Source organism: Crassostrea angulata, chromosome 8 (assembly GCF_025612915.1).
Source record: "Crassostrea angulata isolate pt1a10 chromosome 8, ASM2561291v2, whole genome shotgun sequence".
Classification (NCBI taxonomy): Eukaryota; Metazoa; Mollusca; class Bivalvia; order Ostreida; family Ostreidae; genus Magallana; species Magallana angulata.
The window spans coordinates 22,968,190-23,040,278 of record NC_069118.1 but is presented as its reverse complement, the minus strand read 5'-3'; the positions used below and the strand labels follow the sequence as shown (position 1 = coordinate 23,040,278).

General features: G+C 31.7%; 5 protein-coding genes and 2 long non-coding RNA genes across 7 annotated transcripts in view; 3 read left to right on the top strand and 4 right to left on the bottom strand.

Annotated features, from left to right (window-relative positions):
• LOC128161802 (uncharacterized) overlaps window positions 1-3,899 on the bottom strand; it is a 4,544-nt gene extending 645 nt beyond the window's left edge. Inside the window, exons 1-6 of the mRNA XM_052825205.1 lie at window positions 3,806-3,899; window positions 1,615-1,830; window positions 1,464-1,511; window positions 1,221-1,379; window positions 869-989; window positions 50-170 (exon numbers count right to left, since the gene is read on the bottom strand). Of these exons, the coding sequence (XP_052681165.1) occupies window positions 50-170; window positions 869-989; window positions 1,221-1,379; window positions 1,464-1,511; window positions 1,615-1,830; window positions 3,806-3,815 (675 nt within the window). The 5' untranslated portion in view covers window positions 3,816-3,899. The remainder of the gene's footprint in view (window positions 1-49; window positions 171-868; window positions 990-1,220; window positions 1,380-1,463; window positions 1,512-1,614; window positions 1,831-3,805) is intronic.
• Window positions 3,900-16,266: 12,367 nt separating this feature from the next.
• Window positions 16,267-19,071, top strand: LOC128161567 (uncharacterized). The gene is made up of 4 exons (XR_008240388.1): window positions 16,267-16,373; window positions 16,496-16,560; window positions 16,693-16,842; window positions 17,745-19,071. It is a non-coding gene; the product is annotated as an uncharacterized LOC128161567 (long non-coding RNA).
• Window positions 19,072-25,406: 6,335 nt separating this feature from the next.
• On the bottom strand, window positions 25,407-28,198 carry LOC128161173 (uncharacterized). Its single transcript, XM_052824399.1, has 6 exons — window positions 28,053-28,198; window positions 27,343-27,448; window positions 27,052-27,118; window positions 26,865-26,962; window positions 26,542-26,757; window positions 25,407-26,311 (listed from the first exon to the last, which is right to left on the bottom strand). The coding sequence occupies exons 2-6, from the start codon at window positions 27,371-27,373 to the stop codon at window positions 26,136-26,138; spliced, it is 588 nt and encodes a 195-aa protein (XP_052680359.1). The 5' UTR covers window positions 27,374-27,448; window positions 28,053-28,198; the 3' UTR covers window positions 25,407-26,135.
• Window positions 28,199-33,129: 4,931 nt separating this feature from the next.
• Window positions 33,130-36,828, bottom strand: LOC128161561 (uncharacterized). The gene is made up of 5 exons (XM_052824870.1): window positions 36,820-36,828; window positions 35,817-35,975; window positions 35,468-35,588; window positions 34,659-34,779; window positions 33,130-34,428 (listed from the first exon to the last, which is right to left on the bottom strand). Exons 2-5 carry the CDS (start codon window positions 35,884-35,886, stop codon window positions 34,009-34,011), a joined length of 732 nt encoding a protein of 243 aa, XP_052680830.1. The 5' UTR covers window positions 35,887-35,975; window positions 36,820-36,828; the 3' UTR covers window positions 33,130-34,008.
• A 107-nt stretch (window positions 36,829-36,935) lies between these two features.
• On the bottom strand, window positions 36,936-39,688 carry LOC128160800 (uncharacterized). The gene is made up of 4 exons (XM_052824126.1): window positions 39,620-39,688; window positions 39,365-39,431; window positions 39,170-39,267; window positions 36,936-37,177 (listed from the first exon to the last, which is right to left on the bottom strand). The coding sequence occupies exons 1-4, from the start codon at window positions 39,636-39,638 to the stop codon at window positions 36,936-36,938; spliced, it is 426 nt and encodes a 141-aa protein (XP_052680086.1). The 5' UTR covers window positions 39,639-39,688.
• An 8,635-nt stretch (window positions 39,689-48,323) lies between these two features.
• On the top strand, window positions 48,324-48,907 carry LOC128158962 (uncharacterized). Its single transcript, XR_008240077.1, has 3 exons — window positions 48,324-48,471; window positions 48,594-48,658; window positions 48,792-48,907. It is a non-coding gene; the product is annotated as an uncharacterized LOC128158962 (long non-coding RNA).
• A 4,584-nt stretch (window positions 48,908-53,491) lies between these two features.
• LOC128161271 (uncharacterized) lies at window positions 53,492-55,813 on the top strand. The gene is made up of 4 exons (XM_052824523.1): window positions 53,492-53,657; window positions 53,778-53,842; window positions 53,969-54,118; window positions 55,042-55,813. The coding sequence occupies exons 1-4, from the start codon at window positions 53,578-53,580 to the stop codon at window positions 55,287-55,289; spliced, it is 543 nt and encodes a 180-aa protein (XP_052680483.1). The 5' UTR covers window positions 53,492-53,577; the 3' UTR covers window positions 55,290-55,813.
• Window positions 55,814-72,089: the final 16,276 nt, after the last annotated feature.

Below are 72,089 nucleotides of genomic sequence, written 5' to 3'. Positions count from 1 at the left end.
GTAACAACAAATATATTCACTGTAAATTGAAATGAAAGCACAAACAAACCTGGATGTCTAAAATATCATTATATACGATTTCATCATCCTTTGAATGTATAAAAAACATTCGTGTGGTTCCAGTCATGTGATGAATCTTTGATTTTGAAATTAAACCATTATTTATTATTCTGCAAGATGAAATGAAAACAAAGAATTGATAAGTAGTCGACAAAAAATCAATAATTAACAATACTCCATTAGCAACGAGTGAGAGAGAGAGAGAGAGAGAGAGAGAGAGAGAGAGAGAGAGAGAGAGAGAGAGAGAGAGAGAGAGAGAGAGAGAGAGAGACAAATTGTCCTTATCATTATCGTTAGAACAATTTGTCTTTGAAAAGTCTGTTTCACGGCCTGACGAGCCATAAGCAACCCACTAACAACCACTTGGTCTTTGATTCTTGGTTGTATGATTAAACTTATTAGGGTTTAATTAGAGGGAAATGTGTTCAGATTAGCAGTTACACCGCTCTGAGATATAGTCACTCGTCACTTTGCTCAATACTTGAGACTGAAGATAAAACTTGCAGATCAAAAAGCTGTGACAAATAAAAAATGCTATAAAGAACACCAAGTGGAGTATTGATTCCAGGGATAAGTTGACTTGTGCAAGGAACAGAGTTGCGCAATATTTTTCTAAATGGCGTACTGCCCTGTGACGTCATGTCTTTTTGTTTCTTGCAAGGTGCGCGGTTAATTAACCTTTCCGATTCAAAAATACCCGTTTAGACATCATTGATGTACCACGGACAATTAAATGGAAATTTTGCAGTCATTAGAGTGGAACTATGCGACATATGTTGATTAAAAAGACAGCTTTGAAAACAAATACCTGCTTTGATAATGCTTGTAGATACAAACGCATCCAAATGTTGTTGACAAAATTCCCACGATAAGCCCAACACAGCCTCCCACTATTCCTTGGACAAACACTTTCTGCGTTGATAGTTCGTCTGAGTCCAGGTAAAGGAAGAATCAAGAATTACATTTACAAAAAATAATAGCGAACGATATTATCTAATTAACCATGCTTTAATTAACACACTTCATCTATTACTTTGTAAAATGTTTGGTTTGATTGAAAAAAGAGTAAAAAGACACGGGAAATCTGTTATCACCAGCGAAGGTTATTTAACAGATGAAATAATATAGAAATTTGAAAGAAAAAAAATTCTTGTCTGTACCTGTAGAGGGCAGAGTACTAATTTCTCGCATTTTGTTTGCTAAACATCTTTTCACTTCCCATTCTTTCATGTTGCACTGAGCTCTCAAAATTTCGAATGTATGTCCTTGGTCACCTAGTTTTGGTGTAGGAAACGTTAAAATAGTAATAGCTCCAGCCCCTGTATGAATTTAAAAAGTGAGAAGGTTAAAACAAATGAAAACAAAAATCGTGCTTTAATATTTTTAATATTTTAATATCTTACCACCTGTGGTTGTGTTAAAATGTTCAGGGAAACTGTTGACATAACAATCTGAAAAAAAAAAAACAAAAAAACATTTCTCTGTTCTTGATTTTTTTTATTTCAAAACACGACTGATTTTTATTAATTCAACCCGAACAAAAGAAAATCTTACATTGAAAGAAAATCGTTGAATTTCCATCTAGATGTTGGCAACCATATTTCAGGTCCTCAATGACTTTTTCACCTTTTCTGCTTTTGATAGACACAGTTATTTTAGTTCTACAGAGTTGTCGCTGATGCTTGTCAAGGATGATGTATTTTTGTACCTCTCTTAACAAAAGATTTTCTGGTTTGCATGAGGTATTCTTATTTACAAATGATGATATACCTAAAAATCAATTAATTTCACAAATCATTACATGTTATAAAACTTGATAAAATATGCGCAGGGGTGGAAAGGAAGCTTATGGTATCTGAGTTAAGTGTAATTCTGCGAGTTACAAATCGCTGTTATGTTGTATCTATTTAAAACAAAAAAATGCCAAAGACAATGTTTTTTGTAAATAAGATTGTTTTGCGTACATATGGAGTACACATTGATGACGTCATGACTGAAAGTGGAATATCGTGTTTTGAATGGCGTTTTGTAAACATATTAAAATTACAAGGAATCTTAAAACTTTATATTAAAGTATTTTGATATGATTGTTAAGAATTGAACCATAGAAAAATGGAATATATGTTAATATTATCGAATATTGTCATAAAACCTACATAAATTTTATGAATATCATGCTTTTATTTCTCGATGGGCTTTCCTCTGTCGTCGTCTATTATAAAATAATCTGACTCGAACAACAGTACACCGTATATTTTGAGTTTCCATTTAAGTATCAATACTTAATTTGAAAGGTCTTGCTGGTATATATCCTTTGCATTGTGTTGGTTTGATGCAATAAACCCTTTCCGGTCAAACTGTGTAAAAATTATAAGGACTTTTTTACTAACCGGACGTATAACTATATAATCAATAAGAATAAAGAATTTTAGCAGCATATTTTGTAAAATATACGATTATAGCAGCATGCAATTATTTAATGCTTGAGCAATCAATTGACCAGAATATTTTTCCAGAGGTGCAGGGAACAGCTCAGTATGATCTATTGCACGAGGCCAACGGCCGAGGGCAATAGATCATACTGAGCTGTTCCCTGCACCAAGGGAAAAAATTCTGGTCTATCGACTGTTCAAGCATGAAATAATTGTTTTATTACCTAATTCCTTTTTTAGTTTTCGAGGTTTACAATTTGCATATTGCAGATGGTTTTCGTGCTATTATGCAATACGCTCAGATTTTCTTTTCATCGTTTGCATGCACAAAACCTGTTGCATGCATTACAACATCTCAATTTAATATTAGTTTACACAAAGAAGGGGGAGTCTTTAACCCATTAGATTTTAAATAGTCGTTTACCTTATATAAACTTTAGATTATATAATACTCCATTTTTGATAACATTGAATTTGGTTTCACTAAGTATTAAAAACAGCGTCTATATAAAGGAATATACATTCCTTGAGAACTATCGAAAGGATGTAACATTAACATTCCTGCGTTCTGAAATACGTTGCCGGTCCAATAGATCGTAGTCTATTGACCGGCGGTCCAATAGATCACAGTGTATTGACCGGCGGTCCAATAGATCGCAGTCTATTGACCGGCAGTTCAAAATAGACGCAAATATTTAATGTGTAATAAAACATCAAAATTCCTTTGATTAGGTAATAATAGTTTTTATAAAAATGAGAGGGTTTGTCTTCACTTGATATGTTTAGTGGAAACTGCAGGGTGGTGTTGTTCTACATGTATCTGATTTTATATTAAAATATATACGTTAACTATTTATAGTCATCGTGTGATAATGCACCGAGGTGGCAGTAATGTACTACCCGATTTATTGCTTTGCCATCTATTTAAACGGACAATACCAAGAATTTGGTCTGGTTCAAGGCAGTACTGTAATTCAATGTTTTGTATATTACGGTTATAAAAAGACGCGCATTTGCCAATATGCTTTATTAACCTATCCACGTGGCAATTTTTCGTGGAAGATAATTAACTACATTCAATCAATTTGACATCATCTATTCTAAATTTTGTTCACGCATTGTAATAAAGTATTAAAATAAAATTGAGATTAACTGACAACAGACATATTTTAAGCATATTTTGCCTTTATTATAAATTGCCTGGATTAACGTATTGGCTAAATTCTAATTTTATCCTTTTCTTCCATACTCAAAATAAACGTACATAGACATTATACATGTCTGAATCTATAGAAAATTTATCTACCATCTACCTAAATACATTGTGTTTACTGATGCTTTATTGATGTCAAAACAGGAATCCTCTATATTCAACGGGCTGGCTTTTTCAGTGTATAAAGATGTGAAATCACTGCAACACAAAAATACATATATTGATTATATTCTTAGAATATTACACTTCGATTTGTATTAATGATGAATTAATCTTGTTAATGTAATTTCTAACCTTGTATTTTCTTCTGTTATGACATAATCTGGTATATCACTCACAATTCGAAAAAGGATTATAAATTCTATAAAATGAATAGGAAATGAAAAATATCAAAAAGTAGTAAACAAATGCATAGCAAAACAAAAAATTGATGTCCGCATAAAATTGACTGTATTTTTTTTTAAACTTAAGCCTTAACACACCAAGCGACACCAAGTTAACATGTGTATAATTCTTTAACTTTAAGGGTTTTAAAACAATTCTAACTTACGGAAAGAAGACATTGTCATCCAATAGATAGCATTTCCATGTCAAAGACAACTTGTTTTGGCTGAAGTTGATACTGTAATAGGAAAATCTCCAATATATTATATATATATATATATATATATATATATATATATATATATATATATATATATATATATATATATATATATATATATATATATATATATATATATATATATATATATATATATATATATATATATATATATATGTATATGTATTTGTATATATATATAACAAAATAGTATCGTTTAATTTAATAAATCAACCCAATATAAGGTCTAATGTCAGACGTTATCAATTATACTCACCCGACGTGTTGAAACCTTTAATACATAATTATTCCATATGTAGACCAAGAAACAGCAACTATGATTAATTGTCCATTAGTGTCAACATTTCAATTATTTCATAGTATATTTATATTGTCTATGTTTTCTACAAAAATATGTCAAACAGTTTATTTTAGTACATACCAGTGCACATCGAACGGTTCCCTATATTAAGCAGTTTATTCTTATTACTTAAAAAACCCAGGTGTCACGTGACATTGCTAAGTAGCTGTGGTGTAATTGGTTTTCTCTAATCTGCTTTGTTCGGGTCAAAAAGTATCGTTCGTCAAAAAAATAAAAATTACAGTTTGATTGCCAATTTCAACATTATAAAATCCATGTCTTTTTTTTAAATATTCAATTCTTTTCTAATCCATAAGTACATTTTAAACAATTACGTATATAAAACAAAATTTTTAAAATGATGCAATACTCACAACTACAATCAACGTAGCCTTTTTTTCAAATAATTATCAATTTAAAGAATCATGTAAAATGTATCATGTAAAATGTGTCATGTAAAATCTACATGTGCATCTTTTGTATAGTTCCTTAGCAGTATATGTGGAAGCTATGCATAATGAGTTAAATTATGGTTTGCAACTTTTGAAATAAAGTTTTATGCCCCCTCTATGTATTTGTGAAATTCAACTTAAAACAAAAAAGAAATATAGCCGCTTTAAAGTTTAAAGATTTGTCGTAATAAATAGACGTTAAATTTGATACAGATCTTGAATCGTACTACTACATAATGCGTGTGCCTTCAGTGCTAGAATTCATATTTCGTGTACACCGCTCAGCTTTTCAGACAAAACGTGCAAAGTGTTTAGAGCAAAATATGTGGGAACCGTTTACAACGTTTCATCAGATCTCGTTCCGAATCTCAATTCAACTTTATTAATTGATTTAAAATGGCGTCCAAGTTTACACTTCCTGTAATGATTACGATAACATTGATAAAACACTTAAAAATGTATTATCATGAAAATAAATCTCGAAAACAATATAACTATCTTTTAATCACATTTTTATTTTTTATAACAAACAAAATAATATGTCAGTGTTATGCAGTCTGCTATTAGAAAATCTTTATACACTCTGTTTCCGTGTACCTACCGGGACCATGACGATATTTTATTACACCATGTAATTACATGTTAAACTGTTTGATTTTGTTAACAAAATATGGTTACCATGGAAACAATCTATGAATCAAATCTAACTGATAATGTTATGAACTAAACATGATTTTTTTTTCAATCGATAACTTAAGCCACTTTCACAATTGGCGCAAGAACACTTTAAAACACTTTGCGATTTTCACACGAGCTCTCTCATGCGTTGCACAAGCTCTCGTATACGTTGCACAAGCTCTCGCATTCGTTATATGCGTTTTAGTGCTTGCATCAAGTCTCCTCAAAATAGTGGATATGCACACCATTCAGACGCAACCAAATCCGATCCAAATTATCACAGTGCAACGCACGAACATTAGTACGAATGTTTTACACGTTTTGTGTAATCGCAGGAGTGATGCACGATTTTTAAAGGTCGTAAGATGAATCGCAGTTGTTTATGCGCACATTGTGCTACCATGAGACTGTTTCATGTTCTCTTGCAACCTTTATAATTACTATCATTGCACGACTTATCAATAATATGCCATGCTTTGCCACTAGCATAACTATATACCCTGTATAAACATCTCTTTTTCAGACCACATTTCAACAATATACATTTATTCCATGAAGGTGAAAGGAATATGAAGATTTATTTCTCCAAGAAAAATCATATTTCCCGAGGGCATCGCCCAAGGGAAATTTTTTTCTTGGGGAATAAATCTTCGTAGTCATAATCCTTGAACATTAATGTAATAAACGTTATTATTATACATGTATACACAATACGTTGATTTCTAAAAACTGTTTGACTTTTCAAAAGCAATAACGTCGTGATTGTTTTATTTCCTCTGTTACTGTCTCTCTTTTCTTTCATAATTTCGAATCATAGACAGTTTAGTTGATTTTGTGATATATAGAGAATCATAATGATTAAATATTTTTGATTTTAAATACTTGGCTTTTTCATTCCTATGAAATCGCTCTGTCGCCTGACTTTCTCGAACAATCCAATATTGTGGAATAATCATATTGAGGTATGATAATATATGCTACTACATCTTTGTTTCTTCTTGTGCAGCATGTTCTCTCGCTTTCAACTTTGTGTACTAAAGCGTCGGAAATGGGCAGTATATATACCCCCTCTGACTCTCACGAGCATTCGTACCATGGAACGTATGATCGCAAGTCCAATCCAATCACCTGGTCTCTGGCGCGATCCTATCGCATTAACTTTCAACAGTCGCTTTCATTGTACAACAGTCGCATATAGACGAAAGATATATCGCAAGATTTAATGCGTTTACATCGCTCAACGCTCGCTCAGATCGTGCAAATTTCGTACGAATACTTTTTTTAACGCTTGCTTTTCCGATTAATATTTTAGGGACTAGACAGCACTCAAACAACAAGCTACTTAGCAATCCGCATCAGTATAAAATAGTCAGCATTATAACAGTATAACAATAAATTTAGAGCAATAAGCCTAAATAGTAGCATGAATTTCAAACAAGGTACACGAGCCGGAGGCATTGTACAATCATAACACAATTCTATTATATAAATATATTTTTTGAGATCAGACACGATACATTTCGAAAATTATGTATTTTATCACAATGTATTGGTGTATATATCCCTACGGTATAGTTTCCACTTAAATCCTAATTGTAACAGGACATTTTGATCGCCAAAGGAAACAAAATATACATAAAAAACCAACGGTTTTGGTAAATCCCGGAAGTATATTAAATATAAAATTATCTAACATTTAATTATTTCAGCATCCGTGTTTTATGTTACAATACACAGATTCATTTTATTCTATTTTGGTGCATTCAAAAGTTCAACATGTAGGCTCTTTGTATGCATCAACATTTTCTTTTAGATTCACATCTAGATTATATTAAAGATATCAATTAACTATTTGCATTAGTTGCTAAGGATATCACAAGGGATTTAGTTTGCCAGATTAAAAACCAGGACAGGTTGGATTTTAGACTCGTATGAAACATATATACGGCCAAAAAATAAGTCTATGGGGTCACATAACGACACGGTCAAAGCCAAAGCATTTGTGTTTTGGTACCTATAAGTTTTACTTTCTTTTTAAATAAAACCCCCCCCCCCTTCTATAAAAAAAAGGATTTGGAGTTTTCTTATCAAATATTAAGATCTAAGCTAACTTTTAATAATATTTCCGGGTGTTTCCAACTGGATAGACGGATTATCTTTCCCTTACTGGTATAGGATAGAAATCGGACACAGCGCTTGGGGTATCTATTTTAACCTGCCAGCGAGAATGGTGTGCAAGGACTGCAGTGGCACCACGTCGAAGAAACTATTGCAGCTTTGGTAAGTATAGTGTATCCTCCTGATTGACTAATTTTTCTTGTAAGGTCAAATGGTCCAACTTCTAACGATATAACCTCCAAATACGTTACACGGCACAATTCATCTCGTACAGATACCGTGAATTTTGGTCAAACACAATACTGGTCTGGTCATGTTTGCTGTTCAGACGATTTTGGGATTATGCACTTTTGGGGATGAACCAAAACTCAATAAGATAGGGTTAGAATAAACAAAATTATGAAAAAGTTCTTGGGTGGTCAAGTGGAGGAATACTCCAAAGATCTTAACCATGATAATTTAGACAATTGAATTGAATTGAATTATTTTCGTCCTGACGGTAACCACATGTCTCGCTTTGGGAACCAACTAATTTTCAAAAACCTGCAACCTTTTTCTACAAAACAGCCAAACTTGCTACCCTCCAAAAGAGTTACTAGGCCTGTAATGCAAAAAATACTGCTTTAACCTGAGCTTATTGTTACACATTTTTCATGTTCTCATTTCATTTTGAGCAGAAAAGCTTTAAAGAGTTATCATAGATCCCCCTTCTCGGTTTAAATTCATCGTTGAGTATAGGAGAAAGGAAAACTTTGGGGGATATTTCCCAATGTCAATGGCTTGATTGGGGAGTTCACCAGTGTTTATAATTTGTAAAGTTCAACCCATTCACTTATATATTAGCCTACTAAATAGCTCTCAGTTGCAAGTTAATAGAGCAAACTCAAATTATAAAGTATCAAATAGTACAAAATTAACTAGAGCAGAGCTCGTGGCAAAGCCACGAGTAGGTCTTCCGTTGTTTGCTGCGAGTTGAAAATGTATGTGATATGGTGTCAATAATTTATAATGACTAAACTTTCAGTTCTGCTTTTGTTATAAAAATGTGTTGTGATTGAAAGCCTGCATATAAAACGTGTTTTGAAAAAGAAAGAAAGAAAATGTTTTAGGAAAACTATCTGTCGAACACAGCTTATGTAATTGTTTCAAACATTCTTTAAAAAATAAGATGTTTAATGGCGAGTTAAATTTTCAGAGGGTAGCAAGCATTGTTACATGTACTCATGATTCATGTGAGGAATTGTGTTTTTTTGGAGTTGATTTTAATCAACTCTCCTATGCAGTTACTCTAGCATACCGAAACTGAAACTGTGTTTGCACCTTAGCACAAATCATCGCCGCTGACAAGACTTAGTTCTTGAAAATAATGAAGCATTTTTTTAAAGGAAACATATAGTCTCGTTCAACCATCGGCTGTCTCCTTACATCTCCGGCAAGTAGAGAGTCAGTCTATATTTAGAGGTCGCATCATCAAGCTATCACGTGACCTGGTATCTCTTAATTACTTGTCGGAGATTAACGGAGACAGCCAAGCATCTGGTTGAACGAGACTAGAGTTCATTATTGGTCGGATCCATACAATTTTTGAAATATTTGGAATACCAAAACATAGTTTGATGAAATCAATTCTATTTAAAATATTACACAACATGATTCATTAGAGGTTTTCTCGAAATTCTAGTCGGAAAAGTCAGAGAATTCATATTATAAAAAGGTGCATAATTCAAATGCAGATTATAAACTACTTGCCAAGCAAACAAGCATATCGTTGGTTTTAAAATAAATAATATTCGATAAAATCAACTCTCGTCAGTACATCAGTACTTTGATTTAAAATCCGAACCCGCCTACAAAACACGTAACCTTTTCTCTAAGATAACTTCTTTATTTAAAAATATTTTTAATTTTTTGAAAACTATGTGCAAGTTTAGAATTGTTGCGTGATGACAAAATTTACAGACCCTGCAACGTACTACTACACCTTACTTACGTGCGAGAAACGTTTCGTGCAAACCGTTTAGCGTTTCGTGTGATTGTGAACCGTTTTGTGTAAACCGTTTAGCGTTTCGGGCAAAGCGTGTAAATCGTTTCGGGCAAAGCGTGCGAGAACCGCGTGAAACATTCATCAGATTTCATTCGGAACTCACTGACACTTCAATTCACTTTCAATTGATGAAAGGGAATATATCCAAGATATCTTCATTGAACAATTTTCACTCATAAAATTTCACAGGAACGAAAACAATTTTCTTACGGAGATTTATAATGGGAAATGTTTACATCTTTTCTCCATTCGGAAGTACTCGGGATACCTCGCGCAATTTTTAAACGTTATCATCCGGGCTTATTAATGGCTGATGCAATGCAAAATCCCCGTAGACTTTCAATATTGGGATGTGTATTGAAACCTGAAGCGGTAGAGGGGGCGTTTCAACACATATAATCTGGACATTTTTCATATAAGTGGATGAACGTAGTTTGAGCACAAAGGTATTTACTATTATTGAAATATCAAGCAAAAAGTGGTGGAAGAAAATACTCGGGACATAGTATATCTTATAAATTTATGAAACTTTGAAGTGTTTTGAAATTCTTTAACCAGGGAACAACGATGTCTATATCTAGATCAGTAATATGATAGGGTAATGTCAAACATCGAAGACTGTACGAATATTTAAGAAACTGTTTTTATTACAAGTGTTACCGTTAATAACTAAATCAAAGTTTGCCGAATATTCCTGGAATTAAACATAGGTTGTAAATTTACTTTGTATAAAAACTTTCTTCATGGTTACTCAGTGTGAAACATTCTTTACCTTAGACGTTTTACTTTTCCACTAAGCATCCGCCTTCGTTGCCTTTCCTTTACACTACATCTAAATCCATCATGTTCATAAGTGATTATTCGTTCGCATTTTAAAATATTTAATGTCCGTATTCTCGGACTCCATGCTAGGAAATTTAGTTTAATATAAGCTACGTCATTCTTATCCATGTGCATGTTGTCGACGGCGCGCGGCCAAAGCAATTTTCAGCTTTACAGTTATACAATATAGGATATACATATAATTTTTATATACATACCTTAATTAATTTGTTTGCAAGTTTATAACTAATGATTATTCCTTTATCGGCACTACATATAATTTACTCAACTCTCTCTCTCTCTTTCTCTCTCTTTTCTTTCTCTCATTCAAGTCACGAGCGGCAATGTCTTTACTCCGCCCAGCTACGATCTGATTGGACAAAGGTCAGTGAAAACATTAGGTAGAAACTTTTCTGGAGTAAACCCCTATTAAACGCTTCAATGTACTTCGCTGTAACTTAAACGATCATGTTTTGATAAGAATAAACTCTTACTGAGACCATTCGACTTTGTACAAGCAGCACACATAACCTCGGACATCGGGTGTCTCCTGCACCTGGCTGAACCTGTCAATCAACCTCTGTGTATTTGTTTTCATTGGATGGTCAAGCGTCTCTTTTTTTTGTCAATAGCCAATGGAAAATTAATGACTTCAAGGTAATCGGAATCGGTATTTGATGAAGCATACAATTCAAATGACAAAATTTTTTTTAATTATCTGAAAATTATTTAAACCACTGTTAATGGAAAACAAAGAGTCTTAGAAGTAATTAACACATAGGGATTTGTCTACAATGTACACAGTCATGCAATTACTAGTAATTATTATGGGAATCTTTACGCATGGTACTTAATTCGAACAGATTATAATAATCTATACACTGTACGCCGTTACACATGTACGAAGCGCCGGTAATATATACGAATATTGAGTCAAAAATTTAAATCATTTTTATTTCTTGTTCTTTTCAATACAATGTGAAATTACTTTCAGAAAAAAATTCCGAAATACTAATCTCAACTTTCTGTTTTGTTTAATCATTTGAATTTTTTCTGGGTTCATGTATATATATGTACAGAACATACTTATTTACGCGCGAATAATACGACATAGGAAAAAAATAATCGGTTGTTCGTAGAATATTTTTATCTTACGAATGTGACTAATTTAATTTTAAATATTTTTCAACATTATCAATGTAAATAATATCACCTATCTCCGAGCTGTGTGCGCTGAAGCGACACAAGATTCTCGGTCGCATGTGGCGTTTGAATTTACACAGACTGACCGAATAAACAAACGGGTGGGAAAGTGAAACAAAACGTTACACATGAGAAAAAGCCACCAAAAATGATTTTCGATAGATCTTGATATCGTTTTGACAATTAAAAAAGTGCAGCGCGAGCTCCTGTCAGCGGGGCGGAAGGGGGCAGCAATGAGTTCGCTTCTACAAAGAAACGAACGACCATGTAGAAAAACTACAGGAAGTGATTAATATGTGACCGATAAAATCTGATCTATAGTTGTTTAAAATTCATGTGAATTTTTTTTTTAATCATCCAATGCCTCAATTCAGGACATTTTTTATCGTGCTAGCACCTACTGCAAACATGTTACATGGAACTTTGATTATAATTTGATTTTTAAACTACCTTGTATGCTATCTATAAATCAATGCTTAATCAACTGTACAAGTTTAATGAATTTATCTTTTCATCTTAAACGAATATAATAGTTGAAAACATAATAAAATATAGTTGTGTCCGTGCGAAATATGAACGCGCGATAAGGTACATGTAGAAGAACACGAACCGACCCCGGATTACTTGTCCACTCGCGCCGGTTTTCCTCAGCCATGTGCGAGGGATGATCATCATTTAAAGGTTTACTATTTGTGTGTGTGTGTGGGGGGGGGGGGGGGGGGGGAGTGGGGTTGATTTAAAACATTATTTGTGCAGTTTCTAAAATATTTTACATAAACAAACTAACCATTAATTTATGTCTTACATATACGATGTTTACGATTTGGAGTAATATCGCTCATTAATATTCATTAACACTCAAATGTTCAATTGAATAAATACAAGATGGACAAACTTTTATAGGATTAAATTAAAACAGTTCCTGTTTTTACGGCTATATTAACTCGAACACGTTCATATGCATGTAAGTGTGCGTCGCGGTGTGCGAATCTTGTGTATTAAATACCCGCTTAATTGCCGCTAGGTAGTGCAGCCGTGGCTGATCTCATCGGCCGTTGGCGAAGGATATATTACGTAAAGGTACATGTACAACGCACAGACAGGCACAGTTCAGAACCCAGGAAGATTTGAAAAGTTTGCAGTATAATGACCATATTCTATCAAATAGAAGTTATTTATTTTAAACTTAAAACCCACAATTGATCTGTGTCTATTATTGCTTTAGATTGAGAATGACATTGCTTTTATTAATTAACTGAACGATTTCTTAATTGACACCCAATCGTTTAATCCATAAAAAAATTATGTGTAACCAAAACGAAACCAATTATCGAGTTCGCGGCTAAATAAACTCATACATGTATATGAGAGACACAGCTCTCGTGTATTAGATAACCGCTGACCGCTACAGCCGCGAGCATGGTGACCGATTTTCTCGGCCGCGGGCGAGGGAGAGCTTACGTAATGGTACACACACACACACACACACACACAGCTCTGATTCAAGGTAGATTTTAAATGCATGGAGTTAATAAATAAAATGTAATGCATAGAGTTTTTTAATTAATTCCATATTTTGTGGTTAAATAGAAAAGAAAAATAATGTTTTGTTTTCCAATTGCCGTTTTTAATGATTGTGCACTATAAGAACTTAACAACAATGACTTAAACTCCTAAAAAAAAGCATGTACTCCAACAACAAAAAAATTCTTATAAATTAATGTCTCCTGTATAAACCAGCATACTTTCTGCGGCAACTTTATGCCAGTTGTACGCACAAAGACTTTCGTTAACTTGTCAAATAAAAACAGGTACATGTCAACATGTAAAGCTTTTTACACTCATACTACACAAATCACTTACAAAATAATATTGTTACGACCTTTATGAGATCCCAACAAACAACTTTTTTAGCAACATCCATATCAAAATCCTAACCGTTTTTGAGTTATTAAGCAAAAACTTTCAGGGGCTATTGGCCCTTAATTTAAGGGACCAGCCCTTTTTTATTGGTGTCAAATGAAAGCGCTTGATATTTTGCACAACTTTTATTCTACATGTCTTAACAAAATATTTTTTGTTAAAAAGATATAAAGGAAAATATGTCAAAATTTTTGCACTTTTTGGAATCCTGTTTTTTGACCCCCTACCTTTTCCTAAATAAGGAACGTAATCCAAAAACAAAAACCGATGTATACAACTTCAATGTCTTTGCTAATCAAATTCGTTGGATTCTCATTCCCTGCTATCATAGTCACGGAGCCTTTGTCTGGAAACCAAAGGCCCTAAAACATTTTAAAAGGGGAATAAGTCGTTAACGGAAAGGGAATTCTAACTTTTATGAATTGATGAAGATAGTGTTTTGTAAAGTCCATTAGCCCTGAAAATTTGAGCAAAAACCGTTCAGAAATGAGCACGATATGAAGCCTCAAAGTTCGCGTCTAGGAAGAAAAAAAAAAAAGAATAATCTTAACCCGCACAATAATAGAAAGGTCTTCCGTTGGAAACGGAAGACCTTAATTAAGTTTGGCGTTATGTTAATTACCAAGCCACAGTCGTACAAGTTTACTCCTTGGCGTTCAAGTAAATTTGAAACGTGCTAAACATTATAAAAAACCGGACCAACACCAATTTCATCTCTCCAGGGCGAATAACACCCACCCACCCACCCCCCCCCCCGCCCCAATATTGAGTAGTATTGTTGCTGTGGAGTTCATGTTTTATTGTAGTCTATATGATTAATGCTGCTGTTTCTTCTTTTTCTTTTAAAGAGTCCCTTACAAACATCCTCAGTCCTTTACTATTATTACTCAGTAGATATTCAGCTGCAGTCCCGAATCATTCGCATCAACCACAAAACAGTTCAAATCCTTACCACATGTGCAATATCAATGGGTTAAGTTACATGTATATAAATTGTCGCATAAAATAGGGAGTTTGGTATGGGAGAGTTAACAGTAGTAGTTGATCACTTATCCTGATTCAAAACTTGTTGTTTCCTACCATTTGCTACTAGAGCAGGGTGTAGACTTTATATATACCCTCAATTTGTTCAGTAAAAATATATTAGGTCAGGGGTCAGCATTTACTATATATGTAGAAAAAGTAATCTGGAGGGGGTGGGGGTGTGATAGGGTTGAATAGCTAGGTAATTGCTGGTGCTACGGTGCCACATCCACCTCCTAACTAAGTGAAGGATGATACATGCTGGTGCCTGTATCTTGAGCAACGAAAGGCTGTCTACATATTGGTCCTGGTCATGCTTTTATACCAGATAGCCTTCGAGAGACGGGCAAGAAAATTACATTACTACCCGCCTTAGAACATGGTAATTCCTTCAGTCTTCGGTCACCTATGCTCACATATGGCTCCTTTGGCCAGTGGGTTCCCTACAGTGGGTAGTTAAATTAGAATACTGGTTCCTCTCTAGTTCCCTACAAAGTTTATTGATATAATACGCGACCTAATCCACTATTCAAGTTGTTTATGTTGCATAGTTTATGTTCTGCTCAGCTATCATAGCTATTTGGGGTCTTAAAAGGCTATGTATATCAGTATATGCACGGGTCAACACATTCAAATACAAAATTATCTACTAAAAAGCTCTCAGGTTAAAACGCGTAGTCTATAATTAATGGAAATTATTGAAAAGTAGTGTAGCGTTATACATTTTGATATGTATGCAGGAAGAAGCTACACGATTTTAACAATATGTAAATGCATATTTATTTTGGTTTTATTTTCAAATCTCGTTTAAAATGTTAAATGCGTATTATTGTTTGTTATAACAATGTTTCATTCAACCTAACAAGTTTATCTTTTTCTTACCAATTAGTACACATCCACATATTGATTAAATAATGTATAGTGCAAAAAAGTTATTGTGTCATGCTAAAATGAACTAATCCGTTGCTCAAAATAGCGTGTATTATCAGGTGTTTTACGTGATTTAAAATGAAATATGATTTATAATTGACATCAGACCATACTTATTTATTATTTTGTGAAATTTACATGATTGTAGGCGTTTGTTTCAGAATGATGATGTACAGGGACCAGACCAGTAACAGCTTTGGGTTGAACATGATACGTGTAGTATTTAAAAGAGCCTACCAATAAATTTGATAGAAATAAACACAACTAAATTATAATTATTGGAATAAAAATATATTTTACAACTGCAATATGAATATTAATAATGCAGGAAATAATCGAAACAATATAGACAACTTCGATCCTAACGTTGTTAAGCTTGTGCGCATATGCAATTATGCAAACTTTTTACTGATGTGCAAGAATGTTATCGGATTTTGATATGAGATACATGTACCATTTTGTACTTTTATTTATGTGGATTATTTGTGTTTCTTGCAGTTGCTACAAACAGTATGTTGATATTTAAATTTCTTGCAACTGTCTTTAACAGCATTTAGATTTCTAGTAATCTTTAATATCAAGTTAATAATATGAATCTCATATTGATATTTTTATTATTCATCATTTAACAGATACCATAAAAATGTTTCTGACGATTGCATTTATAATTTCTTTTTGAATGGAACTGTTTGTCAAGGTATTTACTTTAAACTTAAAGCTTTTTTCCTGATTTAATTATTGATATTGTCATTAGTGTTACTGTATATTTTTTGAAATTTAAATAGTGGGTATTCTAATAACTTTTTTATGATATATACTGCATCTGTAGAATGTCCAGCTGGGTATTTTGGAAAAAACTGTTCAATGCAGTGCATCCCTCCTGATTATGGATGTTCGTGTACTCAGCAATGTAGCTGCCCAGTATGCCATCATATTCTTGGATGTATTTTTACTACGAAGTCCGCGAGTACTGATCTAGGTAATAATTAAACGAATTATTATCATTTATCAATGCCATTATTAATACTTGATAATGCTTATATAAGTAAGATTGATTATTTGACATCTGTTAAATTAAAATGTACCATAACAGGAAAAATTTGTTCCAAGTAGTAAATTTTGATCAATTTTAAAACGTTACTAATATGACATATCTTTGTTTGTTTTGCGTAAAACTATGAGTAGCATTTGAAATTTATTGTAGCGATAGTAATACCAAGAATGCTCATCAAATTTTAATTACATGAAAAAATAACAATAACAAACCATCAACCATCTTAAAAATCCATTAAAACGAAATACAAATTCAGAGCAGAGCAACTCGGACCTCTTAAAGATAGAGGTAGGATCTGGTAGGAGGAGCAAGCATCATCTGCTGACTGCTTACTCCCGCCGTGCGCCCAATGGCATATCGGTAAAAATGACGTAATCAGAAAAAATGTCGTCATTCAGGGAAAATATTATGATCGGGAAAAACGGAGAAAAATCCGTGGATAATTCGGTCTTTCATAGACCTCCGGAAAACCCCAAAATACAGTACATGTAGCAAGATTTCATTTCTGAGTAAAGATAACACTGCTTATAAATGTACATGCATAATCATTTGTAAAATAAAGATGTTTAAAATAAAATATCAATATAGTATACATTGTTATTACATATATGTATACAAACATTAAAATCTGTAACTTTTTTTTTTCATTGTTGAGCCAATTGTGTAAAAAGGTTTATCTATGTCAATCTATTTTATTGAGTCTGAATATGGTTCTACAATTCAGTTATTCTTAATTTTCTTATAAAATAGGAGTATAGTATCACATGACATATTTTTTTTGATAAAAGTGACAACTGAGCGTAAATAAATCTATATTAATTTTATAGAATACAAAAAAGAGGGAAATGCAGAACCACAAGGAACTTCATGTATGAACTCTCAAACTGTTTCCACCAACTTGATTATCATTTTAACTGGAGTTGTGATTACACTTTCAATATTTTCTCAATACTAGATGTTTTACGCAAACATTGTTCGTCAGAATATGTCAATGGAATATGTAACAAAAATGTCGAGGACGATTTCCCAGAAATTGAGTCTGTTTATCATGAAATGGATTAGATCTGCATTCCAAAAGGCTCCTCAGTATGATATTTTCTGAACTACACTCAGTATACCTGAGTTTGACACCACCTGCGCCATATGTGTACTAAAAATATTATTTTAGTTTGAGATATTTATAATTTTGAAATGACAAAAATTGTATATTATAATGCAACAAATTACCAATATATATATATATCACCCCGTTAGTGCTTCTTTGCAAAACATTTAGCTTATTAGATAAAATATTTTAATGTTGAAAAGGGAATAGTGTTATTCTGATATTGAAAAATTACGTCTCAATGGCGTTAAATTGTTAATTCAAACAGAACCTAACAATACTGCTCCGGAAAATAATGTCCGCCGGTTTTGCGTCGGGAATTTGATAATCCCTTAGCTCAAGGAAATATTTAATTGTGAATTAAAAAGGAAACTTTTTTTTTTTATTGATTAACAGTGCTTTTCACAGATATTTAAACTTTTTATTTCCTTTTTGAAATTTCGGAAATTTGAAAACCTTGACGAAAAACATTCACTTTTAATGCCTGAGTCTGTATTACTTAACCTTTTTTTTAATTATTTTCCTCTTCTTTTTGAAGTAGGTAAAAGTACAATATTAACCAAATTTGAAGACTTGATCATATTGTAACTGTATTGAGGAGCAAATTCACACTTATTCATTTGCCTTTTGGTATACTATAAGTTACATAAAATGAACGATTTAAAAAAAAAAATTGTATTAACAAATGTTCTAAGTCTCTTAACGTTGTATTTTTAGAAATATTTGTTGTGCAACTTTGATCTTTTGATTCATGTAGTGATTTTTCGTGCAATTTGTCGATTTTAAATAAAAGCTTTAGACCAACATAGCAGCACTCTTCTGTGAAGGAGGCTAGGTAGTCAACAAATTAGCCATCAAACTTTCTGTAAGTTTTAGATACATTTATGATTTATTTAGCTATTAACTATTTTTTAGTAAGAGAAACATCATATGCTTTATCATTCAAATCTGAGTGATTTTCAACTGTTTATACATGTATAGAGCTCTTCTTTAAAAGAAAATCAATAGAGTCTAAAATGGTCACGAAAAATTAGTCCTCTAAATTTGAAAAAAAGGCGTAAATTGTAAAGAGATTTCTCCTTAATTTGTTTTGCACTGCGGCTATTTCCTCATTCAAACACGCGCATTTCTTGATAATCGTATTATGGATGGACGTTATCCATAACCTTGTTCGCATTCATATTTTGGGTAAAGAAAACCTTTGCATTAATATATGTCATTTCAAATAAGCATTTATCCGATTTATTCCTAATTTTCCAAATCTAGCATTTAGTAGATTTACACTTCCAATTTTCTGTGTTGCTCTGAATTGCTTTATGTGTTAGTTGATATATCGAAATATAATCTCTTATAGAATATTTTGTACATAAAAACAATACTTTCGAAGTTTTCTTTCCAAGAATACGTGTTTATGCACTCTAATACATATCGATGAATCAATTTAAGACATTTTGTTATTATCAAAAGATGTAACGGTTGTCTAATAAAACAGACTGCACACCTGTCAGGAAAAGGGATCAGTTATACTTGTAGTGGTATGGTAATTATTCCTTACATACGTAAGTTTATTTGACTGGTTCCCGGTTTGTTACCCAAATAACCAATAATATATGTTTAAACTACTGCATATAGAAAATTGCTCAAAATTATATCGATCGTATTTACGCATATCCGTTAAAAAACCATTATTCACCTAATATCACCTCTTCATTAAAAGAATTCAATGAAGAATTATGGATTTTTTCTCCTTGTGTAAGCATCATAATTTTTTGACCCATTGAAAAGTTACAGTAAAGGACATATCGCATGTTTTTATAATTTAGGAATTTTTCAAATTAAATCTATACTCATTAAAAGTTACGTTTATTATTGTTTTCATAAAATAATCTGGCTGATTTGTTAGTTTGAAAGCGATTAAATTTAAATGTCTTGATATGCATATGTTCTCTCTCGATCAAGCCGCCATTATGTGTGACGTCATATGCGACCTCGAGCGAGAAGCTGCTATTAGCCATCTTTGTAACTGGATTAGATTTAAACAATTAAACTAATTATCACCTGTCAGATTGTCGATAACGGGATATGATGGGGTTTTATGCCTCCTGCGGGTGTTCTAGCCGTCAAATATGTGGATTTGGACTGGTTTTTTTTTTAAAGTTTCCCATACGAAAGGATGCGGAAATTTTAAAACAGAGAGCACGTTTTTTTTTATGTTTTTTTTTTTTTGGGGGGGGGGTAATCTGTCGACGAGAGGGTTTATAAATAAAACATTGAATACATTACATGTTATTAAATATGTGGTTTCATAAACAAATCTTTTTTATTTTTCAAAGAGAAAAATAAAAGTTTATACACAGAGGATCTGTGTACAAAATACAAGTTCATCGGAGAAAAATAACAAGAGAGGGCGCAATTTTGGATACCGCCTGGCTTTATTAGCTTTTTTATTGATATTGTTAAACTAAACATACATGTATGCGCCGTTTTTGATTAATGATTTCTTTATTCATAGCTGACCTCTTCAGCATTCATAAGTACGCTATGTGAGATTTCGCTCATTCGATATTGAATGTGTACGTGAGGGATAGACAAAGTTTTTTGATTTTCGTTGATACGTAAACAGATTTTTAAAAACCTGTGATGGGATCTTACCGAAAAATTATAGTTAAGGAACACGTTTTTACAGTGTATTATCAAGTAAAGAACCTTTAAATGTTGTGTCCAATTATGTGAACAGAACGCATAAAAACAAGATTATTGTAGATTTTGATAAGATAAACACCGGTAACCGTTTTGTTTTTAGCTAAAATCCTTACTAAGTTGTGTTTGCCATGTTTACACTTCGATCAATTTGATTATTATTGCCGACTACGTCGTCGGCGGCTATAGTATCGTTTTTTATCAATAATGGTGGCTCAAAGTTGTAAGACTGAATTGGAAGATTCTTTTAATTACGTCTGCATGTACCAAACAATATTAATATACATTAGTGAACGAATGTCAAAGATAAAAATAAGATGATGATTATCCTACTATTTGTTTACAATCAGCTGTTCGAAGAAGTCGCATGTGACGTCGCTGTACCACTTGATACGCTATCTAACAAACGAGTTTTTATACGATCGGGGCTATGATTTAGATTAGTATTATGGCTATTTTTCACTTTTATACAGCTAACAAACTGTTAGAAGTAATCTATATATACATTAGGAAGGCGAAAAATGTAAAATATCTCATACTTTAGAAACATGCGATATTGAAAAGTATTTTTAATAATACCCGAATGCAGCTGTACATGGCACAATATGTACTTTTTGTGAATTGTTGATGTCCACCAATAAGGGTTTTTTTTTTTAGATATATGATCAAATGCACGACAATGTTAATTATGTTTAGAAGGATAAACATGTCCTCCCTAGGGGGCTAATATAATCAATGTTGCTCTTAACCCCTGGCAATATTTTTATAATGTTAAAAAGCGATTTATCTGCTAGAGATCTAGATACCAATTTCATGAGAATGAATCAGTAACAAAAGGGGTATGGATGAAAATTCCTCGTTTAAAATGTAAAATAAATGTAAGTCATGTTAATCAGAAATAAACATTTTATGTGAATATTTATATAAACTTGGTTTTCTTAACTGTCTCAAATATGTTTAAAATGCGCCTGTCTTTTAATGCTCGAAAAGTATTATCATAGGAAAATTATATGTGATTATTATGTATCTTTGCACGTATAAGATGTTATTGCTTGTAGCAGTGAGTTACATTAGCAGCATAATTATTAATTAACGTTGATTCAAAAAATAATACACCAATAGGAATTAAAATGAAAACTTACTTTAATACCCAACGTGCACATGTAATTATTAAGTTTTTATGCACATATTGGCCGCTAAACAATATTTTTCCACTCGCAAAGACCGATTTGAGGGACTCAAGTGAGCTAAATATTATGATCAGTTATGAATAATAATTTGGTATTTGGTATCCATTGTTTCATTATATCATTCAATTCAGTGAAACATTTTTTTTCTTTATATTTGCTAAAAAGGAGTACAAATATGAATAATAAATAAAGGTTTACAATTCGTCAAATTGTTTTAATTTTGGTTTTACACTCACCGAGAATTTCCTTGCATTTCAGAAGACTTCATTTACCTCATAAACATCATCTACCATGCATTCAGATTTTTCCTCACATGTGGTTTTCAAAACCTCTTTGTATTTCTATATGAATATCCCAATGGATAAATATCATGTCCAATTTTGGACGTTTGAAATTAGCGCGCGTTTTTTTGTGCCTTAAATTGCATGTTTTATTTGTATGGTATGAACTATTGCTCTTCAGCATGCCAACCCTTATTTTTCCGTACAAACACAGATTTTAATCTAAACTATGTTTATTTCAGAACTGTAAATTTGTTAGTGAAAAACATTTGGATTTCTTAAGAAAAAAACTGCATAATTACTTAGTTTTTATACATATGAGTTACTGAACGTCACATACATTCCCACGATACTCTTGTAAAATACCTGTATGACTATGAAGAATACTTTTAGGCTTTCTGAATATTTAGACTGAGTAGCAAAGCTTTATATTTTTTTTATATGTGAATCTGTTACGAACAACTTAAATTTGAACTCAAGTTCTTCTCCACTTTACATAACTTCGAAAAAAATGACTTGTATTACATGTTTAACTGATTAAGTCACATTTGACCCACAATCGTGCATTGATAATTCTATATCGCTTTCGATCTTGATACAAACATCAAGTTAAAAGGTTAACACGATTTCCATCTATTCACCATTACAACCATAACAGTATCAAATATTGGGTTAAATATGATAGCTAAAAGGACACGGTTTTGATATTATCTCCTGTCTATCTTAACTGGTTTTTCCCATACCAATTCCCTCGTTACATCTATTTTCAATTGGAATCATAGCAGGAAATAAAGGCTATTGTTTTATTACATCAACACATAGGGTAAAAATTGTGTTCAGGAAATATTCAAAATGCATTTTATATTTAGAGGTCGTTACATCAGGCTAACTTATCTGAGGGTCATGTGACCTGGTGTACACATTGTTTTAAATGTAATGAGATTTTAACTTGAGTATTTTAAGCCAACCTTTAAGGTACACTGTAACCAGCCAATGAGACACATAAAAAGCAAAATGGTTCCTACGCACGTATGAAGTATGTTTAAAGTTTATTCCGTATCAAAAATTACAATAAGCAATTCAATATATGAAATAAAGCTTATGAATATTGTGTACACAATTTTTTTCATATTTGGATTATTATTATTTTCAATGTCATGAGTAAAATATGTTCTTAACCCAATACACGGAATTATGGAATACTTCTATATAATATAACTAGTTTAGATTTTCTCCATTTTTAGAACAAGATATAAATGAAACACTTATAACCTCAAAGCAGAAAAAAAACAAATGAAAACACGTATATTGAAATTTCTAAAAGCTACATTTCAAGATTTGCAAGCTAGCCATCTATCAACGAAGCGAGTGTAGCTTGGGTTTCTTTTGTAGCAAAACAAAAATAACATATGTTCATCAATAGCACTTTTCTTTTATTATATAACAGCAAAAGTATACTCGAGTTTACAATTTTTAATATATTTAAACGTGTTTAAGTAACGAAAGTTTGATATTACGTCAGACGTAAAATTTCAATACTTTTATTGGAAATCTTACATTTCAAGCAAAATAATATTGTTAAATATATAAACATATCACACAGTGCATTACAGCATAGTATAAGAATTTTAGATATTAATTCGAAAGTGAATTATAAATGAAAAAAACACATGAAAACCATGTGTTTTGTTTTCATAGACCTAGTCAGATCATCAATATTGCATAATTGTCTTTAATAACTGTTAATACTTTTCTGTTATAGTATAAATGTATGTATCAAGTATGATTCCAATCGATACATGTGTTTCCCTTTTGATTCAAACAGCATTTGCATGAATAACACGGTGACATACACAAAGCAAAGAATTTGATGAACACGCCATGCTTTTTTATATGCAAGTCTTCACCTTAATCATTATCCAATTAATCGAAAACATTAGTTTTGTTTTTCTCATTTTAAATAAGTGGCTGACGTTGAAGAATAACCAGGTCGCTGGATGCTTTTCCTATTTCTTTTCTAACACATAGTAGACAGTAGTTGATAAGTCTTTATTAGCAGTGTTTTCAATATCTACATTTTTACTTTCAAAAAGATTCTCATTTTCTGTGCTTGTCAAAGTAAATTTGTTCTCGTTTAACAATTTATGGTACATGCCCGATAGTTCTTTTCTTGATGTATGTTCTGTTGATGATTTTGTGGCTTTATTCATTGAAAGTTGGGACGTGCCAAATTCGTTTTCATATGTACTAGTACTGCTCTTTGGACTTCCGCTATACCGCTGCCCCGGAGGGTCATAATGATAGTAAACGTCGTTCGTACTATGTTGTATATCCTTATTATTAGCCAGGTCCTACAATGATGTACATTATAAATTGAGACTAAACTTTTTTAATAATTACCCAATATGTATATGGCTGATGCAACTTCGAACATAATATGCATATGTTGACAATTTATTCAGTTAATTAATGTTTACTTTACTATTATCATGTATTCCATTTGATTAATTTGGGGAGAAAATTTCTTTAAATGTTGATAGCTAAGGACAATTATCTGAATGTACGACAGGAATAAAGACGAAGCCAAACCTCGATGTCAATAATATCGTGATATATAAATTCATCTTCTATTGGATGGATCGAAAATATTCCGTCGGTGTCACTCATGCGAGGAATGTTTGATTTTGAAATAAGGCCGTCATTTGATATTCTGAAAAATCAAATTGAAATCAAAGAATTAATTTGTTGTACAAAAAAAATCAATGATATACAAGTAACTACATCGCAGAAAATGCACCGAAAGGGGAAAAGAGAAACATATTTTTCACAGTAATGATCAGAATTATTTGACTTTAACAACTAAATAACTATTTAAATTTCAATAGCAAATATCTGCTTTGATTATGCTTGTAAATACAAATGCATACAATTGATGTTAACACAACACCCAAGATAAGCCCTACACAGCCGGTCACTATTCCATGATTAAAAACTATCTGCGCTGATCCTTTGTCTGCGTCCGGGTATGAAGTATCTAGCTGAAAAAATAATTTTTTGACGAAAGAAAAATATTCACTGGTCATTAAAAAAAAAGAGTTTAGCTATTTTTTTGTCTATTATTAACAAGAGGCCTACATACCTTCACGTTGACCTAAATACCATAACACGTAGATGGACCAGCGGTGTCTATATCAACATCCGAGGATCCCGCGACCATTAAAACCGCATTTATTCTTTTTTAATGTTTAATAAATCAATTCATTAAAGAGGGAGTCAAGAGTCTGAAAAATCTAGAATCATTAATTTCTAGTTTCGGATGCCAAATATTGTAAACTTTTGATATAAAGAGACCGTTAATGGTCACTTGCAATTAGTAAAATGAAAGTTTTCACTAGAAAATGTTGAGATATTAAATAGTATCGGGACATTTTGTGATTGAAGTTACACTCTCTGATCCTCTTTACCTATCAAAAAATTGTGAAGGCAAAGGAATTCAATGCATTAACTATGGATAACTGTGAGCAATAACGTAAAAAATCTTAATTTAAGATGTGGTCATATTTGTCCTACCAAAGAATCGAAACCCTGGATTCAGAGGTAATGAATTTACAATTTAGGTAGAGAGCTTCATGAACATCATAGCCATACATCAGTTTATCTGTGATTTGAAAGTAGAGAAGATGATTTTCTAAGCTTAATATATACATTTTTAATATATGGCCATATTTGCCCCTCCCAAGGGCCTAAAAATCTTACCTAAAGGCTATGATTTGAAATATAGATTCCTCTGAACATAGAGGTAATACAAGCAAAACGGTAACAATTGGCTTTGTAATTTCAATAATAAAAGTAAAATTTTTAACAAACGGCGGACGACGCACAATCTTCAAAAATTCATCATGTTTTAAAAGGGCACACTAATGTCTTATTTGTTAATGTATATCATTGACGAGCAAGCCGAATACCTTTAGAGGGTAAAATCCCCACTTCTTTCACTTTGTTTGCGTTCTTCAATTCACACTCTTTCATGTTACAATGAGCTGTTGGAATTTCGTGTGTATGTCCTAGTTCAGTCATTTTTGGTTTTGGAAACGCCGAAATAACAATTGCTCCAGATTCTGTGAACATTCAAGAGACTTTTAGCTTTTCTTTCGAGAACTAAATATAGGTTTTCATATTTTTATTGATTATTTTATCCAATTACCTGTGATTATTTCATTATTTTCAAGGAAACTTGTAACCATACAATCTGTAAACAAATCTCCGAGTCGTTAAGTTGTTTGAATACACAAATTATAAATATCGATTCAAGCTACGCAATTAATTTATCATCATTAGAGAACCTTACCTTGAAAGAAAATCGTTGACCTTTTGTCTAGATGTTGGCACATAAACTCCAAGTTCTCGATGGCTTTTTCACAATTTCTGCTGTTGATAGACACAGTTATTTTGGTTCTACAAAGTTGTCGCTGATACATGTCATGAATTATATATTTCTGAACCTCTTTTAACCCAATGTTTTCAGGTTTGCATGGCGTATTCTTATTGATGAACATTGATATACCTGAAATCCACAATTTTTTCAAGCATCAAATATAATTTCTTTATATTCTTTGGTAATATACTCTAAATTGAAGATATATTAATAGTATATAAACCATTTAGGGTTACCTAAATACATATTGTTCACTGAAACTTGATCGATGTCAAAACAGGTATCCTCTATATGCTTCGGGCTAGTTTTTCCAGTGTATAAAAATGAGACGAAACTACAACAAAAAATTATAGATTCGTATTTTATTTTTTAAAAAATGATTTGTAATCCTGTTGAGTTCACCATACGGAATTAACTCTTAACCTTTTAGTTTCTTCTGTTCTGACATTATCTGGTTTATCAAGCAGCAAAATAAAAAGGAGAATGAATTCTGTAAAAAAGAGAAAAAAATAATTTTAAAAAAGCAGGAAACAAAATAGTATAAACCACATACATAATCAATTTTCTAAAGCATTGACACAATCGACAACAAATAGAATCGGAATATTCAACTCAGCAAGCGACATCATAAAAGAACGGGTTAAATATGACCTCAGACAGGAAAACAGAAACTCGAATTCAATATTCTTTAATTTTTAAACAATGCTAACTTACGGAGACAAGACATTGTCATCCAACAGATCATAGGTCCTCAGCGTCAAAGAAAATTGGCTTTGCTTGAAGGTATTATTTTAGAAGAAAATCTAGTGACTGGTTAAACCTTTAAAAAATAAGTGATAATTTATTATATCTGATTATATTTCATTTTTCTTTGTAATTTCACATCTTCTAGTTAATTAATAGGAGTTAATTTATAAAATCAATACGTTCATTCGTAAGATTTAATTTCTTGTATCCTGTTAGAAAAAATTCTGTCTGTCTTATATTTTAAACATATCGAGCTTCTTATTTTAATTTAAAGATTTTTGTCAAACCAATTTTCATTCGTGATATTGAGAGAGTAGTTATTCTTAAAGTGTATTCTGTTGGTGAGTAAAAATAGAACTATTATTGTTTTTTCTTTCATAGCATATTTATATTGATAATGACTTTTTGAATATTTTATGCGCATATTTTTACCTTGTGTGTTAGAGAGAGAGAGAGAGAGAGAGAGAGAGAGAGAGAGAGAGAGAGAGAGAGAGAGAGAGAGAGAGAGAGAGAGAGAGAGAGAGAGAGAGTAAGAGAGAGACAGAGACAGAGACAGAGACAGGGAGAGAGAGAAGCTCAAACATGTATAATTATGTTCTTTTATTAAAAAAAAATCTTATAATCTAATAATAGTCTTGATATTCGGTATCGTTTCAGACTTGATTATATGTACTCACCCTACATCAAAAACTTTAAAATGTTTGCTCCATACGTAAACAAAGAAACAGCAACGTTAGTCCATTCGTGTGAAAATTTCAGCAGTTAGATTGTGAATTCGTATTATTTTTATAATATAAAAATGGTATCCCAAAAGTTAATTAAATTCCACAATAGTGCACTTACAAGGTTCCGTAGGCTACGCAGCTTATTTATATTTTTAGAAAAAGCTGTCACGTGTTTTGTGTTTGTGGTTCAATAGGTTTACTCTCATCTGGTTTGTTCGGGTCAAATAATGTCGTTCGTCAAATACAAATTTATCAATATACTCACTGTCAATTTTAACGTTAAACAACCTCAATTTGTTTTAATTATCTATAAGTGCATTTTTAACATGCGCAAAAATACCATGCATCACTGAGAGCTGTAATCACTTTCATTCTAATAAATAATTATAGATTTAGCGTTTCATCAGGTTAATACTAGCATGTGCTTCTTTAATTTTGGTTTTAAGCAGTGCAGCTCGGTATCATGTATATTGAATTCAGTAATGGCTTGTAAGGATTGCATGTTTGCCAGAAATCATAAAAGTAACAAATTATAAACAAAATGATTTCTAAAAAGGCGGACATTTCATTTTCCCTCTGTATACTTGTAAATGTAAAAACAATTGAAATATTAACCGTTTTAATATAACACGAGCAAAACAAGATTGCATCATTGAATCTAGAACTGCATTTTGTCTGCAATTTTTAAGTCATTATATATCATGAAAGAGTAGTTGAAGTTCATGGACGTAGAAAAAAAGACAGCATATTGTAGATTGAAATACGATATGGGCCAGCAGTCGAACAAACTTGTCAGTTTTATGTAAAAGTACCTGCGTACTTGAAAAATAATTGATATTTTTAAAAAATATGTTTGACAAGCTATATCAATGTTAGTTTTCTGCGTAAGATTATTATTCAAACGTTTCATTAATAATAGAGGTGTGAGCATTAGAACAAATACATTGGTATTATACCGGTTAAATATCATTCCAGAAGAAAAATAGTATTGTATTGATCTTATAAGCATGTATAAATTGAAGGTTTAGGTAATATTTTAGTAGTGTAAAACATAGATTTAAGTATCACATTATCTGAGAATGTTGATATTAAGAATTATATACATTTAAACAATTGTTACATTTTACACACAATGTATTTGTTTACTTATTCCTATGGTACAGTTTTATTTTTTTAATTTACTGTGATTCTTATTGTAATATTCTTGAAACAAAATGAAAAGGCTTGCATCGAGGAAAATCAAGTAAATATATCAAAAAAATTAATATCTAACATCCTATTTCAACATACGTGTTTTAGGTTACTATATATAAAGTTTTTTTATTTAATTATATGACGCATACGAAAGTTAATTTTTTAGGCTTTCTATGTAAATCAAATTTTGTTTAATGGTTTATGGTACAACAATCCCCCCAATTCTTCATGCATACATATTGAATTATTCCTATATGTAAACAATTAAAAACAGAAAAACAGTTAAATGTTTTAACAATTTAATATTTGTTAAAGATATTATTTATCACAAGATTTAAGGCAAATATTTCACAATTATAGCTACATGTACTTCAATCATACATGTAAAAGAATTAGGCCAGAACAAATAATATATGTAATAGAAAAAAGATACATTCAGTTTTTTAAGTGGATTATTTTGTTTTAAAAATTGACTCTTCGGTCATTTCTTAACAAAATGTATAGCTATACATCAGTGATATGTTCTCCTTATAATAACAATTGTATCAGTCGACTGTCTTTTCTTAGATAAGAGTGTTAGCAAAGTATAAAAAAAAATTGCTATGGCCCTGCAAGGCTGAAGGGCGTATTTTAGACATTTTCCAGAATATGCATTATACTTTGCCTTTGTTTAAAAAACAAAATCTTGCAAACCTTCAAAAGCGATCTATTGAATCATTATTACACTCTTTTCTGGTGATGAAAACACGAGACAAGGTAAATTATTGAACTCTCTGGAAAACACTCCTTATTTTGCTGAAATTCGGTGTTGATAAATGATCTATTAAAGTGGGAGTCACATTTGTTTTTTTCATCAAATTACCTCATCATAGAGGTTTACATTTATTATTGAATTGCTTCTTCACAAGATCAATACAGTTTTTCCTTGCTTTTTTGTCTTATTACATGTTTCATGTATATTATTTTCGCTGCAAAGCAAAACACATGTAAGTTGTAATTTTTAGTTCCAGGATTTTCGTTTTCTAATTTGAATAAACAATCTAGGGTTTGTTGTGTTACATGTTAATAGATTCCAATAAAGCACATATGATATATTTGCCTAATCATTTAATTTGTAATTAAACGTTTACTTTTTTAAAGGAAGACATCCTTTTTTAATTGCCGCTGTAGCAAAGGCGACTATTCCCCAAACAAATAGAAGTTGTTAGATTTCAGCTTGATTTTTAAAGAACTTTTGAAAAGCACCTTTTTATAAAACATTTGAAGTAATGCTTCGAGCTTTTTGCTTTTTAAAGGACTTAATATTTTATACACAACGTTGATATATCATTAACATATTATTTGACCAAATAAAACATGCGAATCAGTATTTTATTTGATATTCATATCACCTTGCATATCAAGTATTGCATTTATATTTCTATAACATATATATTTCCTATTAACAAAAAATGAGTATTATTAGATAAACGGAAGATTGTATAAGATATATGCGAAGCAACACAGTATGAGAAAAAAAACCCTTAACATTTAAAGGTGTATATGGTAATGTTGTTGATAAAACTTACGTAAACATTTAGTAGAAATTGCAATAAAATGAGAGAGAAGCAAATATTCTAAAATATTTGATGCATGTTTTAATTGAAATCGTAGTACATATATATCAACATATGTCTTAAACTTTACTAAACCAAACTCAGACTTCACTCTTCTATTTACACTGCAAATTTTGTACGTTTACTGTCCAGAAAACTCATAATTACACACCTAGCTGTTTGCATTACCTTTCAAATGTCAAACTAGTTGTGCTACTAAGCATAAAGGCAATTTGTGGACAAAGCGCATACCATTTTTACAGAAAATTTCTAATAAATATTTGACTGAAAACACATATAGATATCATAGATTAGAATTGTTTTATCAACACACACATAAGATCAATGTGACGGCATGTTTGTTCAAGTTGCTAGAGTGAACAATGAAAGTACGCCATACTTGCCTTATTTCAAACTTTTTGTCTAGACACATTTCCGAATTTATAGTAAAATTCTATTACGTACAGTTATTGTCGTTATCAAACAAAAACGCGGATATGATTATCTAATGATTAACCTCGACCGTCATCAATTAAGTACAAGATCTGACAATTAGCAATCTCGAATATGCACTAAACATGATCCATACTTTTTGAACATAAAACTGCGAGAATCTAATAACGATTATTATTAATTAGGTCTAGCCAGATGTGTACTGCCTGAAACGTTTCTTCTGAAGATCTCGATGTACTTTTCCGAGAACATTCCTCACCTTTATACATTTTCTGAGAAACAAGTGAAGTATATTTACAAATCAACGACACATCTGTCGTCTGCATGTCATTTTGATCAACAATCTGTGAAAGATACACATGTATTACTAACAAATCACTTCTCAGAAATACAAGTATAACTGTTAACAGACATTCAGATATTTTTTTTTCTTTCAAGAGATATTATTTAAGAACAAAGTAACTATACGTACCATTGAATGAATCTAGGTACGCTCTAAGCATCGATATCTTCAAAAATGAATGTCAAATGTTATACAACAAGATCAGTTCTAAAAGACTTTACAGTGACCGGGCAGCGGTAGTTGGACGGTTGGCGGTTGTTTTTTTTGCGTTCGGGACCTAATATTTTTGTGATCGGCTTCGGCCGATCATTGTTGTGTCCAAATGAGGCATCCGGCAAATGCTTCCACGTGCGCACACTTTTCACTTGCATATTAAGTAGTTCTTGAAGCTTTGGTTTAGTATTTATATTACATTTTACTAAGTTTTATTTCAATTCATTTACATTAAAAGATGCAACATACATTACATACAGTTTGACCTGTTAATTCAAGAATGCACATTTTGTCTCTCGCGTAAGAATTTCGATCGAAAGATTCATTCAGAAATGCAGTTGACCTCGATGAACTGACCTCGATCATAAGAAAATGCTCAATGAACTGACCTCGATTTATTGATGTTGCATAATAGTAGCTAGGAAGACGACTTGATTTATAAACAAGGTTACGTTATAATGCGACCTCAATAGCAAGTTACAATGGCATTCAATGTTTTTCAGTCGCATGTATTATTTTAAATCAACTCTTTCTTTGTATACGTGTTAATGCTCTTTGAAGAGCCCTACCTAGTAATCTGAAGACGAAGAAAAAGGTATATTAACATTCAATAAATACGTTAAAACTATAAAACTAGGCAATGAGTTTTCGAACGGCTTTCCCCAATTTATTTCAAAATTGAATTTGTTGACAGTTTAAAATGATGAAATTATGGTGTACAGATTCAAAATATTCTATATTTTGTAAACATACAGTACTTTCTTTATTATTTTACATCAAAATAATCATGTTGATTGCTTCTAGGTATCCATATATCATTATTGCCGATCATTCATTTAAAAGGAATACTTGTTATCTTTTAGGAGGAATTACTTCGTATATCTTTTACTTTGCCAAATGCATTGTTTAAATAACCATAATTATTAAGCGGAACCTTTAAAAACCAACGCTTGGAGATGAGAAAGACTCTTACGTGAGATATTATCAAATGAATGTTATTAGATTCCCTTGGGTCAAGCAAGCCACTACAAAGTGGTTACACCTTTTAATTCCAGTAACATGCAAAATGATGTTGCGCTGTTTATTTCATTTCATTCAGTAATTCATTACACAAACACAAAATACATATATGATGTGTCTTATGATACCATTTGCGAATATACGGTTTGTCATTTTAATAATACATGTATCTCTATGACATAAAAAAACCCCAAAAACTGAGTATGTTTGGATTTTACACAAATTAACTTTAGTGCTTGTCAGGTATGTATTTAAGAGGGATATTTACAAACCACTGTGGTATTTCGCGTTTCCAAATGATGTAATAAAAATGTATCTAATAGTAAACCAGTACAGATCAAATTTCATAAGAAATAGGAGGTAACTCTATCTTTCATTTATCTATTTACGTGTATGACACCTTCATCAAACAAAAAAGAATGAAATTAATATAACAATTGAAGTTTAAGAATAAAAGAATATTATTGTTATAAATAAAACATTGGAAATTATTTAACAGTAGTGTAGGGTAAAGTAAAATTCTGATATGCCAGAAAAACCTTCGCGAGTTTAGCAATATGTACATTAATAATAGATCGTTTTTATTGTAAATGTATTTATAACGTGGATAAAGAATTATACCTTTAAATTATTGAACCCGAGTATTTAATTTATTGGATCAACCATTTTTTTTCTTTTTTCAATTAATTAACGTTTCTTTTTTCATTCTTTTTTTAATTATATGAAATATGTTTAATGTTTGATATAGCAATTATTATATTTGATTTTTCCTACATTCTATACTATTCTTTATCAAATCATACTGTTTACGTAAACATCGAATGCTTATCTTTGGACATCGTCATATAACTGCGTCGATACACGTGTTCCCTTATAAATAATATAAACAGCATTTGTATGAATTATACGGATAAGTACAAAAAATAGGCTAAGATCAGCATGGTTTTAATATATACCCTCCCTATCACAATATCTCGCTATAGGAGAGGCTGACCTTAAGACAATGTATAGTCGCTGGATGCTTTCTTACCATCTCTAGTGAAATATGGTTATTATAATATTTTAGGTTTTCAGAATCACCGTTGAAGGCCTACGCAGCATTGGTATCCGGCTTAACGTCTAGAAAGCTTTTGGCTTTCGACCAACTAGCAGGTTCTTCATACGTAGCAAGTTGCTGATTGTTTTCTGTTTGTAATGTTCTAGCCATTGTCATACCCGTGGCATGGTCTTGGATGTCAACCGTAACTGTTTCACTTTTCAAACGATTCTCATCTGTTGTGCTTGTCGAAGCACAATTGTCCTCTTTTGAAAAATCTTCGTACATGTACATTTCCGATGGTTCATTTCTTGTTTCATATTCTTTTGATGATATAAGAATTTTATCAAATAGGACTGTGTCAATTTCATTTTCATAGGTACTTGTACTTTCAGTATATTGCAAGTCTTGAAAGTCGTTGTGATTAATAACGTTGATCTCACTGTGTAGTATTTCTTTATTTTTGGAAGGATCCTAAGACGAAATTACAATTATATAGTCAGTTATATCAAATATAAATATATCTATATATGCGGTTTTATCCACCCTTTAACATTATATATGCCGAAAGCCTTTTTTAACAGTCCTTCGTAAACCTTACTATTATTTCAATGTAAGCTGATTTATTTTGGTAGAAATCATTTCAAATTGATCCGTAACAACAAATGTATACACTGTAAATTGAAATGAAAGCACAAACAAACCTGGATGTCCAAAATATCATCATGTACAATTTCATCATCCTTTGAATGAATAAAAAACATTTGTTTGGTTCCAGTCATGCGATGAATCTTTGATTTTGAAATTAAACCATTATTTATTATTCTGCAAGATAAAATGAAAACAAAGATTAACAATACTGCATTAGCAACGAGAGAGAGAGAGAGAGAGAGAGAGAGAGAGAGAGAGACAGACAGACAGACAGACAGACAGACAGACAGACCGAGACAGAGACAGAGACAGACATACAAGTTGTCCTTATCATTATCATTAGAACAATTTGTCTTTGAAAAGTTTGTTTCACGGCCTGACGCGCCATAAGCAACCCTGTAACAACCACTTGGTCTTTGATTCTTGGTTGTATGATTAAACTTATCAGGGTTTAATTGGAGGGAAATGTGTTCAGATAAGCAGTTACACCGCTCTGAGATATAGTCACTCGTCACCCTGCTCAATACTTGAGGTTGAAGATAAAACTTGCAGATCAAAAAGCTGTGACAAATAAATAAAAAATGCTTTAAAGATCACCAAGTGGAGTATTGATTCCAGGGATAAGTTGACTTGTGCAAGGAACAGAGTTGCGCAATATATTTCTAAATGGCGTACTGCTCTGTGACGTCATGCCTTTTTGTTTCCTGCAAGGTGCGCGGTTAATCAATTGACCTTTCCGATTCAAAAATACCCGTTTAGAATTCAGTGATGTACCACGGACAATTAAATTGAAATTTTGCAGTCCTTAGAGTGGATCTATGCGACAAATGTTTATTAAAAAGACAGCTTTGAAAACAAATACCTGCTTTGATAATGCTTGTAGATACAAACGCATACAAATGTTGTTGACAAAATTCCCACGATAAGCCCAACACAGCCTCCCACTATTACTTGGACAAACACTTTCTGCGTTGATAGTTCGTCTGAGTCCAGGTAAAGGAAGAAACAATAATTACATTTACAAAAAAATAATAGCGAACGATATTATCTAACCATGATTTAATTAACACACTTCATCTATTACTTTGTAAAATGTTTGGTTTGATTGAAAAAAGAGTAAAAAGACACCGACAATCTGTTATCACCAGCGAAGGTTATTTAACAGATGACATAATATAGAAATTTGAAAGAAAAAAAATTCTTTTCTGTACCTGTAGAGGGCAGAGTACTAATTTCTCGCATTTTGTTTGCTAAACATCTTTTCACTTCCCATTCTTTCATGTTGCACTGAGCTCTCAAAATTTCGAATGTATGTCCTTGGTCACCTAGTTTTCGTGTAGGAAACGTTAAAATAGTAATAGCTCCAGCCCCTGTATGAATTTAAAAAGTTAGAAGGTTAGTTAAGGAGGCCGACTTTAGTTTGCATTGCGCATGTTTTTGCGCAATCTAATATAATACAGTTGATTTATACTTCTTATGAATTTTTTTCGATATCATTTATAAAATTGAACACAATAAACAAAATACAGATAAGAATATTTAGATTTTTAAAGGAAATTTTATTTTTAACACGATTTTTACTTTGTGTGGTAGGGGAACATTACCACTGCGCTTTTATGACGTTATGATAAAATGAAGCTTTGTAGGAGTACGTTATAAGAAATAACATAAAAGAAAAAGTAAAAATTGTACGCTGTTGAAATTTTATATACAGAATGATGCTATCCTCGAGGACATTTTCCTTATTTTTGGAATGAATCCATTACACCAATCATCATTCGTGATGATCCAAATATATGGCAAATTTTGGTGCACTTTAACATTTTGAGATGGCCCCCACTAAAAACCAGACGGTAGAATTTTGTGTTTTTTACATATAAGGTAGGAAATGATATTACTAATCATATATAACAATTTCAGAAAAAAAGCTATTGTAGTATTTTTTAAAACTGCTTTGATGTGCGGAAAATGACAAGTTTACTATATATTCCTATAGTAAATGTACCTCTATTTTGAGATGGTCCCTTAAAAGAACCAGACGGTCGATTTTCATGAACCTTCGCATATAAACTAGAGTTGGTTTAAATTACATATGGTTAAAAAATAAAGAGTTATGCTATTGTAGTTTTTTCGCAAAAAAACCCAAATCGGCCTCCTTAAAACAAATAAAAACAAAAACCCTGCTTTAATATTTTTAATATTTTAATATCTTACCACCTGTGGTTGTGTTAAAATTTTCAGGGAAACTATTGACATAACAATCTGAAAAAAAAACCCATTTCTCTGTTGTTGATTTTTTTTATTTCAAAACACGACTGATTTTTATTAATTCAAACCGAACAAAAGAAAATCTTACATTGAAAGAAAATCGTTGAATTTCCATCTAGATGTTGGCAAGCATATTTCAGGTCCTCAATGACTTTTTCACCTTTTCTGCTTTTGATAGACACAGTTATTTTAGTTCTACAGAGTTGTCGCTGATGCTTGTCAAGGATGATGTATTTTTGTACCTCTCTTAACAAAATATTTTCTGGTTTGCATGACGTATTCTTATTTACAAATGATGATATACCTAAAAATCAATTAATTTTAAAATCATTACATGTTATAAAACTTGATAAAATATGCGCAGGGGTGGCAAGGAAGCATATGGTATCTGAGTTAAGTGTAATTCTGCTAGTTACACATCGTTGTTATGTTGTATCTATTTAAAACAAAAAAATGCCAAAGACGATGTTTTTTGTAAATAAGATTGTATTGCGTACATACGGAGAACCCATTGATGACGTCATGACTGAAAGTGGAATATCGTGTTTTGAATGGCGTTTTGTAAACATATTAAAATTACAAGGAATCTTAAAACTTTATATTAAAGTATTTTGATATGATTGTTAAGAATTGAACCATAGAAAAATATATGTTAATATTATCGAATATTGTCATAAACCTACATAAATTTTATGAATATCATGCTTTGATTTCTCGATGGGCTTTCCTCTGTCGTCGTCTATTATAAAATAATCTGACTAGAACAACAGTACAGCGTATATTTTGAGCTTCCATTTAAGTATCAATACTTAATTTGAAAGGTCTTGCTGGTACATGTATATATCCTTTGCATTGTGTTGGTTTGATGCAACAAACCCTTTGCCGGTCAAACTGTGTAAAAATTATAAGGACTTTTTTTATTAACCGGACGTATAACTATATAATCAATAAGAATACAGAATTTTAGCAGTATATTTTGTAAAATATACGATTATAGCAGTATACAATTATTCAATGCTTGAGCAGTCAATTGACCAGAATATTTTTCCAGGGGTGCAGGGAACAGCTCAGTATGATCTATTGCCCGAGGCCAACGGCCGAGGGCAATAGATCATACTGAGCTGTTCCCTGCACCAAGGGAAAAAATTCTGGTCTATTGACTGTTCAAGCATGAAATAATTGTTTTATTACCTAATTCCTTTTTTAGTTTTCGAGGTTTACAATTTGCATATTGCAGATGGTTTTCGTGCCATTATGCAATACGCTCAGATTTTCTTTTCATCGTTTGCATGCACAAAACCTGTTGCATGCATTATAACATCTCGTTTTAATATTAGTTTACACAAAGAAGGGGGAGTCTTCAACCCATTAGATTTTAAATAGTCGTTTACCTTATATCAACTTTAGATTATATGATACTCCATTTTTGATAACATTGAATTTGGTGTCACTAAGTATTAAAAACAGCGTCTATATAAAGGAATATACATTCCCTGAGAACTATCGAAAGGATGTAACATTAACATTCCCGCGTTCTGAAATACGTTGCCGGTCCAATAGATCACAGTATATTGACCGGCGGTCCAATAGATCACAGTATATTGACCGGCGGTCTAATAGATCGCAGTCTATTGACCGGCAGTTCAAAATAGAAGCAAATATTTAATGTGTAATAAAACAACAAAATTCCTTTGATTAGGTAATAATAGTTTTTATAAAAATGAGATGGTTTGTCTTCACTTGATATGTTTAGTGGAAACTGCAGGGTGGTGTTGTTCTACATGTATCTGATTTTATATTAAAATCTATACGTTAACTATTAATAGTCCTCGTGTGATAATGCACCGAGGTTGCAGTAATGTACTACCCGATTTATTGCTTTGCCATCTATTTAAACGGACAATACAAAGAATTTGGTCTGGTTCAAGGCAGTACTTAAATTTAATGATTTTGTATATTACGGTTATAAAAAGACGCGCATTTGCCAATATGCTTTATTAACCTATCCACGTGGCAATTTTTCGTGGAAGAAAATTAACTAAATTCAATCAATTTGACATCATCTATTCTAAATTTTGTTCACGCATTGTAATAAAGTATTAAAATAAAATTGAGATTAACTGACAACACACAGATTTTAAGCATATTTTGCCTTTATTATAAATTGCCTGGATTAACGTATTGGCTAAATTTTAATTTTATCCTTTTCTTCCATACTTGAAGCTTGCATTTTCAAAATAAACGTACATAAACATTATACATGTCTGAATCTATAGAAAATTTATCTACCACCTACCTAAATACATTGTGTTTACCGACGCTTTATTGATGTCAAAACAGGAATCCTCTATATTCAACGGGCTTGCTTTTTCAGTGTGTAAAAATGTGAAATCACTGCAACACAAAAATACATATATTGATTATATTCTTAGAATAATTACACTTTGATTTGTATTAATGATGAATTAATCTTGTTAATGTAATTTCTAACCTTGTATTTTCTTCTGTTTTGACATAATCTGGTATATCACTCACAATTAGAAAAAGGATTATAAATTCTATAAAATGAATAGGAAATGAAAAATATCAAAAAGTAGTAAACAAATCTTTAGCAAAACAAAAAATTGATGTCCGCATAAAATTCACTGTATTTTTTTTAAACTTAAGCCTTAACACACCAAGCGACACCAAGTTAACATGTGTATAATTCTTTAACTTTAATGATTTTAAAACAATTCTAACTTACGGAAAGACGACATTGTCATCCAATAGATAACATTTCCATGTCAAAGACAACTTGTCTTGGCTGAAGTTGATACTGTAATAGGAAAATCTACAATATATATATATATATATATATATATATATATATATATATATATATATATATATATATATATATATATATAATAAAATAGTATCGTTTAATTTCATAAATCAACCCAATATAAGGTCTAATGTAAGACGTTATCAATTATACTCACCCGACGTGTTGAAACCTTTAATATATAATTATTCCATATGTAGACCAAGAAACAGCAACTATGAATAATTGTCCATTAGTGTCAACATTTCAATTATTTCATAGTATATTTATATTGTCTATATTTTCTACAAAAATATGTTTATTTTAGTACAAAACAGTGCACATCGAACGGTTCCCTATATTAAGCAGTTTATTCTTATTACTTAAAAAACCCAGGTGTCACGTGACATTGCTAAGTAGTTGTGGTGTAATTGGTTTTCTCTTATCTGCTTTGTTCGGGTCAAAAAGTATCGTTCGTCAAAAAAAAAAGAAAAAAAGATTTACAGTTTGATAACCAATTTCAACATTATACAATCCATGATGCAATACTCACAACTACAATCAACGTACCCTTTTTTCAAATAATTATCAATTTTAAGAATCATGTAAAATGTATCATGTAAAATGTGTCATGTAAAATCTACATGTGCATCTTTTGTATAGTTCCTTAGCAGTCTATGTGGAAGCTATGCATAATGAGTTAAATTATGGTTTGCAACGTTTGAAATAAAGTTTCATGCTCCCTCTATATATTTATGAAGTTCAACTTAAAACAAAAAAGAAATATAGCCGCTTTAAAGTTTAAAGATTTGTCATAATAAATAGACGTTAAATTTGATACAGATCTTGAAGCGCACTACTACATAATGCGTGTGCCTTCAGTGCTAGAATTCATATTTCGAGTACATTGCTCAGCTTTTCAGACAAAACGTGCAAAGTGTTTAGAGCAAAATATGTGGGAACCGTTTACAACGTTTCATCAGATCTCGTTCCGAATCTCAATTCAATTTTATCAATTGATTTAAAATGGCGTACAAGTTTACACTTCCTGTAATGATTACGATACCATTGATAAAACAATTAAATGTATTCTCATGAAAATAAATCTCGAGAACAATATACCTATCTTTTAATCACATTTGTATTTTTCATAACAAACAAAACAATATATCAGTTTTATACAGTCTGCTATTAGTAAATCTTTATACACTCTGTTTCCGTGTACCTACCGGAACCATGACGATATTTTATACACCATGTAATTACATGTTAAACTGTTTGATTTTGTTAACAAAATATGGTTACAACAGAAACAATCCATGAATCAAATCTAACTGATAATGTTATGAACTAAACATGATTTTTTTTTTCAATCGATAACTTAAGCCACTTTCACAATTGGCGCACAAACACTTTACAACACTTTGCGATCGGAATTTTCACACGAGCTCTCTCATGCGTTGCACAAGCTCTCGCATACGCTGCACGAACTCTCGCATTCCTTGTATGCGTTTAAGTGCTTGCATCAAGTCTCCTCAAAATAGTGGATATGCACACCATTCAGACGCAACCAAATCCGATCCAAATCATCACAGTGCAACGCACGAACATTAGTACGAATGTTTTACACGTTTTGTGTAATCGCAGGAGTGATGCACGATTTTTAAAGGTTGTAAGATGAATCGCAGATGTTTATGCGCACATTGTGCAACCATGAGACTGTCTCATGTTCTCTTGCAACCTTTTACTATCATTGCACGACTTATCAATAATATGCCATGCTTTGCCACTAGCATAACTATATACCCTGTATAAACATCTCTCTTTCAGACCACAATTCAACAATATACATTAATTCCATGAAGGTGAGGGGAATATGAAGATTTATTTCTCCAAGAAAAATCATATTTCCCGAGGGTATCGCCCAATGAAAATTTTTTTTTTCTGGGGGAATAAATCTTCGTAGTTTTAATCCCTGAACATTAATGCAATAAACGTTTTATTATACCGAACAACATATGATTATACACAATACGTTGATTTCTAAAAACTGTTTGACTTTTCCAAAGCAATAACGTCGTGATTGTTTTATTGACTCTGTTACTGTCTCTCTTTTCTTTCATAATTTCGAATCATAGATAGTTTAGTTGATTTTGTGATATATAGAGAATCATAATGATTAAATATTTTTGATTTAATAATACCTGGCTTTTTCATTCCTATGAAATCGCCCTGTCAACTGACTTTCTAGACCAATCCAATATTGTGGAATAGTCATATTGAGGTATGATAATATATGCTACTACATCGTTGTTTTATTCTTGTGCAGCATGTTCTCTCGCTTTCAACTATGTGTACTAAAGCGTCGGAAATGGGCAGTATATATCCCCCCTCTGACTCTCACGAGCATTCGTACCATGGAACGTATGATCGCAAGTCCAATCGCATTGGCGCACGTTCAATCGTCCGATCACCTGGTCTCTCGCGCGATCCTATCGCATTAACTTTCAACAGTCGCTTTCATTGCACAACAGTCGCATGTAGACGGAAGATATATCGCAAGATTTATTGCGTTTACATCACTCAACGCTCGCTTAGATCGTGCGAATTTCGTACATATACTTTTTTCAAATGCGATTATTTTGGCAACAGTTTACGATTCATATCTAATTTTATCGTTTGCACGAATACTCAGTCGCTTCTGCTCGTGCACCAATTGTGAAAAGGGCTTTACACTGTTTAAATGTGTACAACCTCGAACACCGGGTAACACCTGCACTGCAGCTGATAGCTGAATCTTACAAACTCTCTGTATTTATATTCTTTTGATGGTTGCTTTTCGTCAACGGTCAATAGAAACCAATAGACATAAAAGCAGTCAATTGTATGGTCGTGTTTCAATTTTGGGGAACGAACGGATGTTGGTTGATTTAATTTTTTGTAATGGTACTGAATTTAATGAACTTATGTCATGAATAGACAATCAAATTAACTAGCTGAAAGAGCAAACGCTTGCTTTTCCGATTAATATTTTAGGGACTAGACAGCACTCAAACAACAAGCTACTTAGCAATCTACATCAGTATAAAATAGTCAGCATTATAACAGTATAACAATAAATTTAGAGCACTAAGCCTAAATAGTAGCATGAATTTCAAACAAGGTGCTCGAGCCAGAGGCATAGTACAATCATAACACAATTCTATTATATAAATATAATTTTTGAGATCAGACACGATACATTTTGAAAATTATGTATTTTATCACAATGTATTGGTGTATATATTCCCACGGTATAGTTTCCACTTAAATCTTAATTGTAACAGGACGTTTTGATCGCCAAAGGAAACAAAATATACATAAAAAACCAACGGTTTTGGTAAATCCCGGAAGTGTATTAAATATAAAATTATCTAACATTTAATTATTTCAGCATCCGTGTTTTATGTTACAATACACAGATTCATTTTATTTTATTTTGGCGCATTCAAAAGTTCAACATGTAGGCTCTTTGTATGCTTAAACATTTTCTTTTAGATTTACATTTAGATTATATTAAAGAAATCAATAAACTATTTGCATTATATGCTAAGGAAATCACAAGGGATTAAGTTTGCCAGATAAAAACCAGGACAGGTTGGATTTTAGACTCGTATGAAACATATATTCGGCCAAAAAAATAGGTCTATGGGGTCACATAACGAAACAATCAAAGCATTTGTGTTTTGGTACCTATAAGTTTTACTTTCTTTTTAAATAAAACCTCTCCCCTTATATAAAGAGAATGATTTGGAGTTTTCTTATCAAATATTAAGATCTAAGCTAACTCTTAATTATATTTCCGGGTGTTTCCAACTGGATAGTCGGATTATCTTTCCCTTACTGGTATAGGATAGAAATCGGACACAACGCTTGGGGTATCTATTTTAACCTGCCAGCGAGAATGGTGTGCAAGGACTGCAGTGGCACCACGTCCAAGAAACTATTGCAGCTTTGGTAAATATAGTGTATCCTCCTGATTGACTAGTTTTTTTTGTAGGGTCAAATGGTCCAACTTCTAACGGTATAACCTCCAAATACGTTATACGGCACAATTCACCTCGTACAGATACCGTGAATTTTGGTAAAACACAATACTGGTCTGGTCATGTTTGCTGTTCAGACGATTTTGGGATTATGCACTTTTGGGGATGAACCAAAACTCAATAAGATAGGGTTAAAATAAACAAAACTATGAAAAAGTTCTTGGATGGTCAAGTGGAGGAATACTCCAAAGATCTTAACCATGATAATATAGTCAAATGAATTGAATTTAATTATTTTTGTCCTGACGGTAACCACATGTCTCGCTTTGGGAACCAACCAATTCTCAAAAACCTGCAACCTTTTTCTACAAAACAGCCAAACTTGCTACCCTCCAAAAGAGTTACTAGGCCTGCAATGCAAAAAAGACTGCTTTAACCTGAGCTTATTGTTACACATTTTTCATGTTCTCATTTCATTTTGAGCAAAAAAGCTTTAAAGAGTTATCATAGATCCCCCTTCTTGGTTTAAATTCATCGTTGAGTATAGGAGAAAGGAAAACTTTGGGGGATATTTCCCAATGTCAATGGCTTGATTGGGGAGTTCACCAGTGTTTATAATTTGTAAAGTTCAACCCATTCACTTATATATTAGCCTACTAAATAGCTCTCAGTTGCAAGTTAATAGAACAAACTCATATTATTAAGTATCAAATAGTACAAAATTAATTAAGTTTGGCGTTATGTTAATTACCAAGCCACAGTCGTACAAGTTTACTCCTTGGCGTTCAAGTAAATTTGGAACGTGCTAAACATTATAAAAAACCGGACCAACACCAATTTCATCTCTCCAGGGCGAATAACCCCCCCCCCCCAATATTGAGTAGTATTGTTGCTGTGGATTTCATGTTTTTATTGTAGTCTATATGATTAATGCTGCTGTTTCTTCTTTTTCTTTTAAAGAGTCCCTTACAAACATCCTAAGTCCTTTACTAGTATTACTCAGTAGATCTTCAGCTGCAGCCCAGAATCATTCGCATCAACCACAAAACAGTTCAAATCCTTACCATATGTGCAATGACAATGGGTTAAATTATATAAATTGTCGCATAAAATAGGGAGTTCGGGACGAGTGAGTTAACAGTGGTAGTTGATCACTTATCCTGATTCAAAACCTGTTGTTTCCTACCATTTGCTACTAAAGCAGGGTGTAGACTTTATATATACCCTCAATTTGTTCAGTTAAAAGATATTAGGTCAGGGGTCAGCATTTACTATATATGCAGAAAAAGTAATCGGGAGGGTTTGGGTGTGGTATGGTTAAACAGCTAGGTAATTGCTGGTGCTACGGTGCCACATCCACCTCCTAACCAAGTGAAGGATGCTTCAGGCTGGTGCCTGTATCTTGAGCAACGAAAAGGTTGTCTACATGTTGGTGCTGGTCATGCTTTTATACCAGATAGCCGTCGAGAGACGGGCGAGAAAAGCAGACATTACTACCCGCCTTAGAACTTGGTAATTCCTTCAGTTTTCGGGCACCTATGCTCACATATGTCTCCTTTGGCCAGTGGGTTCCCTACAGTGGGTAGTTAAATTAGAATACTGGTTCTTCTTTAGTTCCCCACAAAGTATATTGATATAATACGCGACCCAATCCACTATTCAAGTTGTATATGTTGTATTGTTTATGTTCCGCTCAGCTATCATAGCTATTTGGGGTCTTAAAAGGATATATATATATATATATATATATATATATATATATATATATATATATATATATATATATATATATATATATATATATATATATATATATATATATATATATATATATATATATATAAAGCACTAAAAATAACCAACGACACGAACAATAAAGTAAAATATTGTCAAATTTTCGGGACAACCCGTCCCTTCTTCCGGACAACAAAATAAAAATTACATAAGAAAGAAGAAAAACATCTACAAAACTAGCACTAAACTAAACTAAATAATATATAAAAACTAGATAATGTTTAAACACCGGATCAAAACGTGGCAGCTACATCTTTATATTTAAGAATTCGAGCCCGAGAAAGAAAAATCCCGTCCGACGCAGCGGACGGTCTGTGAAGAAGTGCTGAAAGATAACGCGAACGAATTAACTTGCTAATTGGGGGTTGCTGTTAATTAAGTTGTACTAGTAAGATAATTCGTAGTGAAAGTTTGTAGGGAAGATTGGCCCTGTAAAAGACCACATAAATAATCATGAATGTAAAAACTAATGGAAGTGAAATAAAGCAAAAGAACAAAACCGATTAAGGAAATAGCTAATAATTTGAATAAATAACATGATTAATAGTTTGTACATGGACCGAAAAAGATGAAGATGGTGATATTGCTACGAAAACAAATCAGTACTTAGTTGATGTTCATTTTGGTGAAGTCACTTAATTTGTTAATGCCGTCAGGGCGGACTGACTTCAGTCTATGCATCCAAAATTTTTCTTTGTTTTTTCTCTCCGCATCTGTCCAGTTAGGGTTGTGATCAATGACCAAAACCATCATGTCCTCCCATTTGTGATCATCTAAATTAAAATGTTCCCCGACGGGTTCTTTAATTTTCTTAGTTTTGATGGTGGAACGATGATTATTGATGCGCCTGCGGAGGTCTCCTGTTTCCCCTACGTATTGTTTCTGACAAAATTTACAATTGATGAGATATACACAATTGTCCGTACGACAAGAAGTATTTGCGAAAATTTTGTAAGTACGGCCAGTAATGGGGCTAGAGAAGTCGTCTGCATCAGAGCTGTGTTTGCACAACAGACATCTGGTGTCAGAACAAGTTCTAAAGCCACCATTAGGCAGACCCTTAGGTACACCCTCTGCCTAATTGTGGCTTTAGAACTTGTTCTAAAAATTAAAGAACCCGTCGGGGAACATTTTAATTTAGATGATCACAAATGGGAGGACATGATGGTTTTGGTCATTGATCACAACCCTAACTGGACAGATGCGGAGAGAAAAAACAAAGAAAAATTTTGGATGCATAGACTGAAGTCATTCCGCCCTGACGGCATTAACAAATTAAGTGACTTCACCAAAATGAACATCAACTAAGTACTGATTTGTTTTCGTAGCAATATCACCATCTTCATCTTTTTCGGTCCATGTACAAACTATTAATCATGTTATTTATTCAAATTATTAGCTATTTCCTTAATCGGTTTTGTTCTTTTGCTTTATTTCACTTCCATTAGTTTTTACATTCATGATTATTTATGTGGTCTTTTACAGGGCCAATCTTCCCTACAAACTTTCACTACGAATTATCTTACTAGTACAACTTAATTAACAGCAACCCCCAATTAGCAAGTTAATTCGTTCGCGTTATCTTTTAGCACTTCTTCACAGACCGTCCGCTGCGTCGGACGGGATTTTTCTTTCTCGGGCTCGAATTCTTAAATATAAAGATGTAGCTGCCACGTTTTGATCCGGTGTTTAAACATTATCTAGTTTTTATATATTATTTAGTTTAGTTTAGTGCTAGTTTTGTAGATGTTTTTCTTCTATCTTATGTAGTTTTTATTTTGTTGTCCTGAAGAAGGGACGGGTTGTCCCGAAAATTTGACAATATTTTACTTTATTGTTCGTGTCGTTGGTTATTTTTAGTGCTTTTTTATATCTCATCTTATAACCTTGTATCTTTTGATCCGACACTTTAGATAACGAGTGTTGTTGGTTTGCTAGTGCTTCTTATATATATATATATATATATATATATATATATATATATATATATATATATATATATATATATATATATATATATATATATATATATATATATATATATATCAGTATATGCACGGGTCCACACATTCCAATATGAAGTTGTCTACTAAAAAGCTCTCAGGTTAAAACGCCAAGTCTATAATTAAAGAAAATTATTAAAAAGTAGTGTAGCGTTATACATTTTGATATGTATGCAGGAAAAAGCTACACAATTTTAACAATATGTAAATGCATAATTATAATTTAATTGTGATTGTATTGTATGATGTGTAATGTTAATTATGTTTAGATCGACCATTTAAATTTTTTTTCAATTCATTTTGGTTTCCTTTTCATATCTTGTTTATAATGTTAAATGCGTATTATTGTTTGTTATACATGTAACAACGTTTCATTCAACCTAACAATTTTATCTTTTTCTTACCAATTAGTACACATCAACATATTGATTAAATAATGTATCAGCGCAAACTAATTATTGTGTCATGCTAAAATGAACTGATTTGTTGCTAAAAAAAAAAAAAAAAGCGTGTATAATAAGGTGTTTTACGTGATTTAAAATGAAATTTGATTTATAATTGACTGCAGACCATACTTATTTATTTTTTGTGTGAAATTTACATTTAGGCATTTGTATCAGAATGATGATACACTGTATATAGGGACCATACCAGTAATAGCTTTGGGTTGAACATGATACGTGTAGTATTTAAAAGAGCCTACCAATAAGTTTGATAAAAAAAAAAACACAACTAAATTATAATTATTGGAAACAAAATATATTTTACAACTGCAATATGAATATCAATAATGCAGGAAATAATTGAAACAATGGACAACTACGATCCTAAAGTTGTTAAACTTGTGCGCTTATGCAATTATGCAAACTTTTGACTGATGTACAAGAATGTTATCGGATTTTGATATCAGATACCAATTTGTACTTTTATTTACTTGGATTATTTGTGTTTCTTGCAGTTGCCACAAACAGTATGTAAATATGTAAATTTTTTGCATGTTTCTTACAACATTTAGATTTCTAGTACGCTTTAATATCAAGTTAACAATGTGAATCTCATTTTGATATTTTTTTATTATTTATCATTTAACAGATACCATAAAAATGTTTCTGACGATTGCATTTATAATTTCTTTTTGAATGGAACTGTTTGTCAAGGTATTTATTTTAAACTTAAAGCTTTTTTTCCTGATTAAATTTATTGATATTATCATTATTGTTAGTGTATTTGTTTTATATTTAAATATTGGATATTCTAATTACTTTTTTATTATATATACTGCATCTGTAGAATGTCCAGCTGGGTATTTTGGAAAAAACTGTTCAATACCATGCATCCCTCCTGATTATGAATGTTCGTGTAATAAGCAATGTAGCTGCCCAGTATGCCATTATATTGTAGGATGTTTTTTTACTACGATGTCTGCGAGTACTGATCTAGCTAATAAATAAGTGGACATTTCTTAAATTTCACAATGTTTACACATTTAGGTTAAATTTAGTAAATGTATATAAAATATGATAAATCGACCTTATATTTACCTTCGGTAAGATCTAATTGTAGTAAATTATTAAATGTTACTTCTATCAGTACGATTTATCTGAGAATACGTTTGCTGCTCTTGATGATAAACTATGGTAATGTTATGTTTAAGATATATCGTGGTGCTAAGAAACACAACGCAAATTTTTGTAACACGTAGCATAACTTCATTCATGAATTAAGATTAATAAAGCATGCTTTTCACAAAACTAACAATACGTAAATGTGTAAAATCATTTGTAGAATAAAAGTTGTCATAAAATAATAAAACAGTAAATAGAAAATGCATCTGACTAAACTTCAAAATGTGTTGTTCATATCTTTAAGAGTGGGTTTTGTTATGTTTTGTCAGTTCATGAATATGTTTTTTTTGTTGGATAAAGGAAGTTAAGTAGGAAAGGTAATATAACCAAGCTTGTGTGCAGAAAACTTTATCGTCAGTGAACTTGTAAATCAAATACTCTGGAAAACATAAATACCATTTATCTTTGATTTATTCGAGTCATTTGAATAATGAAGTTAATTTAAACCAATTTATTTCATAGACAAGCGTATATGATCCTACATCTCAGTTATTTAAAGTTTTTGTTAAATTAAAAGAAATACATTATTAGATGAAATATCTTTTTTAATGTATTTTCACAAAATAATAGTTAAGTTAGAATAAAAATGACTCCACTTCGTATATTCATTTATATTTACAGAATATACACCAGGAGGAAATTCAAAGCCACGAGGAACGATGAACTCTCAAAGTGTTCCAACCCACTTAATAACCACTTTGATTGGAGTTGTGATCACACTGGTCTTACTCATCTCAATATTATATGCAATACGCAGACATTTTTCTTTGGAATGATTCAACGGTTTATGTAATAGAAATGTTGAAGAAAATGGGGATGTTTATCATGAAATGGATGAAATAGTAACCATTAGATAAGTTTTTTGACAGCTTATTGGTTTGTTAGTCAAAAAACCGAAAATATATGATGACAAATCTGCACGCAAATCTGCATATAAAAACTGTTTCAAATGATATACATCGTAGTTACGCTAATTGGTTATGAGAAATCATTACGCACTTATTAATGTTTATTAAAGCATTAAACAATTTCAATGTATAAATTCAGTAAAGATCATAAACAGGCACACGTTAAGATATTCTCCCCTTGTATTAACAGTTAAGTTACAGGTACATGTAATTGGTAGGTAAACGTTATAGCAATCATATATACATGTACATTATGTAATTCATTAAAACGTATTTTTTCTTAAGAGTTAAGCAATAAGAAATTTCCTAATATATGATATCCCTTAGTCTTTTTATCGGTCTAAACCAGTGCGTTCATGACTATCATTGTTCACATAATACTTTTATAGATATTTCTTTACATAATCAGAAACACTTCTGATTTTCAAAAAAAAAAAAAAATTAGTAATACGTGATATGCTTGACTCTCATTAGTCAGAGAGGTATCTTCATTTAAAGTGTACTGGTCATAAACAGAACAATAATTAAACTATGAGCTAGTATGTTACTCATTATGTAGCATAGCAGTAAGCAAACAAAAAGTGTTGTGTTTGGTTAAAATATGGAATATTCTGAATGCAATTATAAATATTACATATGAATACGAAGATAAAATTGGAATAAAACCCACCGTGTATTCCTTTTGTATAATAAGAATATATTAATGTTTAAAATCACTCTATATCGCTCTGTTTGACTTCAACAAAGTATTCAATAATTATTATATTTACTGATAACATCAAGGTTATAATTACTCCCTTTGTTTCTACGGTCAATGTATATCATGGTGCAATGCTAAAATATCAAGTAAGTTGTTTCCTTCAAATTTTAAACAAAATCGTTGTGATATTGTTTATTACTTTTAATATGTCCTACAACTAACTAAAGGTGACTTTACAATGTTATGATTAAACAAACTATATTGCAATTGTTTGTAAGGTTTACAATTTAACTAATTGGACCTGGCTTGAATGGAGTTCGAATATACACATTGGTATTAGCATGATGCTGTCATCAATGTAGTGCATTCTATACATATATAACAGATATGTGAAAGACGTTACTGAAAATTGCATTTTTAGTCTCTTTACAAATGAAAGGGTTTATGCGAGATGAAAAAAAAAAAAGAATTTAACTTCTGAACATTCAAAAATGATCAACTGTAAGTAATGATTTGACATAAAACTTTATTCCTTCAAATGTTAATTTCATGTTCTCATTCACTTGTTACTTCATTTCATGCTCCATGTTTATATTTTGTAAATATTTTACCGTACTATGCTACATGTATATATATATATATATATATTCCTTATACATCAAACATTGTATATAAGCTTTAGAAAATAGAAAAAAAAACGAGGAAAAAAAACCCAAAAAAGAATTGTGACCATAAATGTTGCAGTAAGATTTCAAATATATGTAATTATAATTCATGTTATATCAACTGTTAAGGTGATAAATACTCAGTTTCTCAAATTCATTATTTTAGAGTTTCCAACTTAATATTGATTGTTAAATAAGCCCCACATGATAACTAATTATTTTATTTACATATTTCAACCTGTTTTTGACATTTAACCTTGCACCTGTGAGCGTTTTAATACGTCAGTTAAACAATGGTTATTAACACTATTTAAAATGATTGTAAAATTTCATTATTATTAATTTTACTTGTTCTTTGTACTGTACATAAACGGTATTAAAGCGGACTATATTCCAAAATCTGACAATTTTAAATGTTATTTTGCAGACGCGGGAATACCAATAAACGTAATTTTGAATCAGCACAAAACATTTCACAAGAAATAGGAAATCATTATTATCTTAAATGTACATGTATTCATCATACAATATGAACAAAATGATATAAAAATGATATTTTTTTAAATCAGAATAGCAATATTTAAAAAAAATCATTTAACGGTAGTCTAACGTTAGGAAATCTTTGGGTTTGCTAAAAAAAAAACATGATCTTAGCAATATATACATAAAAATACAACTGTATATTAAAGAATTAAAATCTATTCTAATAGTTCTACACGTGCATAGTTCATCCACTGTGTCTGTTTTCAATTCCATAATGATTTTCTTTTTTGTCACTTTAGTAATTTTAATTTTTAAAAAATATTTTCAATTGTTACTTATGCCGATTTTTATTTTTAAAATATTCTATATCATTGTTAAATTCTTCAATTTGTAAAATAGATATGTCATTATTTTGTAAAACGTGTCTTAATGACGACGGACCAAATACAAGATTCCGCACTTCTGCGCAGAAATTTGCGCATGTCCTTTGAATATGACTTTCTTAATCATTTACATCAAAATAAGAGAAAGTAATAAAATTGCTATTCTTCTTAATATATTTTTTGACGCCAAAATATTTTAAGCTGGGAAAATTAGGTAAAAAAAATGATAATTTCCTCTGTTTGCGACAAGTCCGCTATATTTCCACGGTTTATAAATCGTAAAACGCCCAAAGGCAGTTTTAGTCTTATAATCTTGTAGATATTTAATTTATACTATAACCTAACAACATTTATGTATATAGTTGTTAATGTAATGTCAGACAATAACTAATTAATTCCTTTTTTCAATGATATTTCTGAAGAAAAATGAACCATGCTGTGAACCTTCACACAACCCCTCAAAGAATTTAAGGTGGATGACGTATATTTTATTTCTGTTCATCAGTAAGCTAATTGACTTCTTAATATTATAATTTAATTAGAGTAAAAATCTATTGCAGAGTTTTTAAAATATCAGTTTTTATATCTCATTCCCGAAAATTCCAATGACCTTCTATTATATCTGAGAATTTTCGAACCCAGATTTGAAAACGCCACCAGAAAAATAAGAAACTCGATGATCATGTATTGTTTTACTGATTTTCATTAACTGATTAATATCACATAAAAATTTGAATAAAAAATCTACATGTATTGTAGAAATGAATTAGGTCGGCTGTCCTTAAAAGAAGATCTTACGTTAATCATGATTGTATTACTAAATAATGCGCATCAACATTTCCCATTTTTTTTTTACAAATGACGTATGCTTACAGTTAGTCATAGATTCATGTTCAAATGACCTGATCTATATTGCTTAAAATTTTTATGATGACTTGTTTAAATTTCAGGTGATGTTGAAAAAAAAATAATGAATGCTAAGTGGTAACGAATTGAAAAAAAAAAAACGTTTGATGTGTTATTATGGAAGGCTTTGGTTTGAAAATGATAATGAAAAGAAATTGTAACAGCCTTTCATTGAACGTGATATATGCAGCGTACACAAACTGTAACGAAATATCTCATTCAAAAGGCAGAGGAAGATTATAATCTATATAAATTAATTGTAATGTTTTAAATTTGTTTAATCTGTATTTTTCAACGGCAGAATGAATAGTCTTTATGCAGGAAATAAACCAAACAAGGAACGACTACTAATCTGTACGTTTTCCATATATGTTTATATTTGCAACTTAATAACTGAGGTGTAGAGATGTTACACGATTTGGGTTTTAAATACAAATATGTTGTTTTGTTGGTTTGGAATATAGGTGTTTTCAGCTGCCCAAACAAGTATGTAGATATGTATATTTCTTGTGACATTTTTTTCTTACTAATTGCATTATTTTTTTTTGTATCAAGTTGTCATGTGAATCTTTATTTTCAATTTTTTTCATCTCTTTAACATTAAAGATATGCTAAAGATGGTTCAGAAGAATGCATTTTCAATTTCTTTCCAAATGGAACTGTTTGCCAAGGTATTTATTTTAAAAAACCTTTTTTTCCGTTGATGTATCTAAAGTACGTGTTTACGAATTTTTTTTAGATTATATAATGAAATTTTTGAATTGTTTGCTGAGAATACCTGAGAATACATTTTTTAGAATGTCCCGCTGGGTATTTTGGAAATAACTGTTCCAAGCTGTGTATCCCACCTGCTTATGGGTGTTCGTGTACTCAGCGATGTGACTGCCCAATATGCCATTACATTGTAGGATGTATCTTTACTCCAAAATCCACGATTACTGATCCAGGTAATAATTAAACGGATAATTATCATTGATCAATTACTACTCAATTATACTATCATAAATAAGATTGTTTATTTCACATCTGTTAAATTGAGATGTACCATAACAGAGCAAATTTGCCCAAAGAAATAAATTTTGATCAATTTAAAACGTCATTAATATGATATATCGTTGCTTGTTTTATGTAAAAATATGGCTAGTATTTGAGATTTATTGCGGCGATAGGAATACCAATAATGCTTATCAAATTTTGATTACATAAAAAAATGACAATAACAAACTTTCAACCATTTCGAAAATCCATATTAAGCCAAGCAACACAGACCTCTTAAAGATAGAGGTAGGATCAGGTGCCTAGGAGGAGTAAGCATCCTCTGCTGACCGCTCACACCCGCCATGCGCCGAATTTCATATCGGTGAAAATTTTGTTATTGGAAAAATGTAATTTAGGGAAAATATCATGATCGGGAAAAACGAGAAAAAAATCCGTGGACAATTCGGTATAAAATCAATTGTCCAGAGCAGAGCAATCACGGACCCATGGAAAATCGCAAACTATAGTACATGTAGCAGGATTCCATTGATAAGTAAAGATAACATTGCTGATACATGTATATGTATAATTATTTGTAATATAAATATGTTTAAAATAGAATATCAAAATTATATACATTAACACGTGTATGTAATCTAACATTAAAATATGTTACTTTTATTTTTCACTGCTGATTGAGTTTTGTTAATTTCATAAACACTACATATTTTTTTTTACAACTTTTTGAGCCAATTGTGTAAAAAGGTTTATTTATGTCATTCTATTTTATTGACCCTAAAATGATTCTACAATTTAGTTATTCTTAGTTTTTTTTATAAAACAGGAATGCAATATCACATGAAATATTTTTCTAATAAATTTATATTTACAGAATTCACAGCAGGGGGAAATGCAGAACCTCAAAAAACTATGAAACCTCGTGATTCCACCAACTTGATTATCACTTTAATTGGAGTTGTGATCACACTTGCCATACTCTTCTCGATATTCCATGCATTACGCAAACATTGTTCTTTTGAATATGTGAATGGAATATGTAACAAAAATGTCGAGGAAGATTACCAAGAAACTGAGTCTGTTTATCATGAAATGGATGAGACACGCATTTCAAAAAATTGAAAATATGTATTATTATTTTTCAACAAAACTTCGCAACAATTAACATTATGCCAGATGGATCACCATGTTTGCAATCAATTTTGTTACAATAATAAAAATAGTTATGATGACGGATGTTTTTTGAAATCTTAGCCAACATTAAATGAATAGACTCTGACCAAAAGAATCATGATTCAATAGAGTAAAACTACCAACTATACTCAATTAATGTTATGTCAAATTTATTCCTTATGTTTTTCGATCTAACAACCTTTTCTGTCAAGTCGATAGTTTATACGGAATATAAATCATAAAACGGTTTCAAAGCGTTTAACTATGCCATTTTTTTTTCATTTTTTATAAGAAAAGGCAGTTATATTTAATATAAAATTATATAATCCCCTTGGTATAATATTCTCTGAACTAAATTCTGTTTACCTTAGTTGGAAATCATTTGCACCATATGTATACTAAAAATATGCAATTCTAAGAGAGAGATTCGTATAACCCTTTTGGCTTGTTTCCCAATCTTATTGTACTTTATACCAAATACCTGCTATTGTAAAATATCAATAAGTATTGTTTAAACTAATTAGTCTAATATTCATTTGAGATATATATAATTTAGAAATGACTTCATATTATACCATTAGTGCTAATTTCCAAAACATTTGAATTATTACATAAAATTTATTAAACTGTTGTAAAGTAAAAGGAATAGTGCCATTCTGATATTATGTTTCAATGGCGTAAATTGTTACTTTAAATAGAAAATAACGAGCCTGCGCCAGATATTAATGCCCGCCGGTTTATGTGTCGGGAATTGGGTAATCCCCTAGCAGAGGGGAAACATGTAATTATGAATTGATAAGGAAACTAGATATTTTTATTGAATAACAGTGATTTCGACATGCCAGCTATTTTAGCTTTTATTTTGTCTTGACATTTGTATTACTTTTTATTTCTATTTATGTCTTGTTTTTAAAGTAGGTGAAAGTACAATGTTAATCAAATTCGAAGAATTGATCATGTTGTATCTGTATGAAGAGCAAAATCACATTTATTCATTTGACTTTTGATATAAATATCTTAAACTGAACCATTTCTAAAAGGTGAATTAACGAATATTCTAGCACTCTTTAGTCCAAAATACTAACAAACCGCTGTTAAGGAGGCTGGATGGACCATCACACTGCCTATAAATTTTAAATATGATTTGTTTAGCTATTAGCTATTTGCTAGAAAGTAAAACAAATATATGCTTTACCTTAAGTTTCAAATCTATTGTTTTATAATTGTTATAATTGAGTTCTTCTTTTAAAGAATATCTGTAGAGTCTAGTACAATGGCCAAGAAAATCGAGCCAAATAATGTGTAAATTGTAAAGATATTCTTCATTTTGTTTTGCCCTAGGGCTACTTCCTCATTGTTTTCAATCACGCGCATTTTTTATAATCGTATTATGGATTGACATTATTCATTTCCTTGTTCACATTCATAATTTTGGGTAAAGAAATTCCTTTGCGATAATATATATCATTTCAAATTTGCATTCATCCGATTTATTCATTTTGTAGTTTCTAAATCTAACATTTAGTAGATTTACACTTCCAATTTTCTATATTACTCTGAATCGTTTATAAGTTAGTTGGTATAAATTTCGTGGAATTCGTAGGTACAATGTACCTCTTATCCGCAAAATAACATCTTCCACGAATGAATAAATTAAAGCAATATACTTGAATTTCCTTTTGCAGGTATACAAGAAAACACGAAATTACGTCCCCACGAACTTTTAAATTGAAGCAAACCACGAAAATTGGCCCCCACGAATTTTAATGATTCCACAGTATCTGACAAGTCGACTTATAATATGAATATAATATGAATGACAATTTTCTTTAAACTAGTGGCCATATTATTTTTTCTGTCAGATAATTATGTAAACATGTGAGATTATGTTAATTTGTTTGATCTTTATGTCGACCTGTCAGATATTATGATGCCAAATAAATGGCAGTAAGTGGCACTAACACGCTTTATCAACAAAATACTGAGTTTCTAGTCAATTTGGTTATTTTCTGACATGTCAACATAAAGATCTGACAAGCTAAAATAAATATCTGACAAGTCGACATAATCATTTGACAAGTCGACATAATTATCTGACAAGTGGTGGCAGATTTGTGCCACCATAGCCTTCAAACAAGGAAACGGAGCAAAATCAATTGCGGTGCCAAGTCTGGACTGTTTGGTGGGACGCTGACTCTGCTGAATCAGAGCAAGTCGATTTCTAGTTTTGTCTGATCTGCTGTGTGGTTTGGTACATTATCCTTTTGGTAAATTATATTTTCCTTATTTGCAGCCAATATCGCCAATATCGGTCTTGATTTCTAAGTGCATGCATAATAAGGTCCAGTCGCACAACCTTTGAGCAATAGACAGCATTAACAGTTTGTCATGTGGGAACAGCATGGGTAAGAATCATGCCATGTCTGTCAATAAACATGATGAATATACTTTTACCGACAGATTTGAGACTTTTGCCTTGTTTGGTGGAGGTGTTCTCGTTGTTTCCAAACACGTGACTCTCGCTTTCCCTCTGGGTCATAGAATTTAGCCAAGTTTTTGTCTGTCGTTATGATACGTCCATACAATTTTCTCGACCTGATTCAACCAACGAAGGAATTCCCGGGGACACAAAACTCCTCGTTGCTTTTCTTCTTCTTTCAAAAGTCGAGGAACCCAGCGTGCGCGAACCTTTTGCATCCTTAAATTCTCAGAGAGAATGCAATAATAGATAATTTGCCTATCCCCAATATTTCTTCCATCCCCACACTGTCCGACGTCAGTCATAACGAAAAGTGTTATTTATTATTTTTACTAGACCACCATTTAAAAAAATATCTCTGTTTCCCCTAACCCGACCCTAAATTTTGAAGTTTGGTAGGTAGGTATTTACTAAGTAAATTTAAGCATGATTGTTTTTAGGTAAGTATAATTGAAAAAAAAACCATTATAAATTAAAAATGAAAAAAAGCAATTAATTCTTAAATTCATTACAAATTCAAAAGAAATATATATATTGTTTATTTCAAATTTTAGCATGTTTGATTCAATGACTAGATGTGCCTGTATATTTTCAGTATCATTTGTATGTTGGTGGACATGTTAACCAAAATATTAATATATGAATATCATTTTAATGATACTGTACATACTTCAAAGAACCAATTATTTTTAAAAATTGGTTTCTGAAATGTATCAAAGTATACTAAAACAATAACTTAATGTAATGTAATAAATGTAAATGTTTGTAAAGAGTCATATTTCATGATTCTACAATATCAAGTTTACACAAAACCACTGCACTTGCAGAGAATACCCCTCTTTGACGAGGAAATAAGTGTCTATACAAAAAAATAATCACCTCAATTTGAAACATAATCCCAGGGAAGAAGAAAATATTTAGATAATAAAGATTTTTATAAATTTACCCAATTTTATTTTAATTATAGTCACTACCAAAACCAACTCTTTTGTTTCAGTCCACTTGAATATGACGAATGTAAGAGAACTTTTTAAATTTTTCACAACATAAAGAGTCTTTCATTTCATTGACACCAACCCACTTTTTGGAAGATTTCTTTTTACCTGAAAAGAAGGGAGTAGTTTGAGACATCAGGGAGACTGTCGTTATTTGTATAGCATAACCTAGAGGAATGATGATTTACACAGATTGAACCTTAATTAAAACAGGATTAGAATTTAAGCAAGTTAATAAAAATAAAAAAAAAACATATACAAGTTTTAAAAACTTATCCAATATATTAACTTAAATTTATTTGATGTATTCATATATTTTATAGATAAAATATTTTGTAATTGTGTTAGTAAAATGACAAATAAAATCAGACTGTACTTCTGTGTATTTTGAAGAAATTAGTCCAACCATTTGACCAAATGACAACCGTCGTGAAGAGGATCATTTAAACTTTTAGGATAACTGTAAACAGGTGGATTTTTGATAAGGGCTAACAAAATGATTGTGAAACAAAAAAAATTTCAGTCACTTTAAAACAAATTTGAGTAAAATTTGGTTTCATAAATCTCCATTTAATGTGGTAAAAAAAAATTTGTCGGCGAGATTTAATTGTCTTTTTATGTTTAGTCTCTTTAAATCCATCCGTGTATCTCTTATGCCATTCAAATACTAGGGCACGAGAAACATTTCTGTGAGCTCCTATTAATTTCAACTTCTTGTCGGTCTCCGTTAATGTCATTCCCAGCTCTTTACACAAGCATGCTGTGTAACCATGCTAATTTTTTTTACCCATTAAAAAGTAATTATTGAAAGTATTCTTAACAATCTTCTGATGTAGCTGTACATATGTAATAGATCTATGACACAATTTGTACCTTTTGTGAATCGCTCAGTTCCAGCAATAAGTATTTTTTTTAGATATATGAGCAAATGCACGACAGTGTTGATTATGTTTACAATGATAACCATGTATGCTTTATTTCATTTCAAACAAATAATTCATTTTATCACCAACTGCCCATAAAACCAATATCTACATTTGTAATACACGATTGATTTGCGATTTTCAGCGCTGTAAACGTGTAATTTGTTAAATAAAATAAGATGATAAGATAATATTACTAAGTACATGAAAAAAATGACGATAACAAACTGTCGACCAAAGTATATTACATGTACATGTATATTATTTTTGAATAAGGAAATTTATCTCACCTTGACGCGGCTGTGTTATAATATACTGAGACGTCACATACATGTACCAACATCTTTATTTCGTAGAGGGTTCCTTAACCACATCAGCAATTTGCTTTAGGTCACCTATGCGTTTTTAAATTGTATAATATCATTTCTAAACATTTCACTAGCTAAAATGTACAAAAGCAAAGAGTATCCTTTTAGCTGGTATATAGATTACGTGTAATAACGCAAAAAGGCAGTATATAGGCTTTTGGAAAGACGTTGTCACGCGAAAAAGGCGTTCTTTTTTAAAAGGGTTTTAGTGCCTTTTTTCTACGGACATGTATTGGCGTCTACCCTTTTATTTTATAACTAATACATTGATATGCGTTTCATCGTCTTACCATTATATAAATCAGATTCATATACATAAATATATAAATTCACTAGATCAAAACACAAATAATGGGAAATGTTATTAATTTATCAATCATACAAGTAATTCCAAAACATTCTGAGCCAATTTAACTAAGAAAAGTTAAATAATTTACAAATCAGTCTTTTTATGCGAGGGTGGGTTTTTTTTCAATTAAATTGCTTCAAGTTCAATCAATATGAGTTGGGAAAACAGAAACACAAAAAATAAGCCATTTTATTTTGTAATAAACACCTGCATGTAACTTAATCTTTTATGATAAATAAGGTTGGAAAAAATCATTAATCTTATTCAGAGGAAAGATATCTCTTCTAAGGAACATATAGCAAATCAATTTTTGTACCGGACGAAAATAATTCAATTTTGCTGCAATTAAGGCTTCTTGACGGCCCTTTTCACAAAACTTTGGCGAAATTTTTTGTAAAAACATGACATTTTTGTCATTTTAGTAGAAAATAAAATTTTTGTTAAAAAATTCACCATGGAAATTGCAGCTCATATTGCTTTAATAATGTAGATTTACAATTTGAGTGTATATTTTCCTTAATATTTACACAAAGCTTCACACAAATTTCTTGCAACAGAGTTTTATACAGTCTGATTAATTGACCAAGATTATCAAACATTCTCCCTCCCCCCGAACAATTGGACAGGACAAGTGTACACCCTATCCGCCCTCGTATTTTTCTGTGTTAAAATGTTTTAGACGCCTTTAGGATGGGCGTCATAATGCCTTTTTAAAAGGCGTGACAACCTTTTTTAGCTTTAATTACGCCCTTCGAAAAGGCACTATGACACATTAATTCGCATTGTTACCCCTTTTGGAAAGGTGTCATAATTACTTTAAGAAAACACATTTTTAAAAGGCATTATAATGTTTTTATTCGTGTAATAAAGCTTTTTATTTAATTTTCAGTTACATAAAATACCCGCCCGGCGCAACTCTTGTTTATTTGTATTTTAATATGTACAATCATAGATTACAAACTGGTACGTTTGTTTATTTGTTCTATCAAAAGGATACATGTAACAGCATTAGACGTCAATTTTTTTCATAAAACAAAAGTTTACAATATATGTGTGTTTCCCTGAAATGTGTAGGTCTGGACTTGTTTTGATTATCATCCTCTTATTTGTCAAGATAATGACTAAATGAATAAGTGTTTATAATGTTTTTGTTAATTCATGCATCTAAAGTGTTACTTTATAATAATTTTTAAAAGACGTTTAAGTTTTAGAAGGAGTAATAACGCATAATAAAATTGTCATAGAGAGATCATGCGAGGGTTTAGAAATGTTCGTCGTAATGTACAAAAAATGTCATATTAATATGGTACGTACCACATGGTGTAATATGGTGTTAGAAAGTTTATACAGATTTTATCATAGAACCAATTTGATAACGCTTGATTTTTACTTGTTTGACTTATTTTAGAAATGGCAGTTGCATTACGTAAAGATGAGCAGCATGGTATGGTAGTTTTTGAACAGCAATCATTGTTATATTTGAGTTCGAAACATCTATACTACTATATTAAAATAATAGACTCGAACTTTTGGGCTTTAATACCGAGAAATAGGAAGCATTCTGTCGTTTGTTTTATATATTTTAAACATCATTGGTACTTGAAGATTACCAATTTGTTCTTTTTTATCTCAATCAAGCTTCACTTATTAATAATCAACGAAAATTCTTTTAAAAAATCCGGAATCATCTGGATTTTTTGGATTTTACCACGGGAGGCTCTTTAGGTTATCTTTCCACAATATCACATTTGCATGGGTAAACTCAGAAACAATGATACAAATCCGTGTGAATTTTCATTGAAGATTTGCTATATATACTGTTCATCAAGAAAATGCGGGAGATAACTCTTACTCAGTGCATTTAAATATGAAAAATCCCGAAAGTTCTGAATGTCAACATGGTGTGTAAAAATCGTTGGTGAAGAAGTGTTGAATTCTTCTTTAATATGAATTTATTTTTTAGATGAAAGGTATTTACAGCCTCAAAATGGTTTGTTATTAATTATAATTTGACTGTTATTTTCAATGCAACTTCATTAATTTTCTCTAAAATCATTTCGGAGCTACGTGTATATTGCAATTTTTGCTTTATTACGGTTATATGGGAGGCATTTTAACTGTGATGAAGGACTGTCCCGAGACACAAATAGATTATTCTAACTAAACACTGTGTAGTGAAATAAATTGCATTATTGTAGGCTTAAAGCTTGTAAATTTCAACGGTTTGCAGTGTATCTATTTCGTAAATGTCCGATATCATGTGCACACACGGGTCAAAGTCTAGTTGTATTATATAAGTTAAAGATATTGATTTCTTAAAAGTGGAAACGATGGAGTATGATATAATTGACTTTGGAATCATCATTGTTCGTGGGAGACCAAAGTTCGGTGTTTTCGTTGGAAGCCTCGAGTACAAATATATCTCCCAACAAACGTATATTAATCGTTGTTTAAAAATATTCAAAATATTAGAAAATATTTCAAAAAGTTAAACAGTTGCTGCCTTGAAGTTTGCAACAAGCGTTATATATTCAATCCCCATCCCTTCGATGCGCAGCAACGTAGTTCATGGAAATTCATGCGCATTGTCTGTTTCAAAAATGCATAGTCTTGTTTTTAAAACAAGTAATTGATAAGAAAACTAAAAAATTTCGTGGCCCCACTTTTCTTTAGGGAAATATTTGAGGATGGTTACATGCCAATTTGAGTTTTCTTGGCCAAATAGTTTTTAAAAGAACACAGGGCGAAAAACCACCTTTAAGCAAGTCTTTAAAGGTGGCTTAAAGGTGACTTAAAGGAGCTTAAAGGCTATACAACCTTTAAGCCGCCTTTAAGTCACCTTTAAGCAAGTGCTTATAGGTCCTTAATGTCCAAACTTCTTTAAGCTACCTTTAAGCCACCTTTAAGCCACCTTTAAGCCACATTTAAGCATCTTTAAGTGGCATTTACGCTCTATTTACACTGCCTTTACACTGTCTTTAAGTGGCCTTTAAGTCAATATTGATCAAGCTGAACAATAAAAACATATATTAAATGCAAAAGCTCTTTTATAGAGATGGGAGGGGGTCATCCGAGTGATAATATAATTTCCAAGGAAGGGGGTTCCAGGCGGTTTTAATCGTCGCTCCATTAAACACAGATCGCTATCATCAGCACCGCTCCGATGGACACAGATTGCCGTTATAAAATTCTTTATAATTTTTTGGGGGTTTCAAAATTATTGTAGGGATGAGCGCAGTCTCTGTATCTTAATATGTGCATAAAACTAATTAAAGTATGTTTGTTTCCTATTATAAATTAATCGGTGAAAAAAAATTCTCTCTCTCTCTCTCTCTTTCTCTCTCTCTCTCTCTCTGATTCATATGGTTATTTAACAAAATAAAGATAATGAACCAAAAATGCATGATTTAATTTGTTAATCGGTTTAAGGTTTGTATTTTTTTTTTCAATTTTCATTATTTCTAACTCTAGATCTGCTAGATACATGTTAAAGATGAAAAGACTCTCAACTGCCTTTGTTATATCGGGCAGGATATTACTGCTTTGTTTGTCTAGACATAGTTTTGTTCGTTTGTGTATATCTAATTAGAGTCTATTGTTTGTCCAACTTAAGAAAACCCCTGGAACTAACACAGAATATACAAGATATACACAACAGGTGTGTCGTGTGCCCAGGTGCTCGTCAGGGTTTCTAAAGGCGTTGAATCTTAGTATGTACGAGTATACGATAAGTCTAGTGAATAAAAGTTAATTTACATTTGTAATTCATTTTCAAAGTATTATTTCCTAGCTATGGGTTTCAAATATGTTACGTCTACAAATTAACGATACATGTATGTAAGAGTAAAATCTTGAGGCTAATTAATTAATGTACCGGTGATCATAAATAGGAGTTGATTATCTAAATATATGTATAAGGGTAAATATGTCAAATATACCCGGCCTGGCACATCATACAATTGTATGTACAAGTCATTTGCAATTGCCACATGCAGTAAATACGTCACCGGTAATTGGTAATTTTGTTTGTTATAGAATTGATAGTTTAAAAATCATGTACATACAATTAAATGTAAATATTTAAACATATTGGAACGGCACCGCGATCATGAAAACCGGGAAATTGCGGGAAATTGAACAAATACCCTAATAGTATCAATGCATTTTATAAAAGAAATGATTTCATTTTCTTTCTTACATTTTTATAGCTATAAATTAGATGAATTACGTATATCTACTCGGTTTAAATTTATTAACTAAGAAAGCCTACTATAGTGAACCTAACGGTTTCCATTTAGGTATAATATATTTTTGTTCACTGAAGACCAAGTTCCGTATTTCATTCTAAATACATGCATGCATGTAATTTATAAATTAGATGTAATTGATTGTTACAAACTGAATGGTTTGTCAAAATCTTTTCAAGTAAACACATTCAATACAGTGATTCAATATCCACTGATATATAGGATATAAAAATGTTTATAAATATGTAAGTTGCCGTGGCGCAGAGGATGTTGGTGATGCTAGTAAACTTAGGGTTCCGGGTTCAATTCTCACCGCGGCCGTTTTTTTTTTGGTGTTTTTTTTTCATTTTTCTTTCTAGAACAAAAACCGTTTTAATACCTTTTCTTTCATAAAGTTAATACATTTTGTTGGAAATTAAGCACAATATTGAATTAAATTTTTTTTAATGGCTTAAAGGTGGCTTAAAGGTAGCTTAAAGGTGGCTTAAAGGTGGCTTAAAGAAGTTTGGACATTAAGGACCTATAAGTTGTCCTTAAAGGTGGCTTAAAGATAGTCTTTAAGCTGCCTTTAAGCCATCTTTACGCTTTCTTTAAGCCACCTTTAAGCAATACATATAGCTTAAAGGTAGCTTAAAGGTGGCTTAAAGATCGTCTTTAAGCTACCTTTAAACACCTTTAACCTATCTTTAAGGAGGACTTAAAGATGGTCATTCATCCTGTGGAATTTTTTTTATAAAGATTTTCTCTAAATATTACTGTATAAAAATTAATCCCCAACTGTGGTCCCACCCTTCCCCTGGGGACCATGATTTGAACAAACTTGAATCTACACTACCTGAGGATGCTTCCATTTTAATTTGAGCTTTTCTGGCCTAATAGTTTTTGAGAAGATTTTTAAAAATGTTCTCTATATATTCCTTTGAAAAACATGATCCCCCGTTGTGGCCACACCCTACCCCCGGGGACCATGATTAAACAAACTTGAATCTACACTACCTGAGGATGCTTCCATTTTAATCTGAGTTTTTCTGCCTTATAGTTTTTGGGAAGAAGATTTTTCAAGATTTTCTCTATATATTTCTATGTCAAACATGATCCCCCGTTGTGGCCCCACCCTTCCCACAGGGACAATGATTTAAACAAACTTTAATCTGCACTATCTGAGGATGCTTCCACTTTAATTTGAGCTTTTCTGGCCTAATTGTTTTTGAGAAGAAGAATTTTAAAGATTGTTTTTTTCTATATACATTCCTATGTAAAACTTGATCCCCCTATTGTGGCCCCACTCTACCCACAGGGACAATGCTTTGAACAAACTCGAATATTTACTACCTGAGGAAGCTTCCACTCAAAGTTGAGCTTTCCTGGTCTAACAGTTTTTTAAAATATTTTCTCTATATATTCCTATGTAAAAATCCATTCCCACACTGTGGCCCCACCATACCACCAGGGACTATGTTTTGAACAAACTTGAATCTACACTACCTTAGGATGCTTCCACTTGAATTTGAGCTTTTCTGGCCTAATGGTCTTTTAAGAAGAAGATTTTTAAAGATTGTCTATATATATTCCTATGTAAAACTTGATCCCCCAATTGTGACCCCACCCTTCCCCCCGGGGAAGATGATTTGAACAAACTTGAATCTACACTATCTAAGAATGCTTTTTAATTTGAGCTTTCCTGGCCTAATAGTTTGTTGAGAGGAAGATTTCTAAAGATTTTCCCTATATATTTCTATGTAAAACTTGATCCCCCCATTGTGGCCCCACCCTACCCACAGGGACAATGATTTGATCAAACTTGAATCTACACTATCTGAGGATGCTTCCACTTTCATATGAACTTTTCTTGCCAAATAGTTTTTGAGGAGAAGATTTTCAAAGATTTTCTCTATATATTTCTATGTAAAACTTGATCCCCCGATTGTGGCCCCACCCTTCCCCCAGAGACAATGATTGGAACAAACGTGAATCTACACTACCTGAGAAAGCTTCCATTTTAATCTGAGCTTTTCTTGCCAAATAGTTTTTGAGATTAAGATTTTTAAAGATTTTCTCTATATATTTTTATGTAAAACATAATCCCCCAATTGTGGCCCCACCATACCCACAGGGACAATGATTTGAACAAACTTAAATCTACACTATCTGAGGATGCTTCCACATTTCTTTGAACTTTTCTGACCTAATTGTTTTTGAGAAAAGAATGTTAAAGATTTTCTCTATATATTCCCATTGAAAACTTGATCCCCCCATTGTGGCCCCACCCTACCCACAGGGACAATGATTTGAACGAACTTAAATCTACACTATCTGAGGATGCTTCCACTCAAATGTGAGCTTTCCTGGTCTAATAGTTTTTTAAAATATTTTCTCTATATATTCCCATGTAAAAATCCATTCCCACACTGTGGCCCCACCATACCACCAGGGACTATGTTTTGAACAAACTTGAATCTACACTACCTTAGGATGCTTCCACTTGAATCTGAGCTTTTCTGGCCTAATGGTTTTTTAAGAAGAAGATTTTTAAAGATTGTCTATAAATATTCCTATGTAAAACTTGATCCCCCAATTGTGACCCCACCCTTCCCCCCGGGGAAGATGATTTGAACAAACTTGAATCTACACTATCTAAGAATGCTTTTTAATTTGAGCTTTCCTGGCCTAATAGTTTGTTGAGAGGAAGATTTCTAAAGATTTTCCCTATATATTCCTATGTAAAACTGGATCCCCCCATTGTGGCCCCACCCTACCCACAGGGACAATGATTTGAACAAACTTGAATCTACACTACCTGAGGATGCTTCCACTTTAATATTAACTTTTTTTGCCAAATAGTTTTTGAGGAGAAGATTTTCAAAGATTTTCTCTATATATTTCTATGTAAAACTTGATCCCCCGATTGTGGCCCCACCCTTCCTCCAGAGACAATGATTGGAACACCTGAGAAAGCTTCCATTTTAATCTGAGCTTTTCTTGCCAAATAGTTTTTGAGATGAAGATTTTTAAAGATTTTCTCTATATATTTCTATGTAAAACATACTCCCCCAATCGTGGCCCCACCATACCCACAGGGACCATGATTTGAACAAACTTAAATCTACACTATCTGAGGATGCTTCCACATTTCTTTGAGCTTTTCTGACCTAATTGTTTTTGAGAAAAAGAATGTTAAAGATTTTCTCTATATATTCCCATTGAAAACTTGATCCCCCTATTGTGGCCCCACCCGACCCACAGGGACAATGATTAGAACAAACTTGAATCTTCACTACCCGAGGATGCTTCCACTCAAAGTTGAGCTTTCCTGGCCAAATAGTTTTTGAGAAGAAGATTTTTTAAATATTTTCTCTATGTAAAAATCCATTCCCACATTGTGGTCCCACCATTCCACCAGGGACTATGATTTGAACAAACTTGAATCTACACTACCTTAGAATGCTTCTATTTTAATTTGAGCTTTCCTGGCCTTATAGTGTTTGAGAAGAAGATTTTTTAAAGATTTTCTTTATATATTTCTATGTAAAACTTGATCCCCCAATTGTGGCCCCTCACTATCTCCGGGGACCATGATTTCAACAAACTTGAATCTACATTACCTGAGGATGCCTCCACACACAACTTTAAGCTTTTCAGGCCTAATAGTGTTTTAGAAGAAAATTTTTGAAAAATACTAACACATTTTCAATAATTCTCAAATATCTTCCCTTTTAAGAGGGCGTGGTCTTTCATTTGAACAAACTTGAACCCCCTTCATCTAATTGTGCTTTGTGCCAAATTTGGTTGAAATCTTCCCAGTGGTTCTTGAGAAGAAGACGAAAATGTGAAAAGTTTACAACAACGACAACGATGACAACGTCGACGACGACAACGACGACAGACAACGGACAAATTGTGATCAGAAAAGCTCACTTGAGCCTTTGGCTCAGGTGAGCTAAAAAGAGACAAAATGCCCACACTTTTGACAAAACGTGGGTCTTTGTGCAACTATTTGGTATACCGGAAGATTTTACTTTTACGCTAATTGGTTTTTTGTTTCCTTTTCAAGTTATATAATTATGCTATTTACAGTAACATTTGCGATTTGCTTGCCTACAGCCAGGACTCTGCTTTCAGCAGAGCCTGGCTAAAAACTACTAATTACAAAAATAATCGCACCGAAAATATTTGTTTTTCATCATTGATTTATTTTTGAAATAGTCCATTCATACATGTACAATTTTCATTCAGTTGAGTGAACTTACCATTCGAAAACAATGCTTAATCACAGAACAAAACGGACAGTAAAATTCTAAATAAATGCTTAAAATTGCGCTACGTATACAATATGAAATAATGACAGCTCATGATATTCTGAGGAATTTTTCCACTTTTATTTGCAATGACATCAAACTCCAGATAAGATTACTCTCTTGAGGTATATATCTACATGTCCACTATTTGGTCGAAATGATTGCATTTCGTACATAACGACTGGACATTGATTGTCAAAATGTTCATTGAAAATCATTGAATTGTTCCAGAATTTTTTTTTCATCCATTTATCATTTTTTTTGTTTAAAATAGTCGACTGTTTGCAGAGCTACATCATCTATCTAATTATTGCTTCGACAAACAGCGCTACCCATAACATCACACTTCCGTTCATTTTTTTTAAATAGTAAAATAGTATACAGAACACGTATGGAAATAACTGTTTAAATAAGTTACGTTTATTTCTCACTTCTAGTATGGTTATGATTTGCCAGTTTTATGCCTAGTACAGGTTTTTTTTCATCTTCAAAAGCTATTTTTCATATTTGTTTTTTATACATTAATTAGGTTACAAAAGATATGCATAATATTGAACTTATCTGGTCAGGGCACGACACTGGTCAATAAAGCGTATATGGAAGTTGCAAAATTATTGCACCGTACGGTACGCTTCTCTGGTCGTTTGGTGCGGGTCTTGCATAAATATCATTGCGCGCTTTTGCACGGTACAGTTCGTTTTGTGAACAGTACGCTACGTTTCTTGCACGTTTCTTGTGCGGCAAGGTTTTATTTGTGATCGGTACGGTTTGTTTTATTAAAGGTTCGGTTCGTCTCGTTTCCTGCATGGTACGATTTGTGTCTTGTACGGAACGGTTAGGTTCGATTTGAAGGTATAGTTACTCTACATGAAGCACGTTTCAGGATTTGTGCATGATGAAAAACAATGAAATTCTAGCAAGCAACACTCAATGTTCAAAAATGAACAGATAAAAGTAACGTCCTCAGGATTGTTTGTCAATGATTCTGTTATTTGTTTCAATGTATAAGGAAGGGATATTGAACAATTTTGAATCATTATAAACTAGCTAAATATATATTTCGAGATAGCAATGAAAGTGAAATGAACCAAATTCACATTACTGACAAAATATAGGAGGCCGATCATTTTGCACCTTAAAATATTTTAAAGAGTTATTTTTCCTTAACGAAAAAACAAAAATTCATAATTCGTCAACATTTCTGCGGTAAATGATTCATTTTATATCATAATCTAATAAAGGGAAAGTTTATGCATGTATGTACCAAGAAAGTTTCACGATTTTTAAGTTACTTTCTACAATATCTTAATAAAACATACGTTGCCCATAGACTTCAATGCAAAATTTAAGGTGTAATCAATATGACCATAATCAAAATTTTGAAAATTCCTTTGGTTGAGTATTTTACTCAATAACGCCTTCAAATTAATGTCATGAATAAGAATATCGGACCATTCATTTATTATTTACACAATATGATCGTTATTCATTGAATACCTTGAATAATACCTTGAATAACATGCATATGTACATTACTAGTGTTAAACCAAATGCTTTAATGATACCAGATAAAAAAGGAGAATGTTGATATTTTGAGAAATATTAACGACACGTGTACGAAAGATATTCAAGAGAACCTTTTTTTATATAAAGATAAGTACATGTACATATAAACCGACAGTAAAGAAATAGGATAGAAAAAGCACATTAAAAATCAATGTTATTAAACATTTAAATCTAGTATGTCTGTTTGTCCGTCTGTTTGCCTGTCTGATTATGTTTTATGTGATCTTGCTAACAATTACAAGCAACTTTCACCAAAGTTTATAGCATGTATATGGAAATTGCACCACTGCGGCCTGTATTTTCTCTAAACACTCCAATTAAAATTAGAACAGTAAAATGAGTATTAGGGAAATGTAACGGTGCCAGATCAAATGCATCACGTTAAAAGGCTAAATTAAGTCGCGTGAGAATTTCTGAAATAAATAAAAGTACGAAAGCATATAATTTTGCAAATTTAATCGTTCGTGAATATAATTATATATAAAACTTCAAAGTCCGATGGCCACACCCAAGTCCGATGGTCACGCCCAAGACCAATGGGTTGCTATGGTACGTCGACGTCATCGGTGACATCGCAACAATCCATTCAAAATCAACAACCAAACATTTAGAATAGAGAAAAAGATGTGTTGCGAAAATTAACAGTGATAGTAGGGGACAGTCGTTTTTAGCGAATAGCTGTAAAAAATATAAAAAATAATAAAATAATTATGTTGTATTTAATTGTGTTGTGCCAAAATATTCTTAATCAATTTGTAATGAAAAAACAATTAAGTCAAGGATGTATAAATGTAGGCAATCAAACAAGGTGGGCTGTTTATAGAAAGAGTAAAAGACATCACACTTTTTTAACCTTAATCTTGATTCAATGTAAAAACTATTATGTTTTGGCGAATGCACATCACATTGTTGGACTTCTGGCTACTGCACGCGGACCATTGGATTTTGATATGTCACATCATACGAGTATGGCGCAGATCATCGGACTAACGGGTCCCATCACACTTTGGAGTCCTTCAGACTGTACTTCCTTTAAAAAAGGAAACGAAAATGTTTAGTGAATTTATAATTTCAACAAAACCTCCCTGTACAGCGCGATTTTCTGATTAATGCGAACTTTAAAATTAACGATGTACGTATTCGTAGTTTTCAAGTCTTTCCGTTTTTATTTACACAAAAGAAGAAATGTTGAAACATTCAATTTGCAAGAGAAAATGGTTCTGAACATAGTGTTACCTGTATAAATATCTTATGTTAAAACTTTATATTGGTCTTTTTTTGTCAGATCATCATGCAACTGGCACCTTCCTCTTTTTGGAAATGTGTTGTACTGATTTCACAGTAAAAAATTAAAATTGTTTTTTTTTAATTTTAAACCTACATGTACATTATTTTACAATGTTTCAACAATATTTTGTCATAATTTTCAAGTATTGAAATTATAAAATGTTTGCGATTTTCACCTTGTCAATAGATTGTTTATATGTGAAATACGGATTAGAGCGTTTATTACCATGGTGTGTATTC

Excerpts from the sequence above, each read along its gene's own strand:
- LOC128161561 (XM_052824870.1), bottom strand. The coding sequence starts at position 35,886 with ATGAAAGAATGGGAAGTGAAAAGATGTTTAGCAAACAAAATGCGAGAA. Across the intron at positions 35,589-35,816 it reads TAGTACTCTGCCCTCTACAG|ACGAACTATCAACGCAGAAA; the intron begins GTACAGAAAAGA and ends ACCTGGACTCAG. Across the intron at positions 34,780-35,467 it reads TACAAGCATTATCAAAGCAG|AATAATAAATAATGGTTTAA; the intron begins GTATTTGTTTTC and ends TTTATCTTGCAG.
- LOC128161173 (XM_052824399.1), bottom strand. The coding sequence starts at position 27,373 with ATGATCTGTTGGATGACAATGTCTTGTCTCC. Across the intron at positions 27,119-27,342 it reads GATGACAATGTCTTGTCTCC|AATTCATTCTCCTTTTTATT; the intron begins GTAAGTTAGCAT and ends TCTTTTTTACAG. Across the intron at positions 26,758-26,864 it reads AGTGAACAATATGTATTTAG|GTATATCAATGTTCATCAAT; the intron begins GTAACCCTAAAT and ends TGTGGATTTCAG.
- LOC128160800 (XM_052824126.1), bottom strand. Across the intron at positions 39,268-39,364 it reads AAAACAGAAGAAAATACAAG|TGATTTCACATTTTTACACA; the intron begins GTTAGAAATTAC and ends TTTGTGTTGCAG. Across the intron at positions 37,178-39,169 it reads GGTAAACACAATGTATTTAG|GTATATCATCATTTGTAAAT; the intron begins GTAGGTGGTAGA and ends ATTGATTTTTAG.
- LOC128161271 (XM_052824523.1), top strand. The coding sequence starts at position 53,578 with ATGTTACACGATTTGGGTTTTAAATACAAATATGTTGTTTTGTTGGTT. Across the intron at positions 53,658-53,777 it reads GTTTTCAGCTGCCCAAACAA|ATATGCTAAAGATGGTTCAG; the intron begins GTATGTAGATAT and ends TTAACATTAAAG. Across the intron at positions 54,119-55,041 it reads ATCCACGATTACTGATCCAG|AATTCACAGCAGGGGGAAAT; the intron begins GTAATAATTAAA and ends TTATATTTACAG.